This window comes from Drosophila obscura, unplaced genomic scaffold (assembly GCF_018151105.1).
Source record: "Drosophila obscura isolate BZ-5 IFL unplaced genomic scaffold, ASM1815110v1 contig_38, whole genome shotgun sequence".
Classification (NCBI taxonomy): domain Eukaryota; kingdom Metazoa; phylum Arthropoda; class Insecta; order Diptera; family Drosophilidae; genus Drosophila; species Drosophila obscura.
The window spans coordinates 108660-180748 of record NW_024542826.1 but is presented as its reverse complement, the minus strand read 5'-3'; the positions used below and the strand labels follow the sequence as shown (position 1 = coordinate 180748).

At 39.1% G+C, this 72089-nt stretch overlaps 2 protein-coding genes, 1 long non-coding RNA gene and 1 pseudogene across 3 annotated transcripts; 2 read left to right on the top strand and 2 right to left on the bottom strand.

The window, feature by feature from the left end:
* Window positions 1-17337: 17337 nt before the first annotated feature.
* On the bottom strand, window positions 17338-19727 carry LOC111082245 (protein BZR1 homolog 2-like). Its single transcript, XM_041594885.1, has 3 exons — window positions 19449-19727; window positions 17407-17484; window positions 17338-17370 (listed from the first exon to the last, which is right to left on the bottom strand). Exons 1-3 carry the CDS (start codon window positions 19725-19727, stop codon window positions 17347-17349), a joined length of 381 nt encoding a protein of 126 aa, XP_041450819.1. The 3' UTR covers window positions 17338-17346.
* A 13727-nt stretch (window positions 19728-33454) lies between these two features.
* Window positions 33455-33946, top strand: LOC121404731. The gene has a single exon (XM_041594883.1). It carries the CDS (start codon window positions 33455-33457, stop codon window positions 33944-33946), a length of 492 nt encoding a protein of 163 aa, XP_041450817.1.
* A 1178-nt stretch (window positions 33947-35124) lies between these two features.
* LOC111073796 lies at window positions 35125-54234 on the bottom strand (annotated as a pseudogene).
* Window positions 54235-70020: 15786 nt separating this feature from the next.
* LOC111081411 lies at window positions 70021-71742 on the top strand. Its single transcript, XR_005968166.1, has 4 exons — window positions 70021-70094; window positions 70240-70355; window positions 71027-71122; window positions 71706-71742. It is a non-coding gene; the product is annotated as an uncharacterized LOC111081411 (long non-coding RNA).
* The last annotated feature ends 347 nt before the right edge of the window (window positions 71743-72089 follow it).

The window sequence follows — 72089 nt, the reverse complement described above, 5'->3', positions numbered from 1 at the left end:
GAGAGTGATGAGAGTGATGGGGATGAACAGGAACAATCATTTAGGTCAATAGAATCGCGGCAATTTCAAAATGCAGAAATAGGAAACAGAGTGGCAAGAATTGGTCGGTGGAATTGGTTGAAGGTAGCGTTTCAGAGTTTTCAGGTTCAAATAGCTTGGATCAGTGGCGTAGCTAGGTAGCTGAGGGACACAGTGCAAAAAAAAAATTTGGGGCCCATCTAAAATCAGATACTTTATCATTAAGAAGGTTTTGGTTGAGCTTTATGGATTAATAATATTGGTATTAGGTAATGAAGTAAATCGAATTCTTTTTTTGCAATTTTATGTATTCAAAAATAGTTATTGTATATGGGCATATCCGCCGAATGGTCAACCAGGACCGAAAAATAAAATGTTTGTAATCATCGTATTTTTTTGTGTATTCTTATAAAGAAATGTCCAAATTTTCATAATGCCATGGTTTTATGGCATATCTCAGTGGTTTTCATGAGAAAATTTGCCTGTTATTACGTACATAAAATGGAGTAATAAGTTGGTTTTAAGGGAAATATGAACTGATTCAAGGGAAAACGTAAGGTGTAAAAATTTAAAATACATATGGAAAATCGTACGTTCGCGACCCGTACGTTCGCGACCGGTACTTAATTTAATTTTTTTTAAACCAATGGAGATAATTTTATGTGAATATACTTTATAGAAAGCTACATTAATCCTCTTTTAAAGTCAATTTATCGTTTTAGAATATTCCGTTCCAATTCGCAGATAATTGCATTTTTCTAGATTAAGTCAAAGTCGACCCCATGTTTTTTAAAATTATTTTAAAAACTAAAACTCGATGAACCCCATCATTTGCACTAAGCATAGAGCTAACAAAATGCTATTGAAACGCAGAAAATAAGTCTTGGAAAGTTTTTGTTTTCTATCTTTTTTGATTTGACCAAATTAAAACCTTTTTCTTGCCTTAATTTTGGCTAAATTACACTACTCGACAAAATCGAACTTTTTTTTCCTCAAGGATCCAAACCGACTTTTTCAGATAGATATGGGGCTTTCAAATTTTTTAAAGAATTATGGTTTTTTTTCTATGGCAGAACTCACATAACTCTAGTATCTTACGTCTGGTTGTAAAGAACCTCTAGTATCTTTGCTATTTTGAAAAGATAATTAAAACAGCCAGAAGCTAAGCCCAAACACTTTGTGATTACAGCTTACCGTCTGGGAAATATAAAGCATTGAAATGCAAAAATGATGATTTTTGTGTGGTATTTTTTACGAAATTTTGACTTTAAAAACTCAGGAAAAGTCGAAACAAAATTATAACTTGTGTCCTCTATTTTTTTGTGTATAGGTGAATTAATTTGGCGTCGTTTAAGGTATCGCTCATTAAAATCTATGGAGAGACTTTGGAGCTATTCAAAATATTGTCGAAGAACCACAATTGCGTCGACTCTATTGTTTCTTTTCTTCTTTTCTATTTTGGTTTTTATAAACTTAAGCCTTTTTTGCGTTTTCCTGCAAAAAAAAACAGACCTGCTTGCCAACATTTGTATCTAGATTGTCGTATTGCTCAATGAGACTTTGAACCAGGCCGTTTGATAAAGGTATTATAGACGAAGTTGTTACTTTGCTACTAGACGAGCACTGAGTTGTCACATAATCAAATGGGGCCAGTAAAACTTGAAGATCATTTAATATGGCAATTTCGTCGACATTCAGTGGATCTGGGGCTCTTGACATGCTTAAGAGTACGGGCGATATATAATTGTTCGTCGCTAATATCCGCTGTATCATTTTATAGGCACTATTCCAGCGAGTACAAACTTCTTGTATAAGACTGTAAACTCTGCCCGCACCTTGAGCCTCCTTGAACTTTTCGTGCTACTTTTAAAAAATGTAACAATTCGCTTGCACTTTACCAGCAGTGGTTTCAAATATTCTTGGGCCAAGCAGTCTTGCACCACTAAATTCAAGCAGTGTGCATAGCAGGGTAGGTGTCGTTTTTCAAGAATTTCACATGCCTTTATCATGGATCTCGCATTGTCAGTTACTATGGCGACAACTTTGCCAAATAAACCCCAATTACATAGAACCTTGTGCAAGAATCTGGCAATGTTTTCTGATGAATAATTAGAGGGATCTTAAAATAGATAACATAGTTTGGAAGAAGTTGGAAGATATGCAAAAATATTTTATCAATGTTAAAACGCAGGGCAACACTATATTTTGTATTGATGGCTTACTTCAAACTACGGCAGCAATTTTCGGAATGGCCAAGTCACTTTTTAAAGATAATCCTGAAACTTCGTACTTTTTCACCAGCCGGGTAAATCAAGATCCTGTGGAAAATTTGTTTGCTTGTGTACGAGCAAAAGGTGGAAACTCTAGAGACCCATCGGTTCATCAATTCAACACAATATTAGCCAAATTGATTTCTTTAAACATCCATAACTTTTCTACAAATTCAAATTGTGAATCCGATCACGATGTAATGTTGCCTGTGGAGTTGGATTCAATTATTTATGAACCCAATGAAAATATATTTCCAATTTTGTATGAAAACGATGCATATTTCGACACTACCATTGATGATTTTTGTAGCACGGATATTCCGATTGAATTGACTTCAAGCCGATACTTTGTAGGGTACATAGGGAAAGGATCTGATTGCGAAAAATGCAAAGCCATTATACTCAAAGAGGATGTAGTTTTATAGAGTCTTTGGATGTACCATTTATATTATACATCTCCTCCGCTAGAGAGCGCTCGCGTACATAACGAGGCAGAGTGTGCGAGCGAGAAAGACAATGAGTAGCGTTTCTCTGGCTGGGGAGGCGGGCGAACCAACAGAAAATTAATTTCTTCATTCTGGCTATAATTATGATCCGATTTGATTCAGATTCGGTAATCTGGTAGATATGGGCATTCTCTACGATACTGCGTTTTTAGTTTTATCGTATCTTTAAAATTGTGGCTACCACAGATTTTCGTCCATTGTGGGGGCAAAAGGGGGCGGGGCGAAATTTTTAAATACACTTGTAGCAGTGTGATATCACATGAGTCTGGAAACAAAATTTGGTTTCTCTAGCGTCTCATCGAGACGGACAGACAAGACAGACGGACAGACAGACATGGCTATATCGACTCGGCTATTGATGCTGATCAAGAATAAATATACTTTATGGGGTCGGAAACGTTTCCTTCTCTGCGTTACACCAAAGACAATATAAGTATACTTATATTGTCTTTGGTTACACACATCCACTTTTACCAAAAATCGAATATACCCCTTAACTCTTTTTTGAGTACGGGTATAAAAAAACAAAACAAAAAAAGATAAAAATAAACTAAATTGCACTGAGTGAGGATTGAACTCGTTTAACTTCGCTTTGAAGTCAGCCACTTAGTACGCTGAGCCAAGGACTTAGGAGACATACAGTCGTCAATATGTCACCTTGACTTCTTGCTGCGAACATACGAAAAAACGCACTCAAACAACCAAGTCCTCAAACACGGACAACACAACGCACACATAGAAAAATCGAAAATCCACGCTAAAAATTTCGTGTGCTTTTCAGCAGTATGGTCGTTACGCATCTTGTTGTGTTATAGAATCTTCGGTACAGCTACATTTAATATTATGAAATTGACGCTTAAATAGCCGCTGGCCCGAACCATGCTATTTCCGAAAAATTTTTACAAGTCTTGCACCGTTGCGAAAAAAATCTGTAATACCACACAAGCGCTGACTGCATAATTCACCACCAAATTTAAGTTATAACTGGCAAAATGAACGTACTCTGCATTGGGCTAGATACCCAGTGGACCAAAACTTCGTAAACGATATCGCAAACGTGAGTTACGCGAAACTTAAACGGGTAAAACTATCGAATTCAGATCCAACGAGAAGGAACGTGTGAGTCGCTTCTGGCACTAACCATACAGTTCATACAACGAAAGGGGCGCAGCTGAGCTTGCAGCGAACGTTCCCAGATCTTCGGCTTTGGGAATGGCCGCGTTGGGCTCATGACGTCACACGAGCCGACTGACAGCAAGCATGCATGTGTTGTGTACGTGTACACTCCAAAATATATGATTGTATGCATAGAATAATTTTTAGCTGCCGAAACCGACTTTGTTCGAGATTTCAGTTTACGTAAACGTGTGTGTGCCATGTATTCACACATACTGTGCTTGTGTGTGGGCTCTACAATTTTTGGCCGCTTGAATTGGTTTTTCGTTTTGTTTTGAGGGCTGATGTGATGTAGCGACCTATTCAGGGCCGGATCAACCCTCAACCGGGCCCTGGGCAACCATCAATCTGGGGCCCTCCTTTATTTTGTATTTTTCTCAGTGGCTATTCTATTTTTTATTCATTATTTGGAGTTTTGTTTTTTCAACAAAATTTTTCTGTTATCCCTAGGGGGCCCTAGGCAACTGCTAATCCGGCCCTGGACCTATTCCCGTCGTAAGACTTAATATTTTCTTGGTGTATTCTGTCGCTGGACTCGACGCGGGTTGAGGCATTGACGAAGCCGAAAGCAGAGGCAAAGGCTAGCCTAAAAGAGAACCGCGCGCCCGTCGCAACATCAGCTTTTCAAAACAAAACAAAAAAATATTTTATGAACCGCTTCGTCAATGCCTGAAAACTCAGCTGCGACACGTTCGGTGTATGAACTGGCACATATATATACTGTATGGTTAGTGCTTATGGACTTGCAGCACTTTTTTGGGTTTTAAATACTTTCCTTTCAATTTAAGCAATCTGTCCCAGGTCCCCAGGTCTTCGGCTGTTGGACCTGAGACATTTTTTCGACATGTTCGATTCATGACGAGATGCGAAAGCAAGCCAAGAACTTTAACAGTACCTCTTCAATATCCACTACCGCCGAGGGAGCCAGAACATAGTAGAAGATGCCCCTTCGCGTCACCCACATGCCCCTGGATTAAAATATTGCTCAAGAGGATCAAGGAACAACCAAAGAAGTGCAACGATTTCCTTATCGAGAACGGACAACAAGCATACATGTGCCGACCGGACGAGGAAGACTCTCAACCGTGGAAACTATGTGTCGCCAGTGATCATCGTCGGCAGGTGCTGGAAGAATGCCATGACCATCCCACCGCAGGACACCAAGGAATACGGAAGACCGCTGACCGGGTGACCCGGCGATATTACTCTAGACTGTATCAATATGAAGCGTAGAAGCAACGGGCGTATCACTAGACCGCAAGGAGCATACGGATACGGACCGACCGAACACCCAAGCGGAGAGCAGCGTCCGGAAGGCAGGGTGTCCACCACGTCGCCGAATACTACGTCACCGACCAGTCGCAGCTACGGCTTGCACGGGCCATCGGGCTATCCAATACCCGACTGTTCCCGACTCCAACAGGAAGCCTTCGTCGACTACCACCGGATCCCACTGGACCAGCGTTTGGCAGCCGTGGTAGGATGGCTCGACCAGAACCCACAAGCCGCTTGGGACACCAGACACCGAAGGAGAGGTGGAACCAGATAGGCGCTTCGCGACCACTGGGGTCCGACTGGCACCCAACCACGATGCCAATGCATTGAATCGCCGTTTGTTTGGGCACTATAAGCCAGACATAGACGAGAACAACGTCGGCACGGATACGAACGTCCAGAGAACCATTCTACACGGTCAGGGCATCCTGGAGTCCTCCCTTGTGGACCAGGACCATACGGTCAGGCAAACGTTGATGCACCGAGTTTCGGGACAACCACTCCAACCCGTCTCGCCAATTGAGAGTCCAAATTTTGGACTGAGTGGAACATGATGAGTCAGCAACGGACCGAACCAGCAGCAGAGCCACAGGAGGAAGGGCCACACTTCTCCGATATCTCCAACGCTGGGGACCCGAAAGAAGAGGTAGCGCTTCGTCACGACGAACCAGAATCCAACGTCATGTCACTTTTGAGCCTGAGCTTCGCACCAGAGAACTGCAACAAACCCCCGGCACTTAAGGTGCACCGGGTAAATGCACCGTCCAGAACCAGAATCACCTCATAACACGTTACTGGAGAACAAGCTAATGAACCGGAAGCATAATTGCGGGGCGCTGCGCAACCAGGCGCCGATGGTAAGAGTGGCCGAACGGGGGTAAGGTATGCGCTGGCATTGCACTGGCTGGATGCCCTAGTTGCTCCAATGGCCAGGTGACGTCCGCCAAGACACCATATCTCTGCGCCTCCGCCAACCCACCACAACAAGCCGTCCTGGGATCTCTTCACACACCAAAACACCTGAACTCCACGCGGCCGACAGTGTTGCCACAGGTCTCAAATCTGTGTTGTAAAGCTCAAAAGCAATATGTATGTAGTTATAAATTTATCAAATTGTATTATATTATATTAAAGCTACACAATACCAAGATGCTAGAAGCTAGATGCTAGATGTGTAAATTTATTTTATTGAAAGCGTTCATAAAATATTTCTTAATTTTGAAACCTCTTTTCGGCTGAAAATGAAATGTGAAAACTGAACCCTTTTTATACCCGTACTCAAAAAAGAGTTAAGGGGTATCGTCCGGCTAAGCGCCGGCCCATGGCAGCTCGGAAAGCGTAGTTGATCATCTCTTAATCTAATGTCTCTTTATAACCGTTTGTTTGCTTGTACTTATGCTCTTGCTGGTGCGTTGCTCTTTCTCGGCGATTCAGCCGCTGTGGGGGAGGCTCATCAGAAAAGCAGACCACACTTCAAATTCGATCATCACCGTAGTAAAACGTTTGGCTGTCTGGCACAGTGACCTGCCTGCCCCAGAGTTCTAAACTAAACCTAACATAAACATATCAACTTCAACAGTCTTGAACCGGCCCCCGTTCTTCAATCGACCCATCATTAACTCTCGTTATTAAATTCGTACACCTTTCGCTAGTTTGGATAATACATATATATTAACTTAAGTAAAATAAATTGTGAATATATTAACTGAACAATCATCGTCTCTTAAATAATCTTGCAAAACAGCGCTACTGAAGAAGCTCAGTAGCTCAACAGGTATATTAGATTCGTGGTAAAAGTGGATATGTGCAACGCAGAGAAGCATCAATGGCCGAGTCGATATAGCCATGTCCGTCTCGATGAGCGCCTAGATCTCAGAGACTATAAGAGCTAGAGCAACAAAATTTTTGTTTCCAGACTCATGTGATATCACACTGCTACAAGTGTATTTCAAAAACCTCGCCGTATAACAGACTTTTGGTCGCTTTTGCAGCATCTTGGTAATGTATATTCCTTAATTTTACTTAGCGCACAAGATTTTGCTGACAGGTAAACTTTTTTGCCTATTGCACCTTGTGATAGTAATACTTGTAATAGCTGCAGTAAAGCTATGCTCATTTGTGTCATCTTTGCCAAAAATTTCGCATTTCGAAAATGTTTGTTTGATATGCAAAGCTTTTTGGCACCTATGTATTTCCAAAATCATTTGTCGAAATCATGGTCGATTTGAAACGTTATAATCAGGGGAGCCACAAAAAATCTATAGAGATTTTGACTCGAGAGATTTGTCAAACCAACCAAAAAATCCGTGCCCCGAAACATCTAGAGATTTCACCGCAAAAAAAATAACTTCAATTCTTTGCATTATAAATTGAAGGTCACGTCAATTACTTGCATTCTAAATTGAACAAATCTTATAGAAAAATGCTAATCGCCGGATTAATAGCAAGGGATCTTATTAAAAGGCAGAAAATACGAGAAGAACGAATAGAGCACAGGATTTTAAAAATGAAGTCAGATACATTGTCTACTTCTGACTACTTTTTGGGTTTGAGGGACCCAATTTCAGATCCGCCCGTTAGCGCAACTATTTTTTGCGATGAAATTGCCAATAGCATAAACAGACGGCGATATGTAATATCAAAATTATAAAGCTGTTATTTAAATGTAAGATTTATTATCTGCCAGCTCCGATTGTCCAAAAAATTATCGCATAACGGAAATCATGGAAGGGTGGGTAAAGAATAGTGCGGGTCGAATACCATCTCAAGGCCTCGCGCATACCATCTTTCCGACCAATCGACAAAAGTTAGTTTTTTTCCATTCCGGTTTGTTTGTGTAGAATGTATGCATTTTGTTGTTGTCGGAGTTAAGCTCCTTTTAGAGTCAAAGGATTCTATATTGAACCCCCCCCACCAACAGATCAATTCCCGTCGTCAGACCTCATATTTTGTTAGTGTATTCTGTCGCCCGACTCGACCACCATACAGTATATATGTAGATGTACTGACATCCTCGTAATATCAGAAAAATTTAGCAAAAAGCGATCTTAGGAGGGTTGAGGCATGCATTCCTCGTTCCTCCCGTGCCTCACAGTTCGGTTTTGTTTATTTTTTTTTGTATTTTTTGCTTGTTTTGGGTTCTTGGTATTGGTTTTTGGCAAATTCTTGTTCGAATTTCCAAATATCCGTAGTGGTAGTGGCAATTCACGCTGATCGCGCACTGGATTGGCTTCGTGTGGGACTACGGACCATATAGCCCCTCGCACACTAACTGAGTCGTCGGACAAACCTCTTTCTTTTCTAAGAGTTTTCCTTGACATCACACAACGTAGCATTTCTCAAACATGCGTCCGTTTCACATAACTGTTGTTTTTCCAACACATTATTCTCAACTTTGTTGGTGCTGTGCCCCGCATTCCGCGGACACACACACCCCTCTGAACTCTGAAGACTGAAGACCATTATTCTTATCTGCTTCCAAACACTCAATTTGTTTTGCCACAATTAGTCAGGAACGTGGCCAACCCTTAAGAACTGTGAGGCGTCGACCGCCGGGAGAAGTAGCCAGCGAGCGCTATATATATTCACTTTCTGTAGAATAAAGACTTGGGAATTATTAGGACGAACAAAGCAGCAGCAAACAAAATATGCGTCGTGTCACCAGCGGAGAGAGCGAGAGAGCGAACCGCTTCCGAGAGCAGTCAGAAGCAGTGCAAGTGCAACGATTTGATTTGTTTTTGCTCTAATTGATCAGAGAACGCTGCTGAGAGAGAATGGTTCTCATCTGGCTCTTCCTCTTCTCTCCGGTATGGTAAGCAGTGGAGTTGTGCGTTATATGATAATTCTTAAGGTACGACAATGTTTTTGGCCATGGCTTGTAGTAAGTTTTCTATGCCAAGCAAGAAAAAGAAGAGAAGAGATAAACTAAGAAAATAATGTGAAAATTCTGTTGCACACTTGTTGCTTGTCCCATCCAGGGTACGAACCGGCAGAATTTTGTCTCTCAAGTCGAGCCAGCTAGAGGCCAGGCCTTCTTTGATAAGTGTGAGATTTCTGTATTCATTTCTTTGCGCTGTGAGTTAATGAATCACTGGTGAAACATACATGTTTTTATACATACATATGTATGTACGTAACTGCATACATACCTACATATGTATGTACATATTTCAAGGTTTTATGACAGCGATGCCCAGGCCCATTGCCCTGCGAGCCCACTTGTTTTTGTAATTGCCCTCAGCATAGGAAACCAATTCTTGTATGGCATACACAGTTTGTGCTGTGTACCAGCATACCGAAAGCCCAACACATTCAAACATCTTTGTGAATGCGATCCGTCCAGCAAAAACGGGGTTTGTCTCTTCTCTGATTGGTTTTACCGACTTTTGTTATGATTTTGTTGTTGTCTTTTCTTCAAGATTGCACTGTTCCCTTATTCGTATTTGTGTTTTTGTTTGGGAGTATTGGTGAGTGCTCTGCCGTAAGCTGATTTTGGGCAACCCTGCTCTAAAGCGGGGTCGGCACACAATCTCACACAATTTTTTTGCTGCGTTTGTGTGTGAAAACAACAGACACGAAGTCAAATACGTTACTTATTTCACTGCCGCTGCGAAAGCCGAAGTATTGTGCATGGGCCACCCGAAGGCAAAAAGTTTCTTGCTTTGCACTGTAAAAAATTATTTCAGACAAAGAAAGATGTTTTGTGCCAAACAAAAAAAAAAATCATAAACAAACATAATAAAAACATAAAAAATTAACATGAGAAGAAAAAATTATAAATAACTCAATAAAAAACTAAAGATTAGTAACAAAAAAATAAAGTAAAGAAAATACTCAGCAACAAGAAAATTTATTTGTGTCTCGTCTGAACTACCGAGTCCAAATCTATTGCACCTCTGAATTCCTTGATACGCATGAGATCGGTTAGATGTGAATCGCTTATTTTACTTCTGAGCTTGCTCAGAATTATTTTAAGACTAGAAAATGCCACCTCGCAGTTATATGTTGTACCAAACATTGAGTAGAGCCTATAAATTTCAGCTTTGAGGTGCGGATACCTCTCATCATCAATCCCTACCTAAAAATGTTGCCCGGTTTCCAACGGAACGCTAGCATCATTCACGTAATGCGATTTCTAGATCTGCTAGATCAACGGAAAATGGAAAATCATGTAACTCGATTGCATGTGATATATGTATGTATGTTATATTAAAATCTTGAAACCTTTCCCGGAAATTTTGGGTTAAACTCTGAACAGCTGCAAATTCTTGAATTTTATCGTCAGTTTTGATTTTTAATTCGGAAAATATTAGCGACGTTTTTTTTAAATCGACTGTATTGTTGTTTTGAAGGCTAGTGGTCAATAAGGAAAGTTTTTTTTATCGAAACAGGCTATGGATCGAGTATGTTCGAAAATTTTCTGGTTTTTACCTCGCAAGGAAAGATTAAGTGAATTTAATATGTCTGTTACATCACAAAGAAAGGCTAAATCGATTAGAAAGTCAGGCTTTTCTATGGATAAGAGGAGATCTGCAGCGTTGATTCCAATTGTTTTTAAAAAGCTTGAGACTTCTTTACGCAAATTAAAGAGCCGTTCCAGGCGTTTCCCACTACTTAGCCACCGTACTTCTGTGTACATTAAAAGGTCACCATATTCAGTTTCTAAACTTTTCACAAACTCTTTGAACTTCCTATGAGTCAAAGCATTATGCCCACCTCTTATTTTGTTTATTATTTGTACAGAAGTTTTCATAACGGAGATCATTTTGAGTTCTTTAGCAAAAAGGGCTTCTTGGTGTATCATGCAATGGAATGAGGGGCAATGAATTCCATTCTTTTTAAGAATCCCCACATGGCAGTTGTTTTTGCCTGTCATGGCGGCCGCTCCATCGGTACATACTGCACTTAATTTTTTTTGAATCCACAAAACACAAAACTTTCGACAATAGTTGGTCAAATAATACCTGCCCTGTAACGTGACCATGAAAAGGAACCAAGTCGAAAAGGGGCGGCATTGTCTGGCTAATGCAAGAGCTACGATATATGAAGCTTTCAATATAGGAGCTGGAACGTTTTCAAACATATGGCAGTGTGTTACTTCAATTGTCGGTGCAATATATGTAAGAAAAAATTTGGCTTTTAACTCCCATAATTTTGAAGCACGCTCAGCCCCCATAATTCGTTTGTACTGAGAATGTTTAATATTGTGGTGCCTATCAATAAAAAATAATGCGCAACGACTTGGTATATATTGGCAAATCAAGCATTGCGACTCGCCTTCCATATTTTCAAAAAAGAAAAACCCATCTTCCCATGTAGGGTTGAACATTATTCTTTAAGTGTAATTTGCGCAGAAAAAATCATAAAGTGTCGCACCGAGGTCTTGTTCATTTGACTTCTGACAACAAATTGACTCATGGTTTCTGCGGCAGAAATTCTGCTAAAATGCTGTCCTTAAAAGAGAGCAGCTCTCGCGATGGGACTACCTTTTATAGTTTTACCATGGCCCGAAGCATGTTTCTCTGCCGGAACGTCAGCAGAGAAGAAGTTTCTCTGCCGCTACGTCATCAGGCAGAATAACGAACCCACACGAAGTCTTTATGCTGTACGTGTGCCGACTGCGCTGCCCGAAATTTTTTCCTATGCACAGTGCATACGACGCTGCCGGCCTCTGCTCTAAAGATACAAGACGAAGGCTACCAATCCACATGTACGAAAATATATCAAGAGAGTTGTAAAAACTTTTTTTGACATGCCAACTTAATGTCATATGGCAGTGCATTTCAAAAGTGTAAGGTAGCGGTATTAAGTTATTTATTCCAGTTCGACAATAATTATAAACTCACCCATCTGATCAATAATTTTTTTTTTCAGTGGCATTTGGCATATAGAAATAGTTCAGTACAATGAAACCATAGACGATATGTTACCAATTCTTTCTAAAGAATATGACAAAGCGGGACTTACATCTCTGACCAGCACTGTCCATACAAGTAGGTACAAGATACATTCATGTATATGTTGTCACTATAATTTATCTTTAATGCATTTTTAATTTATGCATCTCTTTGACTGAAGGGTCTGTGTGTGTATGCTCTTGTGCGTCAAAGTGTGTATGTTTGTATGTGCAAATAGAAAAAAAAAGAAAATTACCGATGCGATACTTTGCAGCCTCTAGCATGGCCATGGAGCAGGCATCAGAAGACTGAGCGAATTCCGTTTATGACTATTTTATGCCAACTGCAAGTTCTTATTCACTTTATTTTCGGCGGAGCTTAACATGCAAATTATTATTTGCACTGTAAGTGCCGTGCCGTTGGGCAACATTGTGAGGAAATTTTATATATGCCGGCGCCCTTCAAATCGGTATCCGTGTGGTGCTTGTGGCGCCCTTTTTATGGACTACTCGAGTCGGCCTTTCATTCTGTACCTGTTGGTCCCTCTGTTGCATACTTCAATTTTTAATTTGGTTTACTTTAGTTCTTTCATTTTCATTCCCACTGTTAATTATGTTACTTATTCGTTTGCTGTTACCCCTTTTATTTCCTGTGAGGATAATGAAAAGCAGTTTTTCACTCCTGCATTAAAAATAGTTGGACATAAGTTAAGTCCTGCAATGAAAAGTGAAATGTAAAAGCTCTCATAGCATCATGTTGCTGTTTTGTTGGGGACTTAAATTTAAATTCAAAAAATTAATTAATGAATAAATGAGAAGGGGGAATTCTTTATGTTTTTAAAGCAAACAAAATTTAAGATCTAAATTTATTGTTTTCTATCGGCTTAAGTTGTTCGATTTACATTTATCTGATTTAATTTGTAATTTCCTGAATTTTCTGACACAGAATTCCGATAGATAAACCTGGTTAAGAAAAAGAATTTGATTTATAAAAAAGAAATTCAAAGGAAATTAAAGATGGAGAATATTATGGAAACTATTTTACATTGATATTTTACATTTTTATGCAATCTGAAACTCAATTGGTATTACAAAACTGTCTTCGTTTCAGTCCGTTTTCCATCAGAAAAAAAATATTTCTCCCGGAAATGGGAAAGTTTCTTTGGCAACTGCATCCACGTTTGCGGGGATCTATGGGAAAGTAATTAATTTTTAACTGATTGAAGCAGCTCCATGAACTGAGGGCTAAAGCCAGCACTTTAATTTATTGCTGGTTGGCTTATGCAAGTCGAAAATAGAAGTCAGCGAATCGCAAGAGCACTCACCATTTTCCAGGTCTAGACAAAGTTAATGTCACGCATTGCAGTCAATCTTCCTGAAGACACTTTTCCTTTATATCGAAGTCGTTTCAGCAAACAATAGGTGCACTCAATGCAGCAAGAGTGTGTGAGCTTACTGCAGTGAAGTGTAAATAGGAAAATGAGTTCGCACCTTATACTAAAATCTGTAAACATGAGCCGGAGCTCAGATCCATTTTCAAAGATTGTTGGCTGCAGTTCGTTAAAGGGCTTATCGCGTGGCTCCCAATTAATCCATCAGTTAGGGTTCAGGGAAAAACTTCTTGAGGTGTTAGTTATCTTAATGCCCCTGAATACCTACATATAGCAAGTGGCAAGATAACTATATTAGCCATCGCCGCTTCTTGTTGGCCTAATGGATATAGTATGTCACAGAATGTTCACAAGCTCAAAACGGACACGGAAGTGAATCCAAATGAACCTTTCCTATTGCATAAAAGCAGTTAAGCATTTAGCTTAAAAGAAAACTGGCAAAAGTATGGTAAGGGATCACCTTCAAATTCCAGCTGCACGGAGGAGTTCTGGTTCTGCGGGAATGCGAACATATTTAAAATGTACTTGTGGGGGAGCTGGCAGCAGTTTTATAAATTAATAAAAATAGTTTATGCTGCAGCCACTACAGCACTCATAATAAATTCAGTAAAACTTTTGTACACACTCAGCAGCAACAATTACAACGAGAAGGAACGTGTGAGTCGCTTCGAGAATATATATACTTTATGGGGTCGGAAACGTTTCCTTCTCTGCGTTACACACATCCACTTTTACCACAAATCTAATATACCCCTTAACTCTTTTTTGAGTTCGGGTATAAAAACAACAATGGCAAGAATGTTGCAGTTGAAGCCTAACAGGCAGCTCGGCAATTCTCATTAGCCGTGCTAATGTCATACGCAGAAAGAACTACTATAACTATAACCCAGACCCAGGCGAGCCCCATTCCATACCTACACACCTCCATAGGGTGCTGTGTCCACGATCGCTATGTTAGATATTTGGGCTGTTGGATACCCGGCAATTAGTTTGTTATTTTGTTGTTCCAAGTATCTGGCTATCCCTTATCTTTATCAGATAGATAGATACTCATTATTCTAAAATCATATGACATGATACGTCTTAATATTATGAGTGGCATAAGTCTTAGCCACTGATGCTCTTCATCAATCCACTTGTTAAATTTGTCAGAATATGATCATTATTGTTATCATAATTTGTTGGCATAATACCCCGCTGGATGTTTCATTCTTGCTGATATTTAGAGTATACCTTTTCTATTACCGGGTACACAAAATCCGATCCAAATCTAGTTTATGAAGCAAGTCCAGGCGAGAAATTGAGGAGTGTGCGTATGAATTGGGAGACAGCATCCTCATCCGGTGAGTACTTTTTATCTTTCTCCGCCATTTGGTACTACTTCTGGTCCGACCACAACAACACGTAAGTCTGGCAGCAGCTGACAAGTACAGAAATTTAGCTTGTTACGCTACCCGAAAACGCCATCGCATAGCAAAAAAATTTGCACAGCCTCTTGCTCGGGAATAGAGACAGAGGGCACTGGAAGGCGCAGAAAGCGACTGCACCCGAAGGCATTGAACTATTAATGCTAATGGCTAGAAGGAAACACATTTCCTTGATGTCGGGCAATCGCCTGATTGTTTTTCTTGCCGAACTTTGGGTGTTGCTTATAGTCCTGTCAGCTGTGGACGAACAGAGCGAACGGAACCAGATCGATGGCAGGCAATGAGTTTTTCCAATAAATTAGTGAAAATGCAAAAAGCTTTTGCAACAAGCAAGCAAATTCTACAAAAATGTTCCTCGCCCCAAGCAGCTGGGCTTGTCTGTGGAGATATGGCAAAAGTTTGTTGCGAAATTTTCTTCTTATGCAGTCGAAATTATAATTACAATTTAAAGTTTTAAGTGTATATTTTTCATATATTTTGCAATAGGAATATTGACAGCATTAAAGCTTATGTGCACTCAAGTCGATGAGTCTTGCTGACCAACCGCACTGTCACGTGTCAGAGACACGTTCTGCACCTTACACGCCAAAAGCTAAGAACCTTCGAAACTTATTCGACCAAAAGAACACAGTGTCATCCATAAAAGCACTAACAGAATGAGGGGAAGATGCAACCACTGCAAAATCCCTTACCAACGCATAACAAGATGTTGCACACTTTTTATACCTGGTGCGCAACGTATAAAACAGAGGATGAAGATTATATATACTAGTAATGGTATATATTCGAACAAGATATACATTTTATATTGTATATTCATAGCTTATTTGGTATCCATAACTTTGGAGAATTGTTTATCAGACTTAACATACTTGAAATAATTCCCCTCTCCGTCCTAGAAAAGTTTCCAACTTGAGCATAGTATCCAGCACTGCGAAATCGAAAAATTCCTGTCAAACTCCATATAAAAAATACTGTGGCAGGAATTTTTCGTTTACGTTTTCCTGGAGTGTGTATCCAGCAACACGGGCGGAATCCACAGATTTATATCGATAGTTGCCAATCGGGACCGTGTGTGGAATGCGAGAACAGCTGATGCACAACTCAGGAATATATACTTTACAATTCTTCCTGAAGTGAATGGTGCAAGATGTAGGCAAAAACTGGGCGCAAAACCAAAAATAGAGCTGCAAATTATTCTTTTTATACCCGTACTCAAAAAAGAGTTAAGGGGTATAACTCTTGTGGTAAAAGTGGATGTGTGTAACGCAGAGAAGGAAACGTTTCCGACCCCATAAAGTATATATATTCTTGATCAGCATCAATAGCCGAGTCTGTCTGTCCGTCTGTCTGTCTCGATGAGCGCCTAGATCTCAGAGACTATAAGAGCTAGGGCAACCAAATTTGGTTTCCAGACTCATGTAATATCACACTGCTACAAGTGTATTTTAAAATTTCGCCCCGCCCCCTTCCGTCCACACAAAGAACGAAAATCTGTGGCAGGCACATTTTTAAAGATACGATAAAACTAAAAACGCATTATCGTAGAGAATGCCCATATCTACCAGACTGCCGAACCTGAATCAGATCGGATCATAATTATAGCCAGAATGAAGAAATTAATTTTCAGTTGCTTCCCCTGCCCACTCCGGCAAACAACAACACAACTCATTTTCCCTCTCGGTCGCACACTCTGCCGCGTTCAGTGCGCGAACAACCCCTAGCGGAGGAGATGTAGAATATAAATGGTACATCTATAATGTACATGTTAGGTATAGAATATACATGTATATGTATGTATATGTATATATATGTAGATGTAGCAAAAAAATGTAAAATGTAAACTTTTTTTAATTCTAAAATTCGAAAAAATTAAATCAAAATGAAAAATATATATACTGACTGAGTACGGGTATAAGCAAAGACCAAAGACTCTTTGCAAAGACTATAACAGACACGCCCAGGGAGCACTCCTCGGCGGTGCTCTTCTGTGGATTGGGCCGCACATTCAGGGCCTTCACAATGACCATGTTCTCGTCGAGCCGGCGGGATATGTTGCTGATGTTCGCATGATACAGGAACTTGTTGATGTCCGAGGAGCACAGGCGGTCGCGTATCTCGATCTCCGAGACGAGCAGCACCTGCCGCGAGGAGTATATGGAGCTGAGGGGATAAGCCTCGTAGGAGAAGCGAATCTTCGACAGCACATCCAGGTTCCTGCGCGAGCCCTTCGGCTCCTTGGGCAGTCCTGCTCCCTTTTTCGTTGTCTTCTGCTCGCTTTGTGGCTGCGATACGCCGTATTTGTCAAACACAAAAATATTTATATAATGTATTTATTTATTATGTATTTATATATTATAACAATGTATTGGTAACAATGTTGTGGTATTATTGGTCCATTTGACCATTGTCCTGCGGCACATAATGCGCTTGTTGTACCGGGGCCACCTGCGGCACATAATGCGCTTGTTGTACCGGGGCCACCTGCGGCACATAATGCGCGTATTGTTCCTGTGCCGGGGCCTCCTGCGAAAATATTAAATATAATATATATATATAATATATATATGGTTATACTTACGTTGTATTGGGGGGCCACCGAAACCTGAGGCAGCACGTTATGCTGCCTCAGGCGCTCCAACCGGGCGGGCGGCGGGGCCCGGCCACCCCCCAGGCCCCCCCGCCCCCCGCGAAAAAAAAAAAAAAAAAAGAAGGGAAAAAAAAAAAAAAAAAAAAAATATATTTTTATATATATACACTTACGTTGAGAAAATGAACAAAAAAATTAAGAAAACTTTCTGTTGAGCGTACCCACGTGCTTTCAATGACGCAATGACGCCCGCCCGCCAAAAAAACCTAGAAGAACCCGGCCGCCGTCGACGCCGTTCAGTTGAGCTAAATGAGCGGCGCGGCTCAATTATTGAGCACAAAATAAATATATATATTTTATTTTTAAATTGACCTGCTACATATCATATATTGTTGGATTACATATCATTTTATTTTCATTTGTTTATATTTTCTAGAGCGAACAAACTTTAAGGTAAATTTAAAATTACCCGCAAAGTCAGCCATTTATAAATGGCTCATTTTGAGCACTTTGCGTCCATCCTTTTTCCACCGAGTTGGCATCATCTCATCTGCCTATCTGGTCACACTCATTTTTCTGCAAGCCGGCGCCGGTTTTCGTTTAGAGTTTTGTTAACAAACTAAACAACTTTTAAACATGAATTCATCTTCTTCAAGCGATGAAGACCATCCAACAACCTCCAGCCTACCTCCATGGGACGAAAGGCCATGGAACAAAGACCTGCCCGTAACATTCACAAGATGGGTTGAAGTGCATGGTATGCGTCCAGTTTTTCAAGTTGCAGTTCTTCCAGCGATGTAAGTAAATTAAAGTATATGTAAGTATATTTTATATTTTCACTTATTTATATTTTCTAGAGCGAACTAGAATTAGGATTCGCAAGATGCGAACAATGCAAGAAAAAAATGATGAAACGATCCTTACTAAGACATAAACATTATAGCTGTGCATTTGGACCAAAGGCAACAGATTTCGAATGCCCGCTCTGTCCATATAAGAGCGCTAAGAAACACAATCTGAAAAAGCATCTTCAGAGCGTCCATGACGTTCACGACTCGCCTGAGCGAGTAATGGACTCGGAATTGAGCTCAAGCTCCGACAGCTCCGACAGCGACGACGACGTTCTAAGTAAGTACGAACCGAACATTATTAGAACAATATTTTATTTTTCATTTTATTTTTAGATCAAAAAATAAAGAAACTCAAAACCCGCATCTTTGCCCCAGGAGCCCCCAAAATGCCATTGAAAGCCTATGTGCGGTTCATAAACGAAAGACGGAAGGAACTGAAACGCGACCCTACCTGGCTGCAACTTTCGAAAATTCACCGCGAAAAATTCATTATTGATGAATGGCATCTGCTTTCGAAAGAGTGCAAGGTTCCGTTCATAGAAGCGGCCGCCAAAGGCCAAGCTATGTAAGTCAAGTTAAGTTAAGTTGACAGTGCAATGCAATAATTATTCTTACTTTCCTTCCATAGATACAATAAGAAGTTGCGCCGATTTTTAAGGCAGAATCCAAACATTCTGGAAGAAGAGTTGGCGAAGCTAAAGAAGAAACAAACGAAAAGAAAGGTCTCCAGCTCCAGCAGTACTGGTAAGTACATTTTACAATGCAAGGTGTTTTTGTAAATTTATCCCCCTTTTTCAAGATGATGACGACCCACATGATGATGACGACCCACATGACCTTGTCCCGCTATCCAAGGTTATCCGATTAGATGATCCCCACCGGGAAGCTCTGCTGCTGTCAAAAATAAGGAGCCAGTCGCGTCTACAAGCAAAAGTCTGTCCACTGAGAGTGTTCCCCTGCCTCTCAATACGCGCCGCACGTCGGTCCGCGCCTCCTGCGAAAATATTAAATATAATATATATATATAATATATATATGGTTATACTTACGTTGTATTGGGGGGCCACCGAAACCTGAGGCAGCACGTTATGCTGCCTCAGGCGCTCCAACAAGGCGCGCCCGTCGGCTGCCATGCCGTCCGTTTCGCCACGGTGGGCGGCCATCATCATGGCAAAGGCTCGGTCGCAGATGGCTTGCCTACGCTCCTGCCTTTCTCTTAGGCTGTTTGTGCGGCCGCCACCTCCACGGCCACCGCCACCTCCACGGCCACCGCTACCTCCACGGCCACGGCCACCGCCAGCGCCGCCAAAATGAAAATGGATGGACATCTGGAATTGAAAATAAGATATATCTATATCTATATATATATACCCTTACGTTGAGAAAATGAAAAAAAAACAAATTAAGAAAACTTTCTGTTGAGCGTACCCACGTGCTTTCAATGACGCAATGACGCCCGCCCGCCAAAAAAACCTAGAAGACCCCGGCCGCCGTCGACGCCGTTCAGTTGAGCTAAATGAGCGGCGCGGCTCAATTATTGAGCACAAAATAAATATATATATTTTATTTTTAAATTGACCTGCTACATATCATATATTGTTGGATTACATATCATTTTATTTTCATTTGTTTATATTTTCTAGAGCGAACAAACTTTAAGGTAAATTTAAAATTACCCGCAAAGTCAGCCATTTATAAATGGCTCATTTTGAGCACTTTGCGTCCATCCTTTTTCCACCGAGTTGGCATCATCTCATCTGCCTGCAAGCCGGAGCCGGTTTTCGTTTAGAGTTTTGTTAACAAACTAAACAACTTTTAAACATGAATTCATCTTCTTCAAGCGATGAAGACCATCCAACAACCTCCAGCCTACCTCCATGGGACGAAAGGCCATGGAACAAAGACCTGCCCGTAACATTCACAAGATGGGTTGAAGTGCATGGTAATGCGTCCAGTTTTTCAAGTTGCAGTTCTTCCAGCGATGTAAGTAAATTAAAGTATATGTAAGTATATTTTATATTTTCACTTATTTATATTTTCTAGAGCGAACTAGAATTAGGATTCGCAAGATGCGAACAATGCAAGAAAAAAATGATGAAACGATCCTTACTAAGACATAAACATTATAGCTGTGCATTTGGACCAAAGGCAACAGATTTCGAATGCCCGCTCTGTCCATATAAGAGCGCTAAGAAACACAATCTGAAAAAGCATCTTCAGAGCGTCCATGACGTTCACGACTCGCCTGAGCGAGTAATGGACTCGGAATTGAGCTCAAGCTCCGACAGCTCCGACAGCGACGACGACGTTCTAAGTAAGTACGAACCGAACATTATTAGAACAATATTTTATTTTTCATTTTATTTTTAGATCAAAAAATAAAGAAACTCAAAACCCGCATCTTTGCCCCAGGAGCCCCCAAAATGCCATTGAAAGCCTATGTGCGGTTCATAAACGAAAGACGGAAGGAACTGAAACGCGACCCTACCTGGCTGCAACTTTCGAAAATTCACCGCGAAAAATTCATTATTGATGAATGGCATCTGCTTTCGAAAGAGTGCAAGGTTCCGTTCATAGAAGCGGCCGCCAAAGGCCAAGCTATGTAAGTCAAGTTAAGTTAAGTTGACAGTGCAATGCAATAATTATTCTTACTTTCCTTCCATAGATACAATAAGAAGTTGCGCCGATTTTTAAGGCAGAATCCAAACATTCTGGAAGAAGAGTTGGCGAAGCTAAAGAAGAAACAAACGAAAAGAAAGGTCTCCAGCTCCAGCAGTACTGGTAAGTACATTTTACAATGCAAGGTGTTTTTGTAAATTTATCCCCCTTTTTCAAGATGATGACGACCCACATGATGATGACGACCCACATGACCTTGTCCCGCTATCCAAGGTTATCCGATAAGATGATCCCCACCGGGAAGCTCTGCTGCTGTCAAAAATAAGGAGCCAGTCGCGTCTACAAGCAAAAGTCTGTCCACTGAGAGTGTTCCCCTGCCTCTCAATACGCGCCGCACGTCGGTCCGCGCCCAGGCTAATATCATGGACTACGAAAGCGGAGACGAAACGGATATTCGAGAACTATATTGAAATGAAATGTTTTCGCGTGTACGTGGAGGTACGCCTTCAGCTTGTCGACAAGCGTCCGTACGAGAAATACGAGAAATATTTCGGCAGATTAGATGATGCAGAGTAAATAAAATAGCATTACGTGTTCTGTTCTACTATACTATATAATATACTACTATATACTATATTATTCCTAATTGCATAAAAATGTAATAAAAATAGCTATGCTATGTAAAATGATTTGAATTATATTATGTAAATTTCAGGGCATAGCGACGATGCAAAAGTTTCATTTGACTGTTTCGACTTTAAAGTATAATATAATAGAATCGTTCATCCAATCGTAAAAGTCTATTCTTGCCACACTTGTGTCGGCCTGGAAGTTGGGAAACTGATCCCCGATATTCAGAGGGCTGCAGGACATTCTCACTGATTTGATCTGACAAATATTTCAGCGGAATAATGTAAAGCCACTCAGATCCAAAATCAGATCTAGCAAACAAATGTCATTTTTTTTTAGCGGCCAGTGCACTATAGGCATAAAGTCCCATATTTTGGCATTTTTACATTTTTTTTTTTTGTTCCGTATTATCAAATTGACCGTATTTTTTGAATTAGAATACTTTAAGAATACTAAAACATATTTTTAATATTTTTTGGACTTCGTTGGTATTTTGTTATTTGTCAAAATTGAAAGACTATTATATGTCCACTCAAAAAAACAAAATTGGCGCAAAAGCTTGTGATTTTTTGTGTGAATTTTCTTATGAAATTGTAAACAAAACAAAAAAGTTTAAACATGGAATTTAATCGTCAAAGTATGTAAAATAAACTATTAGCACTAACAGTGAGGTGGGCGGGAAGGAAGGCGTGGTCCAACTGAAAAAACAAATAAATCCGAAATTCTACCTTTATTTTTTAAGTATATGTACAAAGTTTCATGTTTCTATCTTCAAAATTGGTAATGATGCCAAAAAAACGGACTTTTTGTCCATAGTGCAGTGGTGTGACCAGACGTTTGCACTGGATTCCGTACGTTTACACTGCTCAGACAGCTGCTTAGTTTTGTTTAAAGTTAATAAAATTCACTTCCCCAGGCCACTAACCATACAGTATATAGATGTGCCAGTTCATACAACAAAAGGGGCGCAAGCTGAGCGCTTCGGCTGTGTGAGGCTGAGACACTCGGGTCGGGAGCTGGGCCGTTCGGCATGTACATGATGCAATTATATAAGGTGGTCTCGTCGGCAGCAGCAGGCCCTTAAAAATACCACTAACCATAACAGAAAAATTTTGTTGAAAAAACAAAACTCCAAATAATGAATAAAAAATATAATAGCCACTGAGAAAAATACAAAATAAAGGAGGGCCCCAGATTGATGGTTGCCCAGGGCCCGGTTAAGGGTTGATCCGGCCCTGAATAGGTCGCTACATCACATCAGCCCTCAAAACAAAACGAAAAACCAATTCAAGCGGCCAACAATTGTAGAGCCCACACACAAGCACAGTATGTGTGAATACATGGCACACACACGTTTACGTAAACTGAAATCTCGAACAAAGTCGGTTTCTGCAGCTAAAAATTATTCTATGCATACAATCATATATTTTGGAGTGTACATGTACACAACACATGCATGCTTGCTGTCAGTCGGCTCGTGTGACGTCATGAGCCCAACGCGGCCATTCCCAAAGCCGAAGATCTGGGAACGTACGCTGCAAACTCAGCTGCGCCCCTTTCGTTGTATGAACTGGCACATCTATGTACTGTATGGTTAGCGGCTAAAGACAATATAACAAAAAGATGCGTAACGCCATTTGGTTTTTTTTTTGCATTCGAATATTTCGGGCTTCCTGGCTCCAGGCTCTTCTTAAATTTGGTTGAAAGGCCAGAGAGGGAGAGAGATCGTTTTAGAGCCAGCCTACTATGGGAACTTTGACCACTTTTTGTGGCAATAATTAATAACTTCCAAACGAAACAATATTTTTTGGTTTAGTTTTTTGATATGAGTTTATAATAGAAAAATGAAGGTATTTTGAAAAAATGGGCGTGGCAACTCCTGTTTTTATAAAGAAATCTCATTTTTATTTTTTTGCTCGAAATCTAAAAAATAAAGTTTTTAGCAGAATGTTGGAGATATTGTATTTTATTCAAGGGGGCGTGGTACGCCTTAAAAATAATAAAAAATTAGTATTACAGGTAGCTTTTCCATACACATTTTAACCGAGAAACCTGTAATATTAAAGAATTAATATTTTATTGTAAATTTGTGATATGTTTACTACCACACCTTTCGTTAATATTCATGGAGTTCGTTTTCGAGATCTATCATTCATGAAAATTCGAACTGATCTTCAGCCAACTCATCGAAACTAATCCGATCCTCTTGAACTCTGCCTGAACTATTGAGCTCACTTGACAAAAGATCTAAGACGTCAGTTGGGAGGGACTTTTTATACCCGTACTCAAAAAAGAGTTAAGGGGTATATTAGATTTGTGGTAAAAGTGGATGTGTGTAACGCAGAGAAGGAAAATTTTCCGACCCCATAAAGTATATATATTCTTGATCAGCATCAATAGCCGAGTCGATATAGTCATGTCTGTCTGTCCGTCCGTCTGTCCGTCTCGATGAGCGCCTGGATCTCAGAAACTATAAGAGCTAGCGAAACCAAATTTGGTTTCCAGACTTATGTGATATCACACTGCTACAAGTGTATTTCAGAATTTCGCCCCGCCCCCTTCCGTCCACACAAAGGACGAAAATCTGTGGCAGGCACATTTTTAAAGATACGATAAAACTAAAAACGCATTATCGTAGAGAAGGCCCATATCTACCAGACTGCCGAACCTGAATCAGATCGGATCATAATTATAGCCAGAATGAAGAAATTAATTTTCTGTTGCTTCCCCTGCCCCCTCCAGGGAAAATAAAGCAACTCATTTTCCTTCTCGCTCGCACACTCTGCCGCGTTCAGTGCGCGAGCAACCCCTAGCGGAGGAGATATAGAATCTAAATGGTACATGTAGAATATACATGTTAGATGTAGAATATACATAGTATATGTAGATGTAGATAACAGATGTAGCAAAAAATGTAAAATGTTTTTTTTTTTAAATTCTAAATAACACTACTCGACAAAATCGAACTTTTTTTCCTCAAGGATCCAAACCGACTTTTTCTGATAGATATGGGGATTTAAAATTTTTTAAAGAATTATGTTTTTTTTTCTATGGCAGAACTTTTTTTTGAAGAATTTTTGAAGTCTGGTATTTTTTTTTTTAAGCTTTTTTCAGAGGTAGCGCTTGTTTTTTTCACATAGCTCTAGTATCTTACGTCTGGTTGTAAAGAACTTTGCTATTTTGAAAAGATAATTAAAACAGCTAGAAGTTAAGCCTAAACACTTTGTGATTACAGCTTACCGTCTGGGAAATATAAAGCATTGAAATGCAAAGATGATGATTTTTGTGCGGTATTATTTACGAAATTTTGACTTTAAAAACTCAGGAAAAGTCGAAAAACAATTATATCCTGTGTCCTCTATTTTTTTGTGTATATGTACATTAAATTTGGCGTCGTTTACGGTATCGCTTATTAAAATCTATGGAGAGACTTTGGAGCTAAAATTCGTTAACCAAACCTAAAAAATGAAAAAATGAACAAAAAATACCTTTTGGAAGGTTGCGAGCTCAACTGCCCATTGGGAATTGGGATCGCGATCAGGTACCAAATGTACAACCTTTTTTCGTTTGCTTTGTTCCCAATTGGCAGATCTCCATAGATTTTAATAAGCGATACCTTAAACGACGCCAAATTAATGCACCTATATACAAAAAAATAGAGGACACAAGATATAATTTTTTTTCGACTTTTCCTGAGTTTTTAAAGTCAAAATTTCGTAAAAAATACCGCACAAAAATCATCATTTTTGCATTTCAATGCTTTATATTTCCCAGACGGTAAGCTGTAATCACAAAGTGTTTAGGCTTAACTTCTAGCTGTTTTAATTATCTTTTCAAAATAGCAAAGTTCTTTACAACCAGACGTGAGATACTAGAGCTATGTGAAAAAAACAAGCGCTACCTCTGAAAAAAGCTTTAAAAAAAATACCAGTTTTCAAAAATTCTTTAAAAAAAAGTTCTGCCATAGAAAAAAAAAAAATATCATCAAACCATTTCTAAGCCCCAAATCTTTAAGAAAAAGTTCGTTTTGTTCCTTGAGGAAAAATCGTGTTGACTAGTGTAATTATATGCTCAAAAATGTATATGCTGACTGAGTACGGGTATAAGTAGAGTCGCGTCCCCAGAAGCGACGCACACGTTCCTTCTCGTTTTTTTAATTTGTATGCGCCTATGAAGGTTAACTGATGAGATCACTGGATCTGATGTATCGATTGCTCTATGGAACACGTCTGTGAAGTTTTCTTTTCGGCTGCATTTTCTAGCATGATGAAGTCGATCAGATTTATAAATTTTATTTCGGCACTCAGCACCCTCCTCTGCAAATATTTTATGGACTGTCGCAGTCATTGGTAACCAAGGATATAGGTCAATAATAGTCTCCGCAGTATTAAAACAAAAGGTTTGAAACTTAGCCACATTTAATGGCAACTGACTTGAGAGACATATCAAGATTTTCCTTAGGTGTGTGATCAGCTTAACACCAATGCCAGTGATTTCTGCAAAGAGTTTCAGGTCAGTAAAGGCACGTCGAGCGGAATTGCCATTATTTGTGCTACCAAATCCACCAACTTTTGGTTGATCTACGATTAGAGACAGCTTCTTCCAAAACAAGCCTTGAATAATTCTTTTTCTTTCAAGTACAACTCTTTTATCATCTTGATCCGATATCTTCCATTTTCTTACGCTGCACTTATAGCCTGCGTGCAAAATGGACTCAATCCGTAGCTTAAATTACTCAGTACTGGCAGAAACTTTTTGCATTTGAAATTTTTATTATTTAGAAAATCCATTGGGTTAGCTCCACAAATCGGACATGCCTGCGTTGACTTGGTACCTGTCAATGCGTTCAGCACTTTGCCATCTAAAACAGTTAAGTATAGTCGGAACTTAATATAGACGGCTTTCCCATTGCTCAACATTATTTTGCACGATCGCAAGTTCAATATCGCGTTCTTTAAATCTTCATTTTCTTTTATTATTGCGTCTTTCGACTCTTTCATAAAAGCCAACTTTAAGGGGCGGCAAAAACGAATTGACTGCGTTGTCCTGTTGTTCCACAATATGTTGCTGGATGCATCAACGCATCTCAAAGGCGTTACTGTTGTGGCAAAAATGCTGGAATCGCTATTGAATGCATTCCCTCCAGAATATTTCTGGTTATAATTTGATTGGCCAGTGCTTCCATCAAATCTATAACTTAAGATAAGATCCGCCATCAACAAATTAGTGCCTTGCTTTTCCATTGCGCCCAAAACAACCTCTTCTTGTAGGCATACGATTCGCGCAGCTGTGTGCTCAAGCAAATTTTGTAGACTTACTTCTGCATTTATTTCAGTTACTGTTATACCATCTGGTCGGCACTCTCGTTTCGGTTCTGCAACTTTTTTGTAAAGGGGATATATATTTTTTGTTTGCTCCCTTATCGCACAATATTGCTGCTATGTCAAGCCTTGGTCTAAAATAAGTTCTAGTGCCTCGTTAGCAGAAATTTTTCTTTGAATACTGGCTGGCTTAAAGTCTTGGGAATCGATTTCGCCTTTTCCGGGGATATGGCCAACAGCTTTAAAACGTACGCAAGGTCAACTTGCCTGCGGTTTCGCGCAGCAGCGCTCGCTGCTTGAATCAAAAGCTTGACATTTCGTGTCTTAGATACTGAAAGATCAGTAGCTTCTTTTCGTTGCGTTCTATCACTTTTAAACATATAATGCAATGGTGGCCGGCCAACAGGTCCCAATTTTTGTGCATTTTGTCCGAAAACAAACGAGTTCAGCCAATCTTCATTCTTCCTTTCAAAGCGCTCTAGCTTTCTTTGGCCTTTGTTCCATTTTTATACCCGTACTCAAAAAAGAGTTAAGGGGTATATTAGATTTGTGGTAAAAGTGGATGTGTGTAACGCAGAGAAGGAAAATTTTCCGACCCCATAAAGTATATATATTCTTGATCAGCATCAATAGCCGAGTCGATATAGCTATGTCTGTCTGTCCGTCTGTCTGTCTGTCTGTCTGTCTGTCTGTCTGTCTGTCTGTCTGTCTGTCTGTCTGTCTGTCTGTCTCGATGAGCGCCTAGATCTCAGAGACTATAAGAGCTAGGGCAACCAAATTTGGTTTCCAGACTCATGTGATATCCCACTGCTACAAGTGTATTTCAAAATTTCGCCCCGCCCACTACCGCCCCCACAAAGAACGAAAATCTGTGGCAGGCACATTTTTAAAGATACGATAAAACTAAAAACGCAGTTTCGTGAGATGACCATATCTACCAGACTGCCGAATCTGAATCAGATCGGATCATAATTATAGCCAGAATGAAGAAATTAATTTTCAGTTGCTTCCCCTCCCCCTCCCGCCAACGACAACACAACTCATTTTCCTTCTCGCTCGCACACTCTGCAGCGTTCAGTGCGCGAGCAACCCCTAGCGGAGGAGATGTAGAATATGAATGGAACATGTACAATCTACATGTTAGATGTAGAATAGACATTGTATATGTAGATAGCAGATGTAGCAAAAAAAAGTGAAATGTAAAATTTTTTTTTTTTCTAAAATTCTAAAAAATCATAAGCTCAATAATGTATATACTGACTGAGTACGGGTATAAGTCGTGTCCCCAGAAACGACTCACACGTTCCTTCTCGTTTGATATTAAGTGGCAAATGCTTTTGGTTTTGCTCGCTAACTCGTCATCAGAAGAAGCGAGTTTCAGCAAATTCAAAACGGCGTCCTCTATTGCTGTTTTCGTACTTGCTGCGTGCCATACGGCAAACAACTCTGCGTTTGAAATCCTTATGTTTCTATCTAAAAGTAAAAATTGCATATTGTTGCGCAGCCCGGCGCAGATAACCATGATATAGATTTGAACAAGAATTGAATTTTCTACAAGATGCATTAAGTCATATGTGGTCACGAGGTGTCACTTTTTTTGTACGCCTCTTCAAAGACACATTTTTGTCACAAATTTATACTTGTTAAAAAATGAGTATTTAAACATAATTATGAGGGTAATTTTTACAGTTCAAACTCATAAACATATATTACATACCTGTCTGAATCGAACCCATTGTAAAGAAAGCACTTAAATTGATGAATTAATAGTTTTATAACCCTTTTTACCAGACGAAAAAATAATTTTTTGCACCAACATTCGCCTATTGATAGCAAACAGCTGACTTTAACAGCTGTTCATTTAACAGTGGCGCACACTGTTAACTTTTTTTTTGCGTAACATTAAATATCAATGTTATTCGGATATATAAGGTCTACAAATATATTATTTTAACTACTTTTGAAAAATGGGTTTTGGCCAGAAAAAGTGGTCAAAGTTCCCATAGTGCATTGGAAAGAGAAGGAGATGGCAGAAGCTATAGCAGGAACGTCGCGCCAGAGTGCAAACGAGATGGAAAATGTTGGGAATATGGCAAACAAAGATGAGGACAAAATTGATCGGACGAAAAAGCTGCTAAGTTTAAAAGGGCTAGCTGATGAGAAACGAGAAGTCCAAGTGAAAGTCGCTCCAGATAATTTCGGAAAAGTTGTGAATGAGTTTGATGGCAAATCGGCAAATGCCGACGCATATGAGCTTACTGAAAAGCAAAAGTATGTGCATGCCAGAGGAAAGATGATCGGTGCAGCTAAACTTTTTTTAGAATCTGAAAGCGTGTGCACCTATGAGGAGCTCAAATTCGTATTATTGGAGGAATTTACATTTAGCTACAATAGTGCAGACATTCATCAACAGCTGCAAGAAAGAAAGAAGAAGAGTAATGAGTCGCTGCACGAATACTTGCTGCAGATGAGAAAAATAGCTGCAGTTGGACATGTTGAAGACGTGGCTGTCATAAGCCATATTGTAAACGGTTTAGATATAAGAAACGAGTACAAGTATGCCATGTATCGATGTAAATCATTTGAAGCCTTGAAAGAAGAGTTCGATATCTACGAGCGTTTGAACATACCGGAGAAGAATGGCAATAAAGAACAACATAAACCGAATTATAAACAGCAAAGTGGGTCAGGCGGTAAAAAAGAATACTGCTATAATTGTGGATCATGAGAGCACAAGCGCAAAGATTGTAAAGCCGAAACGAAATGTTTTAAGTGTAATCAGAATGGTCACATTTCACGTAACTGTCCATATGAAGCCGATAATGTTGATACAGTACGAGTTGTTTCAGATCGCAATCGCATGAAAAAAATTCAGATAAATGGCATTGAAGTCGACTGTCTTGTAGATACAGGTTCAGATGTAACCATAATCAAAGAAAATGTGTTAAAGAGAATGAAAAACGTTGAACTTTTAAAATGCAAAACTACGTTGCGCGGTCTTGGCCATATAACAACTAAGCCTGTTGGATACTTTAATGCATAGATTACGGTGGATAAGCTGCAGACTAACCAGAAGTTTCTAGTCGTACCCAGTAACCAAATTGATTTCGAATCACTGTTGGGACACGATTTCATCAAAAAGTTTCGTTTCGTCGCTGATATGAAAGGATCCCAAGTCGATAGATAAGTATGCTCTCATATATAATGTCACTGAAGAGTCATCCTCTGTAGCTCCACCGCAATATCGCACAGACGTTGAACAGATGATAAAGAGCAGTTACCAGATGCCCACAGAAGTTCCAAAGCAGTGCCCAATTCAACTGCAAATAGTTCCCGACAGAGTTATCAAGCCGTTTCATCACTCTCCGAGTCGTTTATCCACAGACGAAGCCAGCGCTGTGAAGAAGCAAGTAGAAGAATGGATCGAGAAAGGAATCGTACGCAAGTCATCTTCAAATGTGGCAAGCCGAGTTGTTGTCGTGAAGAAGAAAGATGGTACACTTCTAGTTTGTGTAGACTACAGGAAATTGAACAGCATGGTATTGATGGACTGTTTCCCAGTCCCGATCATGGAGGAAGTCTTGGAAAAGCTGGAGTCTGCTAAGTGGTTTACCATAATGGACCTTGAAAATGGATTTTTCCATGTTCCAATCAAAGAGCAGAGCAAGTCGTATACGGCCTTCGTCACAAAAGAGGGATTATTCGAGTTTAATAAAGCGCTTTTCGGATCTGAGAACTCGCCAGCTGCGTTTATTCGGTTTGTAAACTATATTTTTCAAGAATTAATCAACTCTGATGTTATGCAGCTTTATATGGACGACATTATTGTTTACGCCGCGTCGCCCGAGCTTTGCATGAAGAAAACGAAATTGGTTCTAAATACAGCTGCGCAATTTGGCCTAAAGATCAAGTGGAAGAAATGTAGCTTCATGCAGCCCCGCATTAACTTTCTTGGCCATATTATTGAGGACGGGAAAATCTGGCCCGGCAAAGAGACGACAGCAGCAGTTAGTCGGTTTGCTACGCCGAAGGATATCAAAGCAGTTCAAGCGTTTCTGGGACTCACAGGCTTATTTAGAAAGTTCACTCCTCGGTACGCACAAGTTGCACGGCCGCTCACGAATCTACTCAAGAAAGAAGTAGTTTTCAACATTGGCGAAGCAGAACAGCAGTCGCTAAACACCTTAAAGAAGCTTCTTGTAATTGCACCTGTATCACATATCTACTCACGAGAAGCGCCAACGGAACTCCACACGGATGCGTCCAAGGAAGGTTTCGGAGCTGTATTGTTGCAGCAGTTTGATGGCAGTTTCCATCCCGTCTACTACTGGAGTAAAAAGACTACAGAAGCTGAATCCAAACGTCACAGCTACTATTTGGAGGTCAAAGCAGCATACCTCGCACTCAAGAAGTTTCGTCACTACGGAGTTGACAACTCGGATAAAGAAGGCGCAGCAGAATGACGATTTCATAAAAGTCACAGTAGAGATCCTGAAGCAGCACCCATACCAAGACTACAAGCTAAAAGGAGGTCTTCTCGTCAAAGTTATGAATGGCAATGACGTATTGGTTGTCCCAAAGCTGATGGAAAGGGAAATCATTCAAGGATCGCACGAAGTTGGTCATTTCTCCACAGCGAAGACGATGCACTCAATTCAGCAGAAATACTGGATCCCGCATCTTGAAAGGAAAGTTGCAAATGTTATTGCTAATTGTATCTGTTGTATCATTGTATCTTCATTGTATTGACAAGGGTGACACGCCACTACACACACTGCACGTTGATCATTTGGGCCCAATGGACGCGACAGCCAAGCAATATAAATACATTTTTGCTGCGGTGGATGCATTCTCCAAGTTCGTCTGGCTGTTTCCAACCAAGTCAACGGGATACGAAGAAGTTGTGAAGAGGCTGACAGATTGGTCATTTGTGTTTGGCTTTCCCAAACGCATAGTCAGCGATAGAGGAGCAGCGCTTACATCCAACGCATTTAGCGAGTTTCTCAACGAGAATAAAGTCGAACATGTGTGGACAACGACAGGTGTGGCGAGAGGCAACGGACAGATTGAACGGGTGAACCGTTCAATTTTGGGCATAATCGCTAAGTTGTCGGTTCAGGAGTCTTCGAAGTGGTACAAGTATGTGCCACAGGTCCAGATGGTGATTAATTCGCATATTCATTCAACATTGAAGTCGTCGCCATTCGAGGTCATGTTTGGGACTAAGATACATAGCCAAGCTGAGGGTCGACTCAACGAGGAGTTGGTTGCGCAGTTTAACAACGCGCGCCAAGAGCTGCGTAACCAAGCGAGACACAACATCGAGCAGGCACAAGAGGTCTACAAGCGCAATTACGATAAAAAACGTCGAGCTGAGCACGGCTACAGAACGGGAGATATGGTGGCAATCAAGAGGACGCAGTTCGTCGCAGGTCGCAAGTTGGCCTGCGAGTATCTAGGCCCATATGAAGTCACCAATGTAAAACGTAACGGTCGCTATGACGTCAGAAAGGTGGCAAACGTTGAAGGGCCGAACATCACAGCAACGAGTAGTGACAACATGAAGCTATGGCGTTTTATATCCGAAAACGATGAGATATTATCATCTGGGACAGATGAAGATGAGCAGGAGGGCCGAATGTAAAGAGTAAGGGTATCAAGCGGATAAGACATGACATTAATTTTAAGATACTATCGGTAAGATGTACCGATATAAGGTAGAAGGCGATAGCGCAAGGCGATAGGAGGAAGTCGATAGTCAGAGTCGGTTTTTGGAAGCAGCAGCGGAAAGTTGTACGGGACCTATTTTCTAAATCATGTAATCTCTAACTGTATTTGAACTATAATCATAATAAACAATTATATATTATAAATCTTACATATATGTTCAAGAATGAGCTCCTGCACCCGCTGCTTTGACGACGATTTCCTGGCATAGGTACAATATTTTATTGCAAAGATTCCTTTGCCACAAGGGCAGCCTCACGTGCAGCTTCCTGTTTCCGGATGCATGAAGCTTTTAAAACGAGCATAGGAATCAATCAAATCGGATCACTTTTCACACTTTCTAGGACACAAGTTGTGCCAGCCGGTAACTTATTTCAATATGCATGAGGCATCTGGGCCACTCTGCTGTGGAAAAGCAGAGGAAGGTTGCTTCGACTCGTGTGGCATACAGCTCTAATGACTGAACTAATTTAGAAAGCAACTTCAAAGGAATGACTGGTATTGGCCAGGGCTAATTGTGAGTCCAACTAACGTTGCACAACTCTAATATGGCATGAGAAGGTCATATTAGTTTCAAAGCTACTGCCACCAAAACGCCTCTCTGCAAGCTGAGCCGCACGGGTGCCGTGGTCGAAACAGACTCGGACCTGGAGAGCATGCTCAGCTTAAGCAGAAGGGAAGAACAGAGCCTTCTCCGCTCGCCTGAACCAGGTACCAGATCCCTGCGTAGGGAAGGGCCGAAGCGTTCTAGAGAGGGGATGAAGGCTAAGGCCCAATACAAGGCGGCCCTCAAAATCCAAAGCCGGCTACAAGGCAAAGAGGACATCTCCCAAGAGGAGAAGTCCAAACTAGCCTGGGCTGAGCAAAAGGTAGAAGAGGAGCGTCTTTACTACGCGCAGCTGCCTCAGATTAAGGCGACGAAGGGCGAATTCGCCAATAAGGTTGAGGAGCTGATGGCCACCAAAAGGCAATGCTCGATCGAGAGTGCCAAGGATACTCCGGCGGGCAAGCGGCAACGCGGGTCCAAGGTGGTTATCCCTCAACCTACGACGAAGAAGCCCAAGCAGAAGGCCAAGTTGAGTGACATGTCCAAGAGACACCTCATCGTGGCCCTAATCGACCGCAGCGAGGAAAATGGGAAGATGACGGCGGCGCAGTGGGAACAGGTCCACGCCCAGCTGGTGGAATCCCTTTTCGCGCGAATGGAGGACGCGCCGGACGCTCCCATGCCCACCTTCGACGGTGCGTGATGGCTGAACGGGGTGAAGATCCTCAAGTGCAACGAGGGTGCCCCTTAAAATGATTTTTGCCGTAGCTGTATAGACGGAGAAGAGGAAGAAACGGTGTAACACCTGTTCTGTTCCAGCCCGGCTCTCAGTAGGAGAAGGCTACAACAATTGAGATCGCCCTTCATAGCTGACATTTCAGAAATGTCCAAAATCTGTCGCAGAAAGGTTGCAAACTTTATAAACGCATCCAGATGGAATAACTGCTGACTTCGCGTCTCCCATTGCAGAAAAGATTCCAAGTGATATCACAACGGGCCGAAACCGGCCCACGTGTGTCGGGCCTGACAGCCGCTTTAACCTAACCTAACATAGCCAAAGAAACATATAAGAACTAATCAACTAATCAGAATCAATGCAGTGGTACAGTTAATGAAGCTTAAGGCCTCTTAAACCTAAAGCAAAATATTTAAGAAAATAATCGAACTTTACTTAAAAAATGGTCAAATACTACAGAACAACAAACCCTAGAGTTGAGTTTCAACCACCATTCGAAATAGACTTTATTTAAAGCCACCGAAAATATCCCCATTCCATCCTAAATATTTATAAAAATTCATTTGGAATTTCCGTTGAGTTTTCCTGGCTTTGCCCTCAGGTCAAAAGCACTTAACACACTTTCACCTACACTACACCTCCATCTATATCGCTATCTGTTTCTGCCTCTACACTGGCTTTGAAAAGTTTTTAGCGAGTTCAAATTTCCATTTTAATTTGGGTCATTGGGGATTTACAGGGTGCGAAACTTTTATCAGAAAAAATGTTGAAAGTTTGTTGAGTGGCAGGTTCAATTTTATACATCCTATTAGAGATTTTTCGGACTGTCCGGTGGATCACATTAACATTAGTATTTACATAAAAATGTTAACTGTCTGCTGGGATTGTTTGTCTGCTAAATATATGTACTCTGTGGCAGAGAGTACCTTTAACATTGATTTAATGTAAATTAAATATGAGTGATAAACATGACGTAGTTTTGGGATATGTTTATAATATGATTTTGTGGTCAGATTTTTTTTCCCCGAGATCACTCGCCAACGTATCTCGTATTGACAGGGATACTCCGCCATTTGCTCTCCACTGAAAAACCTTGCCGTTAAATTGAAAAATATTTACCAGACATTTTTTATTTTATTTGAAAATAGCGCTTTCATCACATTTCAAATTAATATAACACAAAATAATAAACTTTAAATATTTTTTTGTCTTCTGTTGGTCCAAAATTTTTTCAGACGTCCATACTTTGGAGCACCTACTCCTTCCTTCTCCACACTTCACTTCATCAATCCCGAGCTGTGAATAGGGACTTGAAAACCTGAAATTATCGAATTTAATAAATAAGAGTGGTTTTTTTCTTGTGCAATATATACCTTTTTGCAACCGAGATTTCCTGCACCAAGACAACGATCAAGGCAATCATCGTTGCAGATAAATGGCTGATTTTAGCACGATAGCATCATACAGCACAGTGTGCCGCAGCAAGCTACGGCTAAAACGGGGTGAGGTCCAGGTCTATCATATACAGCAGATAAAGAAAACCTGAAAATGAAAACTATATTTCGATCAAATTTAGTGCACTTAAAGAATATTCGTTTCTTGCCACTGACGGGTATAGAATTAATCAGTCGGTTCGGTGAACTAATGCATTTTTTCATCTATTTTTGTGGGAGTGTTTCAGTAGTACCGAAATTAATTGCCTTAAATAAATATTAATATTTTAGTATCAGCGAGAACCGAAAATACCCCGAACCTCCTCGCAACGACGAAGACTAAAAGCGAACATGAATGAGTACAGAAAGGTAACTTAAGCTTTTTAGCCGGACAGGGATTTTTTATTTTTTAAAAACCTTCGCAAAGGAAATTAACTGAAGAGTATTTACGACTACTATTATCTTCAACTGACATTCTAATATTTTGTTTACCTAGGTTTCCAGTCTGGCACGTTTTTGATGGTATGAGATGGAGCCTTGAGGGCTACATTAAATTTAATGCTCAAATTTATTTTTCTCGCCCACCAGTCGGAACTTCGATTTTCTCTTTAAGGGATTTATATTGCATATTCCCAGGGATGGAGTTGGCACACTCATCGTCATAATCCCGAAAACCGTTTAAGTGGAGAAACTTGAACCGGTACTCATTTGGGGAATGGGTTAGTTAGCGGTCAACTGCTGGCAAGTGGGTTAGACCTACTCTCTTACATTTTAATAGAAGGAAATTTAATAAAGTTAATAACAAAATAATTGTATAACTTTAACTCCATAACCCCATTAAAATATGTCAATATTTGGGGAAGCATGCTTGGTCATCAGATGTGCGCTTGACTTGCCACAAATTTTGGCATGCCTCTGCTGGCCATCCTCTGTACTGTGTCCTTTATCACGGCCTTCCAGTGAGTTTCTAGGATTTGTGACCACATACTCTTCGCATGTTTGGGACAAAAACTACAAAAAATCCGCCTGGAACATGCTCTGAAAATTCTGTTTAAGTTGTGACAACAGCAACCTTCCTGCCACACGATATACCCACTTAGCAACCCTTACAATGAACAGGAAAAGCCATTGTTCCGCTAGGCATAAACTCTTTTTCCCCATTGCACTTTTTCCTCTTGTTAAGCTTTAACGCAGTCGTGTGTGGTTTGTAAATATTTTCACCTTTTCTGGGGCCTAAAGATTTGTGAGGCGGCTAGATTCAGTTCTGTTTGTTTCAGTTTGGTTCGGTTCGGTTCAGTTTTGAAATTTGTTTTTACGGTCTAAAAACCGTACCATAGCTCGTAGTGTCTAACGAGCGGTTAAACGTTGAGCAGATGGAAAATTCTCAAATTATCAGTGATATATATTTTTTGATGGAATAAAAAACTAAACCCCAAGCTAATTGCAGTTCATATATGGGTTTCGATTGTCTGATTGCGGTGGGAAGAGACAGGAAGGGGAATAAAGAACAAAACCTAGTTTTTATACCCCATCAGATTCGTATGAGAAGGGTTCCTACTGAAATGATACTAAAATGGGATAAAAGGTAATACAAAAATAGGCATACAGAAAATTATAGTTCTTCGAAAATGTACAACTATCGAACACCAAATTAATGATAATAAATCCACTGTTATCATATTATCATATGACAGACTATATATATTTTAGAATATATTTATGTACTAGTAAAATCTTAAGCTAATTACGGAATTGTCACGACTCTGAACCATTATTTTTGCTATAGATACTATAGATACCAAATGATGTTCCTTATAGGGTTCCAAATGATTCCCCATCATACTTCAGTCCAAAATTATGAATCATCCATGTAGTTTCCTTAAAAATTTTTTTTCCCTAGTGACCAAGATGCAATATATTTTATTTCCTGGCTCCGTGAGGCATCAACTACTCACTTCCGGCGCTTACAGCACCCTCCCGAGCACCGACAGCAAACAATGACCGACAGCCGCAACTACTGTAAAATGATTTTGACTCAAAAACAGAAGGGAGAGGAGGCCAACTGGGTGTGTTGTGTCCGAGAAGAATGACAGACAGGTGATAGATAACACCCACACCCAGGCACCATCTACTTCTCTAAAGGAAGAAAACAAAATGAAATCTGCCCGCAGCTGAATACCAATAACGTGCTGCTGGTGCGAGTTTCGGGGTATGCTGAGGACAGTTACCAACTGAAGTTTCCTATTATCTATATGCATTTATCTGGAATGTCTGAACTGTCTGCCGGCCTGTCACCTGTCGCCTGCCGACGATACTGACTAAAACAAAATCTGCACAATTTCCTCTGTTCAATGGCAACTGTTTCAAAGGCGTGAGAATAATAGAAAAACTAAAAATGAAAGGCTTTTTTTTTGGAAATCCAATTTTTTTTTTAACATATTTGACTGACGATGAAACAGTCGCTGATGGCTTGTTGTGTCCTTTTTAGTAACTATGCAAATTTAATGATATTTATTCTGAGAACAGGATTAGGTTTTATCACCAAAAGTTGCACACGAAGTATACGTGTACAGTGTACACCCGTAACTCTCACTAAGATACCTTTAACTTTACTCCAGTAAATTTAAGTACCCACTTATTGTCGATAAGTATTGAAATTTTGACATCCGCCTTCAAATGCTCTTTGAAATTCATTAAAAATCTTTTCTCAGAAGTTTCTCTTGAAAATTCCTTTTCTTTATTTTGCTTATATTAAAATCAATATCCATTGCTTATCATTCAATATAAAAATGGGCAAATGTCTGCCCATAGCACTAATAGAACCACTGCACGAATTTCCCATGGTTACGCAATTTATAATTTAGTTGAGCAATTAAACACTGGGCATAAATGACCCAGAGCTAGCTAAGCGAATTGCCCAACGATGATGATAATAATGATGCTGACACTAAGTCAATGATTTTGCATTGCCACTGAGCTAAGGATAATTGTGCAAGCTGTTAGGCCAGGCCCAAGGATTCACTTTAATAAATAGTTCATATGCATTTGGTTTGGCTTCCACGAACTGGCTGCTGCCCTAATTACCATATCTAAGGCCTAATGAGCAAAATTAAAATAACACACAGATGCACAGAGCACACCCAAACAAATGGATATAAATTAGTTGCATTTAAATTGCCCATGCCCCATGCTCTCTAAGATATTTATCCTAGTGTTGTGGATGCTTGTGGGAAGTTCCTTGCATTTGTTGGTCCTGGCATCCATAGAATCAATTGAATGTTGGACCCTTGCATTTAAGCCATTAACAATTAATTGTAGATTAAAATATACCTTTGACTTCGTTTTGTGGTCCTGGTATTTGACACTCGATATGAATATTATTTTACGAGAAGCTTGCAAATGCATTTTGTGGCTTCAAGATAAACATTTTCATTTCGAAATTCCCTTGAAAGCAAATATTATTTTAAGCAATTTCCTTCGCACATCTAAATGCAATTTCTACATGTTGTTCGCTTTGGAATTTCGTGAAATGCCTTTCGAGTTCTTGTGTCATGCCGGAGCAGACGTGCCCCATCCAATAGACATGTCGCCAGTTGAGGAGGCAAGGAAGGAAGTATTCGCCAGACAGCACAGGAGGAGGCTTTTCCCACAGACTCGGGCCTAAATGCAGGGTTTGCTTCCTTTTTTGATGCATCGCTTGTCCTTTTTTTATTTTCCTTATTTTTATACTTTTGCCAGCCATATCACATGCCCGCGTACTAAGAGAGAGCCTAGAATGCGTGCCTGACATAACAATGCTCGTGTCTTCATAACCAAGTGTTTACGTACTGCGCAGATACGTGGATGGTTTATGGTTAGATTTTCAAAGAAAAATAAATGAAATAAAATGAAAAATAAATAAACTAAAGCAAGAAATAGGCAAAGCGAAAAGGAAAAACAATAAAATGCTTTTGTGATCCTTTGATTTGATTACGAAAGCATTTTTGTCGTGCCCTAAGTGATTGCTAAATTATTTGGCAGGTTTTTTTTAACTTTGCCTTTGGCTTTAGAAAGTGCTTATACGTTTAGATATATTTATTTTATTTTATTTTATCTTGTCTTTATTCTGTTGCTTGTATGTCTAGAGAGCACAGCTATGTTTGTTCAAGATTTGGGGAACACACATCCCGGAAAGCTATTGAGGATTCCAACCACTTAGGGATCGCTTTTTCAGACTACATTTCGTTTGCATTTAATCCGACATACTTTACCTTGGAGTCTTAACTGGGTAAGCCGCTGGGGTTAACTGAGAAACAAGGGCAAGCAACTAGCAGACAATTACCTCTGTACGAAGGGATTGTTATTAAAAAAATTCTTGCCATTGCTAACATATTTGTGGCATAACTGAGCGGGCTATAAAAAAAACAAGAGAAAGGAAGTGTACATAATTCGTAAAAGAGCTCCACTCGGGTCATGAGGTTGCTTTTGCCTGCTTTATGTCAGGTAAAAATTTCAAGAATGCGGCCATAAAGATTACGCGAATAAAAACTAAGAGAAACTGAGAAAAAGCACTTGTTGGTTGTTGAAGGGAAAATGGAAACACGAAAGGCTTAAATCAACTGAAAATGCTGTACAAGTGGCCAGTCCGGCCAAAGGATAATAGACAAAGGATGAAAAAACTGGAAAGAACAAAGTACAGCAAGCGATTATAAAGTCACGTTATTTGAAAGAGAGTACTTTAAAGTTTATCCATTCTTATTTTCTTCCTGAGACTCGCTATTTGTGGAAGAGCGAGAATATATTCTAGGAGTATTTGTATATCTCCTTACAATTCTTAACCGTAGAGTCTTTGTGTGGATCAGTTTGGGCTTTACTTTTTGAGCCACGTCACAAATGACAGCAACAAGGATTCTCCGTTTCCGTTGGCTGCTTACAAACATGATTATGTCAGTGATGTGGCGTGTGAAATGCAACTGGATAAATAACGGCACTAGTTGACAGCTGGATCTGCTCCACGGTCTCAATATATATAGATAGCATTCATTACATTAGAAGAAATTTCTAATATTAAAAAGCTGCTAATACACGGAATGTTTTTTGAACCGACGGCATTTGGCATTTTCGTGCAAGGAAATCACATTTTTGAAAAATTTATTTCCCTGCCACAAATTTAAGTTCATGCTGTAAAAAAATGTGCTACGAGGCGGGCGGAGCGTATTTTCTTTTCCGGTTGGGGGGCGGAGCTATAATGAAGGCAGCAGCCTAACTTGGTACCCGTCCTATTCCGTAAAAATATAACACTCAATTTAACTTTTAATTCTCCAGTTTTTTCCAATTTTATTGGCACATAACCTTCGTGCTTAATCTTTTGTCCATCTTCTTTCGAAGTCATATCTTTGGTATCGACATTTTCTTTGATACCTAAAACGTACATTTTTACGTCAGAGTCCCGATGCGAATAGCAAAATAAAGCAATAATAAAGAAGCTCCGATAAAAAACGCATAGATAGATTTACTTAAAATGCATTTACCATCCAAAGTTTTCGAGTATGAGGAGTATGTACGTAGATGAATTGGGGAACAAGCACTCCCAAAAAGAAGAGAACCCCAACATTTATTTATACAGTTTTCGAAAGGGCATCAAAACTTGGAAATAAACTTCTATTCGTATTTTTCTCGGTGACTTCGTTTGCATTTACGTTGCTGACGTTGGCTTAAAGTTTAGCTTAACTTTTCTGAGCTGTCTTTCTTGGTTGGTTATATGCTGAGGAAACTGACTTATAAGATGCTCGGTTGACTTAGCTAAGCAACTACAGTAGCTGCAAACGAATGGAACCTAAAAAAAAGGGAAAACCTATTTGGCTTTTTATGTCGAAGACACCCAGAAAAACAAGTTTGACATCGATGTGACATCAGAAACAAATATGTATAACCACAATAACAAATCCAACTTTAAACTAAAACTTGTGTCAATCCAAAAGCTGTAAACAAATTGAGTCCGGGACACCCACAGACTTAAAAATATTTTAATTCTTACCTTTTTTGCATGTTAAGCATGTTAAAACAATCCAGACCATGAAATTTCTACAAGACTAAAATATGTGCAAGAGCATGCTCTGCAGGAAATGTACTTTTTAATGGTTTTAATGCCTTATTTAATAGGGAAAGCATTCCCCTAACATATATTTAAAATTATATATTTTTTAAATTAAAAAAAAATTATATAAATAATCTGATTATAGTGAGAGAATGTGAGAACAGCACCACGAAGATATAAGATACCGAGTTTCAAACTACCAGCAATTGGTGGAACGACACTCGAGTTATCGAGCGAAGCCAAGTATCTTGGTGTCATCCTAGACTCCAAACTCTCTTGTAAGAGAAACACGGAGGAAAGGAAGAAAAATGCAATGGCAGCTTTCTTCACCTGTAGGAAGACTTTTGGACGAATATGGGGCTTACAGCCGCACATCATCCATTGAATGTATACAGCGGTAATAAGCCCCATCCTGACATACGGAGGCATGGTATGGTGGGAAGCGGTTAGCACCAAATCCCACCTGGAGAACCTCCGTAGAGCCCAACGGACAGCTTGCCTTGGGGTCACCGGATCGTCAAATCCACAGGCAGCTCTGGACACCATGCTAGACCTGGAACCGATAGACCTCCATCTTAAGTGCAAGGCTGAGACAAGTGCCGCTAGGCTATTAGCCGCGCAGTTCTTCAAGCCGTCGCCTTGTGGTCACGCCACTATATTCCGTGAGGAGGAAAATGGAACGGCAGGGTTTAGTGAATACTGTGTTTCGGAGTTCTCATGGAAAAGAAACTTTAAAGGACACATACCGAACAGGGAGAAATAGAAGAGTAACACTGTCCTTGGGCAGAACGAGCTCTCCATTTTCACCGACGCGTCACAGACGGCCGAAGGGACAGGAACTGGAATCTTCTCTGAGGAACTAGCAAGCAACATATCTCTAAGACTACCAGACTGGTGCAGTGTATTTCAGGCGGAGATATATGCAGTCTGGCAAGCGGCTAATCTGGTATACACCTTGGAGATACCTCCGAGGAACATAGCAATCTGCGTTGACAGTCAAGCTGATATTAAAGCCCCGGTATCCTGCAGGACCACAAGCAGACTCGTACGTGATACGGTGGACGCACTAAACCAGATTTACGCACCGTGCTCCATGCTTCAGATGTGGGTTTTGTACCATAACAAAAGGTATTTTGAGTTTGAGAAGATATTTGTAATCCTTAATTGAATCCTTGAAAATATTTCGGAATATAAGTAACTGCAATAAACGCTATTTCTTGAATCTTTAGAACATAGCTCTAAACATACCCATACTACCATTTTGAACGTCTTTTTTATGTTTCTAGAGCTAGCTAGAGCTTTCAAAGGTTTCAGTTTTGTACATTCCTTTTCCTTTTTGACGTTTTTGCCTGCTTGTCGCGTCACGCCGCTATTTGATTTATTTTGTTAGTTTTTGAAGTCTAGTGTAAGATAGTTTATGGCGAAGCGGGAGCGCAATATAGCTCTCTGTCGATCTTGACGAATTCGCCCCGGCCGCCCCAAGTGGTTTATATTAAATAATTAATATAACGTAGGAAAAGGGCGCCCTCTGCGTCCCGCCTATTCTTATTTTTAGCCGCCAACTCGGTTTGCAACCTCTCCCCTTGACACAACCTCTTCCTTCTCCACATCTGTCTTTAGCTTGCGAATTTTTTCAGGTATTTTTTTCATGTCCACATTCCGTGAAAATTATCTCAACTTGCTGGCCATTGCCGACAGCTTCAAGAAGGATTCAATTCAATTTTCGCTGTGTTCGTTAGTTTGCATATTTCTTTGGCTTATATTTTAATTTCCGCTCTTTTCCCACTTGGGCCACTGGGAAGAAAATACATTTAATTTTTCCCTCAGGCTTTTCACCAATTTAACTGGCAAGCGTACACACTTAGAGCAGAGGGTTACATGTTACCACTTGCAGTACACCCAAAGAAGCAGCCTGCGGGTCACTGCACTTAAACTTTACACAAAACTGAGAAGACAAAGGCGCAAAAAAATTTGTCTTGCCGAGAGGTACCGAGTTTGGAAATACACTTTACTGAGGGAAAACCTGAATATATAAAATGCAGTAATTGAAATTGAAAAATTTATACAAATTTATGTGTTCAAATACAAATGTTTCTTCTCTTTTGGGTCTCCAAGGAATTGTCTCCTAAGCAACGTAAATAAAAAGCTTCTAAAGTATATATTTTAGGAGTAAAATATATTTTAAAGTTTCAATTTAGTAGATTAAAAATCAAAAAACCATTTTTGAATTGATTGAAAGCCAGGAGCCTATCAAGTACTGTGTACACTATTTTTCTTAACATCTAATCACAGATGTAAAGATTAGCAGTTCTGTATTAAAAATCCTATTACTTAAATATACACATACTTGTATGCCTTAAAGACTCAGAAAAACCCCTTTCTATCCATTACAAAACTTCTGGTAAAATGACCCCCTTGCCAGGGTATCAAAACACTTTACGGCACCAAGTGCCACTGAAAAATGTGGAAAAATGTGATAAAATACCCAGAGTAGAAACGCAAAAAAAAAAAGGAAAGGCACATAAGGCAGAGGAGGAAAAAGAGGAAAGTTTCGACTTTTACGAATATTACTTATCCGTCTCGACGAGTTTTGTTTGCTGCATATGCCGTCCAAAGTGCTCGTACTCCCCGCCTGATGGCGCCTGGGCCGTTTGATTTGGCCATTATGTAAGCTGCACACACAAAAAGGAGAGGAGGTGAAAAGAACGAACGAATGAGTGCGTGGCAGAGTGTGAGAAAAGTATGTTTGCTCGATGATAAAAAGTCATTGGCGTTTATTTGCAACGCAAAATGGTGCAGGACTCAAATGTTCAAGAGGGATTGAGTTTAAAAGGGAACAGCGATTTCTGACGAAAGGGTTTCGGGATACGGTTTCGGGGTGCAATTAATGCAGCGACGGCCCCTATTAATTAGCGCACTTAAAAGTCGATTTACACTCCATGTCACTGTGAAACTCAATGCGACATTGAAAACATCTGAATGAATGAGTAAGAGTAGTTTCAGTTTCTGTGTAGTTGCGAGGTATTTATTGGCGGAAAGGGTTTATGTTATTAGCGTGGATATTAGTAACAGACAGAAGAAATCTTTGACTCAGGAGTAAAACACAATTTATGCTACACTACAACGACAGAAGTTGATTATGTGGTTTTCTAACTAAATATTTCTGCAAAGCTTTCAATGAAATTTCTTAAGAATGAAAATGTAAATAAATCGAACCAGTAGAATAATTAATAGGAAATTCCAACTTTAAATTTATTCCAATCCACTATTAATATACGATGGAATGACCAAAAATACAAAGACAAAGCATATTAAAATATCATAAAAACACGATTACCATTAGGCTTGAAAATTTATTATTTTTTTTGGTCATCCCTTAATTCCATCACACACTTTAAAATAAATTGAAAATAAATGCTCCAAAATAAGAAAAACAAATATATGTATAAATGTACGTGTATTTATTGACAGAGATTTCACTCTTCAACGCGTCCGTTCAATGATATGTATAAAATAATATATTGTAACGAGAAGGAACGTGCGAGTCGCTTCTGGGGACGCGACTCTACTTATACCCGTACTCAGTCAGTATATACATTTTTGATCTTATGATTTTTTAGAATTTTAGAAAAAAAAAAAATTTTACATTTGACATTTTTTTGCTACATCTGATATCTACATCTACATCTACAATGTATATTCTACATCTAACATGTAGATTTTACAATGTACATGTTCCATTTAGATTCTACATCTCCTCCGCTAGGGGTTGCTCGCGCACTGAACGCGGCAGAGTGTGCGAGCGAGAAGGAAAATAAGTTGCGTTGTCGTTTGCGGGAGGGTGGACAGGGGAAGCAACTGAAAATTAATTTCTTCATTCTGGCTATAATTATGATCCGATCTGATTTAGATTCGGCAATCTGGTAGATATGGGCATTCTCTACGATACTGCGTTTTTAGTTTTATCGTATCATTAAAAATGTGCCTGCCACAGATTTTCGTCCTTTGTGGGGGCGGAAAGGGGCGGGGCGAAATTTTGAAATACACTTGTAGCAGTGTGATATCACATGAGTGTGGAAACCAAATTTGGTTACCCTAGCTTATATAGTCTCTGAGATCTAGGCGCTCAACAAGACGGACAGACAGACAGACGGACAGACGGACAGACAGACATGGCTCTATCGACTCGGCTATTGATGCTGATCAAGAATATATATACTTTATGGGGTCGGAAACGTTTCCTTCTCTGCGTTACACACATCCACTTTTACCACAAATCTAATATACCCCTTAACTCTTTTTTGAGTACGGGTATAAAAAGAGAAATCATATATATAGGCCTTTTTTTACGAATTGAGTGTCCATGAAAATGATTTTTATCCGCGTCGTTTGGCACATAATCATTTGTTTTGCCACTCTGCGGTTAATTCAATTTCAAAAATACAAAAATTAAAATATAAATGTTCGGATGAATATATATTTTCAATCAAAAGCCAAGTGCGAAATACAATTGCTTGTGGATGCGTATGCGGATGATAAATATATTAATCATACGACCCATTGGCCAAGATTATTTAATTTTAATTATTTAATGGGCTACGATTTTACGGGACCTTGAATTTTTCTCGTCGGTCGAAAACAGATCATAGTGAAAAGCCAAAATTAAGTAAATTACTTTCAACTTGATTTGTTCTTCGTCCATATTTATAAATGTTAAAATGTGCCTTAAACAAAGAGAGCGCTAAATGCACGGCAACACGCTTCGGCCTATTGAAGGAAAGCTGAAAAGATGGCAAACGGGCGAAAGGTGTGGGCAATGTGCCAAAAAAAAGTGAGTAAAAATACTGTATCAGGCAGGCTCTTAACATTCACTTTGCGTTTTACTTTTCAGCAAAAGGTCATACTATTCATTTTAAGGCGCTCTGGAATCCACTTTTGTGAATTTGTTTACTCTTTGTACTGTTAAGCGCCAAATTTACTCCTGTTATAGCACCGCGTAAGAGCCAGCTCATAAAAAAGGCCTCTATTATGTTAACAGAGATTTATCGATAGCCAAATCGGGCTGCCACAGCTGAATTTACTTTTTTTTTACCTGACCAATTTTTTTGATCTAATTTTTAGGTTGGTTTAAATAAAAAATATTTATAAAAAGGGCACAAGCTCAATTGCACTGGTAATGAAGGCAAATTCAAGTCAATGCATCATTAAGTCATCTCTTTTTTTCCTTTTACAATTAAGATTTGTTAAGTTGTATAAAAAGCCGTTTTCTTTTAATTTCGGTGAGGAATTTGTTGCCGTTTTGAAAACGTAAAAGTCTTGCGTTTTTAAGCCGGAGCCTGCCTGTATGTATGTATAAGCCCGATGAAATCGGGCCAACTGCAGCGAAACTGTGGTTACTTTTGTGTCTGTGTATTTTTTCGATTTTGTAAACCTTTGTTCAAAGAAAAGATGGGAGAAGGCCAGAAAACTTTCGTTGTTATGACAACGTGGTACAGAAAATGTGGCAGAGGTGGAGGCCAAACTGAATGGCTAAATCAAATTTTTTTTATATTTAATAAAGAATTCCCAAGTGAAAGTTTACTTCAAGAGCCTTCAATGGCAGTAAAAATCTAAGTTAGTTTACAAAAGAGTAGAGCCAATAAAAACAACATAATTCAATTGACAAATACCATTTAGGAGAGTATGAGAATATTACTTTGGTTTTCTTTCAATATTTAACTAGAAACCAACGGAACCAACCCCGAACATGGTACGAAATCTTTTAAGCTTCTTTACGCCAAAATGCATTAGTCTGCATAAATATCTACTGACACGAACAAATAACGTACGCATCGGGTCCAGCCTCGATGCAAAAAGATTTCCTTAAAATTCACACACACATAAAAAGACTAGCAGAAAATGATGGAGCAAAGAGAAAAAGCAAATTTTCTTAATGCAAAGACTTGCATTGTGGAATCTTTATGGTTATGCTTTTGCTATGGGAGGCACGATTTTGAATAGAAGTTTGTGATGCATAGAAGAAAGTTTAATCCGACGACAGTATATTTACATGTTCAAACATACAAGCATGCCGTTTTTTTTCCTTATGCATAAAACTTTTTACTACATGAAATTACACATATAGGGGCACACACAAAGGTAGATGCACATCCATATCCATGGGCACATGATTCGCTATTATTATTTCTGCCGTTTCTGTCGATTATAGCACTACGACTATGTACATTCCTATACGATATGAAATGTAGCTTAGCATTAGTCTTAAGTCTTTCAATACTATGGTGAAATTCATTCTTCCCGCTTTAGAGAAATGTCATTTGAGTTAATTTCTTTCTCCAATTATTTTCCATTTGGGTTGAAAACAAAAGTATCTGTGTTGTGCCTTAACTCCAATTAAAGTTTCAAAGCGCCATTTAACAGGGATTTTATAAACGAACCCATTTCGCAACCTTGCCCCGAAATTTGCTTATAAAACTCTAGACTAGACATTCTCTTTCTCGCTCGCACACTCTGCCTCGTTATGTACGCGAGCGCCCTCTAGCGGAGGAGATGTAGAATCTAAATGGTACATGTATAATATACATGTAAGATGTAGAATATACAAAGTAGATGTAGATAAAAGATGTAGCAAAAAAATGTAAAATGCTAAATTTTTTTTTATTTTAAAATTCTAAATTCTAATTCTATACTGACTGAGTACGGGTATAAGTAGAGTCGCGTCCCAGAAGCGACTCAAACGTTCCATCTCGTTTCTTATTAATTTTTAAGTTTCGAGGAACTTATTTATAGAAAATTTAAAACTTTTGTATAGAAACAGAAACTCTGGCTATCATTTACAAAAACCGTATGCAGTTTGGTGCATGCGTTGCGGAGATAGCCGCTTACACACAGATCTTTTTCTACAAATTTAGTATAGATATAAACTAAAGATATATAGTATAGATATATATTAGTATTCATTTAGCATTTAGGGCGTGTTTAATTATGGTAAATGATGACCATAGCGTTTGACAGTTGAATCGGGTTTCGACTCACCGTGATTTTCAGCCTCGCTATCGCGGGTGATTCCAGAGATGCCAGAATGGCTGTGGCGCTATTGTAGTTGCCCACAAGCAGACAATACTGGGCCACGCCACTCCAGCGCTCAACGGTGCGAGTCCGGTCCTCGATGCCATCACACTGGAATGGTGATGTTTGAGGCAGAGCGATTTCCCAGGGTGCAGGATTCGAAATGAAAGATTTATTTGATTACGGAAGTTAGTTAGACGTTGCCAATAGATCGTTCGAGCGAGTGAAGGCGAGCAACGACCTACGGGAAAGGATGGACCCACGTGACTTGGCTGAAGTTTTAACGAGTCGCCTACATGGACAACTGGCAAACTGTCAATGAGTCAGTTACGAGCGGCATAAATTATAAGCCATCTCGCCTGGCTGCCTAACCCACTGCCTGGCTCCTGATATTACATGCAAAGTCATATGAATCCGGGGACGTGGTCCTGGACACGTAGTGCTCTGCATGTTCAGCATGCATGGGAATTTTAATTCAATCCACAGGGTCTAAGGATTCATGCGCTACGTTTAACTTGAGCACCGTGCCTGGTCTGACATGCTGGTTTGGGTCAGAACTGGACTGGAGCAGAGTGCTGAGACCCCCACATGGTTATGAACCCATTTTCTGCGGCTCCTTCTGTATACCCTTGCTCACCTGCAGTATCTCATTGCAAACAAACAGACGCAGACGTGCCGACCAATCCAGATACGTTTCCAGGTTGCAAGTCTTCTTTGGATTCTGTGCGCCGGGTGGTCCACCCGATGTGGATGGTTGGTCCCATTTCTTCTGCATTAAATAAAACGCAAACACAAGAGAGAATGCTATAGTGAAGGTTTTCGATGCGATCATAAGTAATAACGGATACGCTACAGGCAACCCTCCGGGACTGACAAGACAGGACATAAAAACCCGCCCATATGTGCAGAGTATATCTAATGATTATATAATGATTATACGATCCGATCAGATAGAAGCATTAATATCAAGACGGATTAAAAGGATGCTATAAGAGATTCTTATAAAAATGTAGATCACATATACTTTATGAAGTCATCCATACGACTACTGGGTAGAAAAATATCCAGTTCTAAACAAAAAATTTCTGTTGAAATTAGGTGGGAACTGGAGAAGAGTGAAACGGAGTGAAGTGGGACGAGGCCGGGGAGAATTGTTAATGAAGCTGCTTGTCGTCATTTTAATTGCATGTCCTCGTAAGTGAGTATAATTATGAGTGTGTATTTCATTTAATTTATGCAAGAGTGCAGATTGTTCTTATGATAAATGTTGACTTATACAGAGGGAAACATTTACAATTGAGAGAACATTTAAGTTCAAGAATACGCGAATAATTTAATTAAGACAGAGAAAAATATGCGGTTTTCTTGTTCTGTTTATTTAGGATATTTTTTGAAGATTTGAGGTCTATTAAAGGTTGTGGTTCAGGAATACAAATTCTGTAATAGTGCTGATTCACATCAATTAGAGGGTTCAACGATTAAAGTGGTACCAAAATCTTAACGAGAAAAAGAATACCAAAGGTCCTATTTGCAACACAAATTCATTAAATTCTGGCTTACATTGGGACTGACTATTAAAGAGTAATTGCTTTTTTTGTTGTTTACTCAATTACGATTCAGTTATCAATCTTTTCAAAAAATCTCCAAATCTGGCAAGCACGGAGGTCGGCCTCATGTCTCTCTAAATCAGTCAAACGGTATAGTAAGGCACTCAGTGCCTGGGATACAACGGCTTCCAAATGCGAATTGGAACATCAGAATGAGGGAGATTGAGTTCAAGTGGTTTTATTGTTGAGTTCATGACGAAGGAAATGTTGTTTTCGTGTGCTCACCTGGCAACGATATGCTTGACATGGCTCATCATGCGTTAATCCCTGTAGTCGTAGGGGAACTTCATTGTCCACTCGGTCAAGAGGGCAACTAATGATTCTAAACATTCGCTTTTAGATACTGAGTCCAATAGTTTACCCAGCAGTTCATAGGGACGCAGAAATAAGCGTGATGACAGTAAAAACGAGTATACAAATTCCTTCAAGCATATAAAAGAAAAATAAAACTCAATTAACATTTATCCACGCAGCATAATAAAAACCAGAGGGAACGGTATAGTCAAGTGGCAACGTGATACCGTGAAATAAGTTTTGAACAAACCACTTTTTTTTGGCCTCTGATCTCTGCTTTTGTTTTCCCCATTCTGGAAGTAAGGTCTCTTGTAGTACTGCTAACATCTAGTCAAAATCATAGTACCCTTGAGCATAAGGTATACCAAATGTTGATCTTATAGTTGAAAGATGTCAGCAATTAGCTTTAATCTTTGTTGTTATTGCTGGGCTTTCCCAACTTTTCTTTTGCCGAAGGGCATAGCACATCATCTCTATTAAATTAACACTAATCTCTGGATTTGTTTGCAACGAATTAATTATTTTTCCACTTGGTCCTTGTGGTCGCTATATCACATACAGGATGGTCCTTGTATCCTGTACTCAGTCTCATGATTTGTTTGCCCTTTTGGGTGTGTCTGCGCTCGGATCTTGAGGTTGAATTTGGGTTTGGTTCCGTGAAAATAGTTAGTTTCTCCTTTGTCTGCTTTTTGGTTTTCGGTTTTTTGGCTCGTGCCAGAAAATTCAACTTGGCAACTATCCAAGAGCTTTAAGTGTTTGCGTTTAAAATCTAGGATTTGCATGTAAATACAATTTTTATGGATATTTAAATTTAACTGGGAATAATTGAAAATAACAAGGAAAATTTGGGTTCTATAAGAAATTTATGCTCTGCTTTAAGCTTAAGAACAAACAAATATTGTTTTGTAATATTTGCCAGTTATCTTTCTATACATATTCATGATTTTACCATCTATGTTTTTTCAGCTACTAAAAAACAATTCATCCATTAATAATTCTAAATAACTTTAAAAGATATTTGTTCATTTTAAATTTATGTACAAAAAAGAATATACCAAATGAATTTTAGATAAATTTCATGTTGAACAAAATGCAATGAAAAATTTCTAGCAAATAGATTTATTTTACGGCGAGTTTTTTATTCAGCATTTAAAAAATCAGTAAAAACTGCAAAACTTGCAATTTTAACTAGATTTGTTTGTTGCAAATTGCATTTTGAATTTTACAATTATTTGCTTATTTTTTGTACGCTGGAAATATTCTTAAAGATTTAAGAAAGATAATATTGTTATTTTTTTGTTAATCATGGGCACTATTTACCTTTACTATATAAAACAAAACAGTTTCAAAAAATTATCCAGTCTTTGTTTTTAATAGTTTTTTTTGCTCGTAAAAATTGTAAACATCAAACTAATTTATCTAGCAAATTTACGCTGGTTCTGCCAGAGTATTGAAACATTATTAAATTTCCACGAGATATATTTTGCTTACCTCATTAAGTCACATTGGCTGCGTTTTACATTTTTGGGTACATTGTCGGTGATTAGATAATAGGGTTGGTCCGTGCCCAAAACTGTGTACATGGATGTTTGTGTATCATAATGTTTTCCCAAGCGGAACCCTCAAAAACGAACTCTTTTCCCAAGGATCCAAACCGACAGTCAATATATGGGGATTTAAATTGAAAATTTGTTTTTTCCGGGGCAGGAAAATTTTTGAACTAATTTCAAACCGGTTTAATTATTAAATTAAATGCTAGGTCTGGCTCAGAAACGGAAAATTATTATTAAACTGCCATTTGGCAAAACATTATGCCTAATTACCTCAAAATTAATATCACATTGGCTGCGTTTGTGCGGATTTTGGGGTTAAAGTACTGAACCACATCGTCACCAACACCCACGGTTGTTCCCAACCGATTTTGTGGCTAAATGCATAACAAAGTGAAAATTAATAGAAAATTAATAGATAATAAAAGATACGTCAAAATTGGCGAAACATGGATATTTGTGAATATGTTTCCAGAAAGTCGCCGCCTTCAAAAAGGGATTTTTGTTCATTTTTTTCACATTTTTGGTTTAGTTAAGATTTTAGCTCCAGTTCCATGTTTTAATGAGCGATAAACGATGCCAAATTACGACTTATACACAAAAAAATAGAGGATACAAATAATTTTTTTTTACTTTTCCTGAAAGTCAAATTTCGTAAAAAATACGTAATCATCATTTTTGCATTTCAATGCTTTTTATTTCCCAAACGGTAGCTGTAATCACAAAGTGTTTGGGCTTAACTTCTAGCGTTTTATTACTTTTCAAAATGGCAAGTTCTTTGAACCAGACGTAAGTTACTAGAGCTATGTGAAACAACAAGCGCCCGCTAAAAAAAATACCAGTTTTCAAAAAATCTTCAAAAAAAAGTTCTGCCATAAAAAAAAAAATATCATCAAACCATTTCTAAAGCCAAATCTTTAGAAAAAGTTCGTTTTGTTCCTTGAGGAAAAATCGTGTTGACTAGCGTAATAAATAAGATTTCCCTGTCGTTTATTTGTGTAAATATTTAACTATTCAAATTAAAAATGCTTTGCATCTTTTTAAGTATGAGTGTACATTGGTTGAGCGCTTTTTTTTTTATTTACGGGCTTAATTTTGTATCTTGGGGTTGCTTTTGTTTTTAGTTTTTTTTTTTTTAGGGTTGTCCGTATGGCCTGGGGGGTGGTGTCTTTACATTAAGCTGTTTGGGTCCGGAGTTTTTGGGTGTCATCACCCAGCGGTGCTAGTTCGTTTCATATTTTTTGCGGGGGAGGGGTTCTGGGGGCGCTTTACCCGTATCAGTCAGTAATACATTTTGGTTATATTTTTGGTTTAATTTTAATTTTAATTTTTGTCACTTTATCTACATCTCAATGTATTTCTACATCTAACAGATTGTCAGTTCCATTTTCTCCATCCCGTGCCGGCGGGGGGGGGGGGGGAGGGGCCAGCGTTCATATCTTTTCAAAATAGCGTTCTTTACAACAGCTACAGTAGCAAGGCTACCCGAGCTACCACTCACTTCAGTCTGCACTTTATTTCGGGGGTTTTTAGGGTGTTTTTTTGGTGCGCGCTGGTGGCGCCGCGGGTAGGTGGCTTTTTTGGGCCGGCGCTTTCTTTGTGGGTTGGCTGACCCGTTTTTTTCTATTTAGGCGTTTCGCGTTTGAGCAGCGAGCTGGTCCGGGGGCCCGCTTTTTTGCCCGTATAGTTGTTGGGAAAATCCTGTATAAAATGTTCAACAAAATAAAATTAAAAATTTAACAAAATAGATTTAAAGAACATCATTTGCTTTCAGTTGTCTAGGGGGAATTGAAACACCATCGAATGAAATGAATGAAAAATGTAAATTTAACAATGGAATTAGGAGTCCCCCAGTTATCACTCACCTCGAGATTTGCTGAAACCCCATTTCCAAGTCATATGCACTGAATTGCTCCGCGCTGTGTCGCCCGCCTGTAGCGTATGACCAAGCTCCCTAGGCCGACGCCAAGGAAAGCTGTCTCCGCTGTCAGAATGCCGGCATCCAGGAAGAAAACGCCACCACCTGTCGCAGGCAACTCGTCTAGCCTCCCGGAGCAGTCGTCGCGTCGGAGCTGCTGCTACTGCTGGGGTGGCGGCAGCGACGATGTTGACGGTGGCTACATTTGTCGCGATCCCGGTGGCCACGCGATTTTTGTAGCTGGGTCTGCTTGCAACGCATGACGCAGGCCATGGCGGATATCTTACTGGAATAAAATTACATCGCCATGTGTCACGTTCGGGCAGCCGCACCTGACGCGGTCATGTGTGTGTGGGCTGTGAGGGTTAGTTTCTTCTGGGTTTGTGTGTCCCTCGGGCTGGCTCCTCTGCCTGTTCAATGCATGAGCACGGATCGGGCAGGTGAAAAGTTAACCTTCTTCATGGCTGGACACGTAGCTGACAGTGTGGGTGGGTGTCATGCAATCAAACGTAAATTTCGTGAAGGATTAGATGTTCGGCTGTTCGGTTTTAATCCTTTGGGGTACGCTTAGTTGACACTTCATTCCCTTTATCGTTTCCCGATTTACCAATTTCCACACCGGGAAGACTAGTTCTTGGCTTTTCCTGACTTCCTGCAACAGAAAAAAGAGCCAAATCAAAAATGGAGTCAGGGAAATATTCTGTGCCCACTTGGCGTCAACACATAAACTTTACGGTCAATCTCAGTATATTACTCATACGCCGTGTGGCCCTCGCACATGTGCTCAAATCACTGTCCTCGTCCTATAGCTGCCTCAGTGTGTGTGGTGGTTATGGTTAGGGTTATTATCCCTTTGGGGCCACTTGCCACTCATCAGCCCATAGACATGAGCGCATCGTCAATAAGGTCGTAACCGAAACGTCCCGATGGGAAGGAAGGGGACAGCTGCCTATTACTTGGGTCGATGGCAATCATTAAATCACTGCAGATGCGTTAAGGCTGAGCAAGAACTGATTTATACCAAAAAAAAAAAATTCATCAATAATGTATAGATTGGTTAAGTCAAGGTTATAAATGAATAAACATTTTTGGTCTGGATTTTTCCTTGGATGGAGTAAAAGAGGTTAATGGACTCTGAACTTCATTCATATAAAATATACAAATTTGTAATCTTTGGGGCTGTTTTTGTATACGGATGCATATTGATTTATGGTGGTGTTTCGGTAAGGAGTCGAAAGGATTCAATATTTGCGATATTTATATGTGTGTGATAAACAAACATTCACTACTTCAATAAGGAGTCTTATTACCTTGAAAGAGAATCATTTCTTTCTCCCAAAAGAAAATCATTGAAGTCTTTACCCTTGTCTTCGAATTTCGAAGCATTCCGTTAAGGAAATACGGAATAAAAAAAACCGAAGCAGTTGACTTTAAGGGAGTTTTACCAAGCACAAAAGATAACGAAGGCTCCGCAGAGTGCAGCATCAAATGTGTGAAATGTGCCTGTGCCTCAAAGGTTTCCAATCCGGGCAGCAATTAATACCAATGCCAGAAGAAGAACGCGATCCAAAATCAAAGCAATATATGGCTTTTACTTGAACCAGTGCTCTTTTGATCTGCTTAAGATTCATTTTCTTTGACAGCTTCACCTTCATTCCAACTGAAGTTACACCCCCATAGCAAGGCATCAAATGTTGGTCTGTTGGTCAGAGTCTCTTTACCTTTTGATTACTATTTTTATACCCATACTCAAAAAAGAGTTAAGGGGTATATTGTATTTGTAGTAATAGTGGATGTGTGCAATGCAGAGAAGGAAACGTTTCCGACCCCATAAAGTATATATATTCTTGATCAGAAACAATAGATGAGTGGATATAGCCATGTCTGTCCGTCCGTCTTGATGAGCACCTAGATCTCAGAGACTATAAGAGCTAGAGCGACCGTACCAGACATGTGATACCACACTGCTACAAGTATATTTCAAAATTTCGCCTCGCCCCCTTCCGCCAGCACAAAGGACGAAAATCTGTGGCAGGCACAATTTTAAAGATACGATAAAACTAAAAACGCAGGATCGTAAATACCATCTCCCCAGATTGCCGAATCTGAATCAGATCGGATCATAACTATAACCAGAATAAAGAAATTAATTTTAAGTTGCTTCCTCCGCCTCCTTCAAATAGAGACCTGCTACTCATTCTCTTCCTCGCTCACACACTCTGCCTTGTTATGTACGCGACCTTTGCGACCGTCTGTCTCGATGACTTGAACGTGCTAGGATCTCAGAGGCTATAAGAAGCAGGAAATTAGACTTGAAAACCATATTTGGTTTCCACGGACACTTTGTAATACCAAACTTTTCACATTTGGATGGCTACAAGTGTCTTTTCAAATTTGTTCGCCCTGCCCTTGTTCCGCACAGGCAAACAATAGGACGAAAATTCTGATGGCAAACGGCACAAATTTTAATTGTCACTTTTTGATGGTTTTAAATTATAATTCCTTTTGTATACTTTTTGTAGATTTGTTAAATATATTTGTGGAATGATTTAATTTTTTATAAAACGTATTTTTTATTTTAAGATATCAAATACTGACGACTTCACAAGACTGTTTTAATTTATCCGCTGCCTAAACAGCACACTTACAGAGTCCACGACGAACTGAAGTGCAGACGCTCATCGGAGAACATGTTAAAAGCTATTAACAGCCTTCAAACCCTTAACAGAGAAAAGTGCTCAAAAATCATAACAGAGGGAATTTTCAGTATGATTCCTGATAGAGCATGTTGCCATCCAACTTGCTCGGTGTTCCAACAGGACATGTCTTATAGTAGTTCGCTTGTGTGGAACTAGCACAGCTTGCACATTTAAATTGTTTAGAAATGTAAGCGAGCAGTTAGATGAAGAGGGAAATTATTCAAAATAGCAAAGCATAATGCTTAAATGTGAGTGCTGACATGGATCTCGAAAAGGTATCGTATAAATGAATATATTTAAAGTTTGTTCTCATATCAGTATTGCATTTTAACATCAAAAGTACCTATAAAGGGGAGGTTCGACTTATAAAAATTACTTAAAATATATAGCTATTATTTCCCCACTCTGGTTTGTACAATTTCTTATAGGTTTATGATATGTAGCCGTTTAAAACCCCTTAGCACATTTTGTAAAATATTAATGCTAGAGTGCCACCTGTTAGTGGTTTGCTTTTTTTACTCGCACCCCCACTCCTGGTTAGTCGGCGCAACAAATTGCTTGCCATGTTATCGCATTGCTTTGTCTTCTTTTGGCTGTGAAAAATGTTTATGACTTCGAGTTGTGTTAGATGTCGGGAAAAATGTCACCCGCGCTTGTTTTGTTTATGTCTGGGCAAGGAGAAAAAATACCCACAACAAATTAATGAAATCAATGTGAGATTTTCATTGAGCTCGCTTTCTAACTTTGCCTTTGGTTCAGCCGTATTAAAAGCTAAAGCGAAGGGACCTACATATACATCAGTCCTTGCCCCAAAATTTTTTGAGGTCATTGGGAGTTTTGTGCTGGAAAAACTTTCCATGCTAAAGGCCAAAGTTTTAAGTGGTAGCTTAAATTTTATATTTCAACCCAATTTTATTATGTGCAGCGGTTGCTGACTATGCGTTTTGCTGCTCTGCTTTTTGAAAAGTTAACATTTTTGGAGAGTAATTTAATTCATTTATAAATTTTGCGTTGGCTCTGATCGGCTCTCTGTTGCCGTGTGGATTATGTGCAACCCCAGGCTGACTTTTAAATTAATGAAATTCTCTGTTTCAAGAGTAAGGTAGCCCTATTTTGCGTACCGCAGGGTGTTGCGGGACAGATCGGACTGCATGGAGAAATTTGTGCAGCGGAACAAAAAGTTATTTTTTTTTTATTTGTCGAAAAGTTAAATGTTTGTGTTCTACAACTTTTTAAATGCTTTCGTTGGGTTTCAGCTTTCGGAAAAGCACAGCGTACGCCCAAGTAAATCGAAGTGCACAAGTTTTCACTTGCTTTCCTTACTTTTATTTCTGCGGTCGATTGGCAACATCTTGGGCGAAATGTATGCTACATACGAGTCCTCCCCCTAAAGACATATCGATGAATGTTTTTGCAGCTGCAGCTGGAAATACTTTCAAGATTGGCCATAATTTACAAAATGGAACTTTGGAGGCAGCATTTATTTATTTTACAGCTGCCGAAGAGCGTTTGAGGGGCGAGTATTTAGCTAACCAGATCCCAAGTGATGCAGTTGCAGTGGGGCCTCAGAGCGGGGCTTATAGCTGTATAATCCGTGGAAATAACATATCAGTGTGTTGTCTCAGATAGCGGGATTACCAACAAATGAAAATTGAAGCTGTTTGACAGAGGATAGCGAAAAAGCATTTTATTATAATCCAATTTGAATTAATCCACCATGACTGACACTAAGAGCTAAGTTAAAAATGGATTCAGACGGATGTACTGTATGAATAATTTGAGAGGAGTGTTGCCCCAGCATCTTTACGCGCAAGAGCACTTTAAAAACTTGGGATTGCTATTGAATTACGCACTCACCCACACATGCACCCATGAACACATGAATGTCAACACATCATGTTACATTTCACTGTGTGTGTTTCTGCGCTAAGTGAGATGTTGTTTGGTGGCCAAAAGCCCTCATCCGTCCGAAAAGGCAAGTGCAGAAATAAACGAAATTGGCTGCCATGGCTCGTCTCTGTACATGAAGTCACAATGATGACCCTTTTATATCGACAGAAAGTTTTATAACCAAAAAGGCAAGAACCTCCAGTTGTGTTTCCTTGAAATTTCTGTGTGCACAGACTTTACGACTCGTGGAGAATAACAGCACTTGGTACATAACTCCTCAAGGATCGGCTTAGGGGGGTTTTAACTTTGGTTGGGTCATTGCAGGCAATTGTGGATTGCATTTTAAACGAAATGGCACCCTGTACATGTACTTTGTTCTCATGTCAAGGCAACAAAATTAAAATGAAAACACTAACTGACAAGCCGGGATGAACAAACCATGGAATGAAATTCATTAAAATTAATTTAACTGGTCATTATGTTTCATACCTTGCCTGGGGGTAATGTCGACATCAGATTAAGTTCGTTTTACCTAAGGGAGTTGTTGTCATGAATACGAATTAAAAAAGGGAGATCAAGGTTATGTAAGCAACGAAGGAACCTTGTTGGTTAAAAATCAACACTGATAATAACAATAAATTTTGCAATTATAATTTGTGTATATATTAACTTACAGGAATTTAAACTCTGAAACTCCAAAGAAGTGTTTGCTGATCTTATTATAGAGTGTTCGACTTTATTTTAAGTGTACTTTTTTGTTTGTTGTATTTTTGCTTACGTTTACCAATAAAGGACACTGCAAGGCCTGCTGACAATGAATGCGCAATGCGGTTTAATTAGTGCAACTGACAGGGCGAAAAGAGCAAAGCAGCGATGCACTTTGCTTTGGTATGCCGTCCGGTCTGCTGAGGTCAGGGTTGAGATCCACCGCCAAAAAAGGTTGTCTAGCCGTTGACAGCTGAAATTAATTTGTATGTGTCTGTTTTAAACTTCCTGAGTTATTGATGGGAAATATGCTAGTACATGAAATAGATAAACAGAAACTATGGCGAGGGAATTGGGAATCTATGGAATTGGTTAAGAACTTATGGTTTAATTCATTTCCGAGGAAAAAGAGAAAGTTCACAAGGAGCATAGCAGACTGAGGATAAATATGAAGTTTAAACAACAACTAAGGCAGAGAAAATGCTTTAAGGAGTTTGACGTGTTTTATTACACTTAGAGCTATAAATATTTTGATAATAAAATTTTAGTTGAAATGTGAAAAAGTGAACGTGACAAGCTTTATTCACAAGTTCATTAATAAGACATTTTCCGTTCCACGAAATTTTGAAAAATATAAAGAAAAAGGTTATTTAATAATGATATTTATGTCGTATACTGGATTTTTTTCAATCTGAAGATAACATACATTTTCAACATTTTGAGAAAACTGCTGCTCATAATTATACCCGTACTCAAAAAAGAGTTAAGGGGTATATTAGATTTGTGGTAAAAGTGGATGTGTATAACGCAGAGAAGGAAACGTTTCCGACCCCATAAAGTATACATATTCTTGATCAGCATCCATAGCAGAGTCGATATAGCCATGTCTGTCTGTCCGTCCGTCCGTCCGTCTGTCCGTCTCGATGAGCGCCTAGATCTCAGAGACTATATAAGCTAGGGCAACCAAATTTGGTTTCCAGACTTATGTGATATCTCACTGCTACAAGTGTATTTCAAAATTTCGCCCCGCCCCCTTCCGCCACCAAAAAGAACGAAAATCTGTGGCAGGCACATTTTTAAAGATACGATAAAACTAAAAAAGCATTATTGTAGAGAATGCCCATATCTACCAGACTGCCGAATCTGAATCAGATCGGATCATAATTATAGCCAGAATGAAGAAATGAATTTTCAGTTGCTTCCCCTGCCCCCTCCTGACGAAGACCATGCAACTCATTTTCCTTCTCGCTCGCACACTCTGCCGCGTTCAGTGCGCGAGCAACCCCTAGCGGAGGAGATGTAGAATCTAAATGGTACATGTAGAATCTACATGTTAGATATAGAATATACATTGTAGATGTAGATAGCAGATGTAGCAAAAAAATGTAATATGTAACATTTTTTTTTAAATTCTAAAATGATATGCTCAAAAATGTATATACTGACTGAGTACGGGTATACGTAGAGTCGCGTCCCTAGAAGCGACTCGCACGTTCTTTCTCGTTTTATGCTCTGCTCGAGGTGGCCTCCCATTCTGTTTCTGTGGGTCCCTCTGTTGCATACTTCAATTTTTAATTTGGTTTACCTTTTTAATTTTATTTTCATTCGCACTGTTAATTATGTCACTCATTTGTTTTCTGTTACCCCTTTTATTTCCTGTTGAGTTAACGAAAATCAGTTTTTGACTCCTGCATTAAAAATAGTTGGACATAAGTTAAGTCCTGCAATGAAAAGTGAAATGTAAAAGCTCTCATAGCATCATGTTGTTATACCCGTACTCAAAAAAGAGTTAAGGGGTATATTAGATTTGTGGTAAAAGTGGATGTGTGTAACGCAGAGAAGGAAACGTTTCCGACCCCATAAAGTATATATATTCTTGATCAGCATCAATAGCCGATTCGATATAGCCATGTCTGTCTGTCCGTCCGTCCGTCTGTCCGTCTGTCCGTCTTGATGAGCGCCTAGATCTCAGAGACTATAAGAGCTAGAGCAACCAAATTTTGTTTCCAGACTCACACTGCTATAAGTGTATTTCAAAATTTCGACCCGCCCACTTCCGCCACCATAAAGAACGAAAATCTGTGGCAGGCACATTTTTAAAGATACGATAAGATCTTTAAGATAAGATAAGATACGCAGTATCGTAGAGAATGACTATATCTACCAGATTGCCGAATCTGAATCAGATCGGATCATAATTATAGCCAGAATGAAGAAATGAATTTTCTGTTGGTTCCCTCTCCTTCTCCAGCGCTGCTGACGCTACTGATTCTCTTTTTCGCTCGCACACTCTGCCGCGCTCAGTGCGCGAGCAACCCCTAGCGGAGGAGATGTATAATATAAATGGTACATGTATAATCTACATGTTAGATGTGGAATATACATTGTAGATGTAGATAAAAGATGTAGCAAAAAAATGTAAAATGTAAAATTTTTTTTTTTTTTAATTCTAAAAAATCATTTGCTTAAAAATGTATATACAGACTGAGTACGGGTATAAGTAGAGTCGCGTCCCCAGAAGCGACTCACACGTTCCTTCTCGTTTTTTTATTGGGTATTTTAATTCAAATTTAAAATTAATTGATGAATCAATCGTCTTTAGGTGTTTGATTTACATTTATATAATTTCATTTCTAATTTTCTGAATTTGCTGACACAGAATTCAGACTTATAAAAAAGAAATTCAAAGGAGATTAATGATGGAGAATATTATGGAAATTTTTTAACATTAATATTACATTTTTATGGAAGCTAAGACTCAATTGTGATTACAAAATTGCCTTGTCTTTCGTTTTAGTCCGTTTTTCATCAGAAAAAAAATATTCCTCCCGGAAATGGGAAAATTTCTTTGGCAACTGCATCCACGTTTGCGGTGATCTCTGGAAAAGTAATTAATTTTAAATTGATTGAAGCAGCTCCATGAACTGAAAATAGAAGTCCGCGAATCGCAAGAGCACTCACCATTTTCCAGGTCTAGAAAAAGTTAATGTCACGCGTTGCAGAAAAGTTCTCCTCTTTCTTCTTGAGACACTTTTCCTTTATATCGAAGTCGTTTCAGTAAACAATAGGTGCATACAATGCAGCAAGAGTGTGTGAGCTACTGCAGTGATGTGTAAAATGGAAAATGGAAAAAAACATGAGGCAGGGCTCAGATCCATTTCCAAATGTTGTTGTCTCCCAATTAATCCATTAGGTAGGGGTCAGGGAAAAACTTCTTGAGGTTTTATTTATCTTAGTGCCCCCGAATACTGAATAAACCTACATATTGCAAGTGACAAGATAACTCTCAAAACGGACACGGAAGTAAATACAAATAAACCTTTTCTTATGCATAAAAGCAGTTAAGCATTTCGCTTAGAGGACAGCTGGCAATATGTATGGTAAGTCACATTAAACTTCCAGCTGCATGGAGGGGTTCTGTTTCAAATGTTGTTGCTCCACGCTTATTTTTATCAGATAGATAGATACTTGTTCCTTGGTGTCGCGCTGTGTGCTGCTTGTGCTGCTTGCCGAGCTTTGTCTGTTGCTTAGTCCTGTCAGCTGTGGACGAATAGAGCGAACGGATCCAAGGCAATGCCAGGCGATGAGTGTTCCCAATAAATTAATGAAAATGCAAAAAACTCTCACAGCAAGAAATTTTCTTTAGTAGCAAAAGCAGCAGCCATCACCCAGCTAAGGAAAAACAAATTCTACAAAAATGTTCCTCGCCCCAAGCAGCTGTGCTTGTGTGTGGATATGGCAAAAGATTGTTGCGAAATTTTCTTTTTATGCAGACAAAATTACAGCTAAGTTCCAAAATATAAAAGGCTATTGAGATGTTAGGGATACGCATTCCACAAAAACAGCAAAGGGAGTTCTTCAAACTGCTGCCTGGACTGCAAATTCTATTTGCTCTACGCCTGAACACCATGGAAAACAAAAGTTTTGAGCCACAATGTTTATAGTGTATATTTTCATATATTTTGCTATAGGAATATTGACAGCATTAAAGCTTATGTACACTCAAGTTGATGAGTTTTGCTGACCAACCGCTCTGTCATGTGCCAGAGACACGTTCCGCACCTTACACGCCAAAAGCTAAGAACCTTCGAAACTTATTCAACCAAAAGAACACAGTCTCAGCCATAAGAGGACTAAAAGAATGAAGACACTAAGGTAAAAGAAACAGCTGTGAGGGGAAGATGCAACACCTGCAAAAGCCCTTACCAACGTTCGCATAACAAAATGTTGCACACTTTTTATACCTGGTACTCAACGTATAAAACAGGGATTCGAGAGTATATACTCGTAAGGGAATATATTCGTACCAGATATAAATTGTATATTGTATATTTAGAGCTCATTTGGTATCCATAACTTTGATAAATTGTTCATCAGACTTAACATACTTTAAATAATTCGATTAGGCCATCGCTGAATTTGGATTGATAGTTATTTTATACCGAATTAAAAGTACAAGTTACACTTTATATAATTGAGTACCAGGCATATAATTGTCGAGTCACTCGACTTACTTAGATCCCCTTTTTTTTCTGTGGTTAAGTAATTGAATCGTAATGCAGTCATGAAATGTTTATTATTTTGTTGTTATAAAAATTCAAAACCTGTCGCCAGAAGCTTTCCCTCCTTTAGTTGCTTTTGTTGTTATACAAATAAGCATAATTTTTCAACTGTCTTGAGAACTACCACAAAAATGTAAAAGAGCATGTGTGCCTCGCTCTCGGCTGGATGGATGCTTCCACGTCGCAACGTGGCAGGGCTACGTCAGAAGGTGTGTGCAAGTTTTCGGCGATAAAACTTTGCCGTTGGCCGGTTGCAGAGACAAAAAGTTAATGCTGGTAGTAGACTGTACTAACTAGACTGTACTAACTGGTACTAGTACGGGGATGGGGTGTTTTGCCTGCACTGGAACGTGGCGAAAAGTTTAGTTTATGTAGCCAAAGAGCATTTTGAGAACTTTTAAATTTTTGCTAATTAGCTTCGTTTATCTGCATTGCATTTGCAGTTTTGACACAGCCAAAGCCGGGGCCATAGACAGACACTTCTGGAGCAGTTGAAAAAGCAAAAGTAGTTTTGATGTAAAATATATTTAATTTATTTCTGTTTCTTTCTTTCATTTACAGTGTCATTGCCTCCCCATGGACACGTGACAGAATATTAAGTGTGGTTCTTTTTTCACCATATAAAGTGCTGCTAAATGATGATTAAATAGTGTCGAAACCCTAAAAAATGTATTGATATGCTTGTCCAGCATAAAAATTGAACATTTTATTGACAATCTTCTTATTTGGTATGCAAGCAAATCCCAATCATTATGGCCATACGCCTGAGATGGAATTTCTCAGGCATGGCCTTTGCCAGCTCCTGAGATTCAGATTGAGTGCCATAAGCTGTGTGTCTGCCTCATAAATAAGTCAATGACAAGCATCAGAGATATATGAATAGATGGGGAGAGAGTGACTGAGAGCGCGATGAAGCATGATTTCTGCCAGGAATTACAATTTCCCTTTCCCAGAAATGTTCTTGTCACTCTTTTTGGTTTACCTTGACTGATTCATACTACTTAATTGTGCAAAAACATGTAAGCTAATTGCCTCAATTCAGGTGCATCAATTTGGCAGTTAACAAAATAAATGAATATTTCAATCGATTCGCATACAAGTCAGACATGTACTTGTGTCAGGGTTGTATTTAGTTTAAGTTTAAGTGCCTGGGGATCTTTGCAAAGACATACATAAGTAGTAGGGTGCGATTTCTTAAAGGTTTATTTCACCCTCGGTATATTTTGCCATTCACACTATTCACTTTGGGAATCCATTTGGTTTGTTATCCCAGAGAACGATACCGCTTTCATTCAGTGACGTCTCGGTAACCTGTTTATTTTCCTTGAACATCAGAATAAGATGTGCTCAATCTCGAGGCTACTTGGTCACCCCGTTAGCAGACCTGCGTAACAAAATGTGCAATTCCTTTTTCTTATCCTATTCCTTTTATTATGTATTTTTATTCAATATGTTTGTGTACCTGTTCCACACGAGCAAAAACCAATAAATTTGCATGTAAGAAGAAAGTGGACAAACCGGGGAAGCATTTAAAAATTAATTAATTCAATTGCAATGCGACTCTCTCTTCAACGTTCAGCAGATCTGGTCCTGTACGGGCCTTGGGCCTTGGACACGACATTGGTACCGAGCGCCGTACTTTCAGGACTATCTGTGGGAGAGGAAGTGCGTGTGTCGGTGCTCTGTCATTATCCTTGCGATGAATTAAATTGCATTTTAAATAGGCAACGTTAATTTTATAAGTAATTTATACGGAAACGTAATTTGCAATTGCGAAATGTATTGGAACAATTGTGAAAGGTAAACGGATGTAATAGATTGTAATTTCATTTAAATTATTCTGAATGGAAATTGGTGACGATTTTGGTGTTGGAAACATATAACATATAATGAAAGTAAAGTAGTGGAGATAGTTGTAAAAAGAACAAGGAAACATATATCTACGAGTAAAGAGAAAATTGGCCCTCTAGAATTGGAATCTTTATTTAGTGTTCCTAGTTGAAATAAATTATAGAAGAAACATTGATTAATATATTTGGCTTATATCCTTTAAAAGTTAAAAGCAAACGCACCATTTTAATTTTATTTATTTTCTTAACTAATGCCCTGACACATTTAATTATCTGGCGCATCATATATATGTGCCTCATTAATAGTATTGTTTATGCTGCAGCAAAAACACGGCTGTAAATTTATTTGACACTACTATTGCGTATAAATGACTGTATAATTAAGTGTCTGCCCCTTTATTACAGATATCATTGCAAAGTGAAGGTCGAACAGTGAAGTGTGTTTAATGTGGGATCCAAATGCCCAATGCTACTACCCTTACTCTTATAGTGATTTATGTTCACCGAGTCATCGATTGCCAGTTATCATTTATGACACTTTGGGGGATTGCCTCTGCTTGGGGCGACCCTGCTGGACGGCTGGCCATCAAGTATCCAAAATCCCATCGATGGCACTTGCTTCCGGGCATCGTTTGGTCGGAATTTTTATAAATGTCTGGGGGCTGGAGAACTCCCACATTTCATTCGATCCAAGGAACCCCTGACGCCTAGAGCCTAGCACTAGACTTATTTAGATTCTTTCCTACTATCCCGAGCACATGAACAAGATGGAACCGAACGTCGAGGAGCAGCCCTTCCAGGCTGTGCTCCCAGCGACACTCTCTGACAAGCGAGGCTCGCAGGTGACTGAAGTGCGGGTCGAGAAGGTGTTGAAGTCGAAGGAAAAGGATGTTGAGGCACTGCTGGCTTCCATCGACGAGAGGGACAATCAACTGATGATCACGGCGACCAACAAGATCAAGACGACCACAAAGGCAAGGAAGAAAACAAAATCCACGAGTAGTAATTCCTCCAAACAGTCTCAGGGCAGGGTGGAGCTGGACGACAGCCAGAAGCAGTTCCTCATGGCACAGGTGACGCGTCAGATGCGTCTATTGCGTCACAAGCTAGCAATTATCGATATGGGACTGGTGCTGCTGACCAGCGCTCTGGTCTCCTGTGCCTGCCTGTGGGAGAAGGCTGCGCTGCTGCTGTCCAGCTGCCTGCTGCTGTGGCCACTCTTTTGGTCCATTATCCTCGCCACCAGCGGCCGCGTGATGGGCATGAAGCTGGTTGGATTCGTCCTCTCGCTGGCTACTGCCGTCGCCACAGCAGAATTTTGTCCCTATTTGCCAATGGACTTAAACCACTACACCATGGTCAGCTCCTACGAAGCCATCTTCAAGATATCTTGCACAATCATATATGCCCTCTCAGGCATCGCTGTGGCCAGTGCCGCCATGCGAAGCACTTCGGGTGGGGCCGTGGAACGCGCAATTCTTTGGGGCTTCCTGCTCCCGATAGTTCCGTTCGCCAACCTGTTATGGATCCCGGCCACCGGAAACTGGCGCTGGAATGAGTACTGCACCGATCGGACAGCCAGCATAATGCTGGCTGCGCTGGACGTGATCTTCGTGCTGCTGACCATCGTGGTCATCCGGAGCGAGATCAGCTCCAATGACGGTACGGATTCTTTTCTAACCAAGGATGAGCTAAAAATAGTTCGATTTGAAACATTCAAGTACTACCGAGAGCACTACGCTGCCAAACAAGGAGATGGAGACCAACAAAAACCCAAGCAGCGTTTTACAGCCACTTGTAAGCAGGAGGCAGGAGAAGCACAAGGCCCATAAGGCTTAGCTTCCTCAATCGTTGCCCCAGATATTTTGTTTTACATTTGTTATAATTTAAAATAAAGGAAGCCTTTAGCTGTCAAAGCCATTTCGAATAACGAGCTGCTGAAGGAGTACAATTTACGATCAGCTTCTAGGCTTAAACATACTCGTACTATTAGCCAAATTTATGCAACATTACTAGTACAGTAGCCCTAGCACAAGTAGGAGCTTCGGCTATCGAGGCTCTGCCGGTCGGGATTCAAAGGTTCCGTGCTCTTTCGGTAACTTGGGGGGAGGGTTTGTTCGACCGTGTCTCGACCCCTACTACATTAACTTAAATATAGAATCCCTTGACTCTAAAAGGAGCTTAACTCCGAAAACAGCAAAATGCATAACTACAAACATTCTACACAAACAAACTGGAATGGGAAAGAAAACGAGAAGGAACGTGTGAGTCGCTTCTGGGGACGCGACTCTACTTATACCCGTACTCAGTCAGTATATTCATTGTTAAGCTTATAATTATTTAGAATTTTAAAACTAAAAAAAAATATTTACATTTTTCATTTTTTTTGCTACATCTGTTATCTACATCTACAATGTAAACAAAATGTTGCACCTGGTACTCAATGTATAAAACAGGGATTCAAGAGTATATACTCGTGAGGGTATATATATTTGTACAAGATATAAATTTTATATTGTATATTCAGAGCTCATTTGGTATCCATAACTTTGAAGAATTGTTCATCAGACTTAACATACTATAAATAATTCGATGTTGCAATCGCTGAATTTGTATCGATAGTTATTTATACCGAATTAGAATTACAAGTTACACTTTATCGACTTCCTTCTTCCTGTCACATACACTGATAGAAAAAAGGCATAGTAAAAATAACTACAATCATATTTGAATTTAAAATGCGATTTTTATATACAAACATAGTAAAATTAAATAGAATTCCCTTTAATACAAATATAATTGTATTAAAATGGCTTTTTAAATACGGTCATATTTAATCTTAATACAAAACACTTTAAAGTAAATATAATATATTAAATTTGTAGTTTAATATGTTTCATATTAATATTGAATATTATTGTGATTTAATTTGAAAATATTTATTTTGAAATCAAAGGTATAAACTTTAAAAACAAATATTATATATTACATTTGTAGTTTAATATGTTTCATATTTATATTGAATACTATTATAACTTATTTTATAAATATTCATTTTGAAATCAATGACAAAATCTTTTTATTTTCAATACTCGATATTATATGAAATTAAATATGTTTTGTATTTCGGTTAACTATTTGTTTATTTATTTTTGGTGATATCTAGAGCAACCAAATTTTGTTTCCAGACTCATGTAATATCACACTGCTACAAGTGTATTTCAAAATTTCGCCCCGCCCCCTTCCGCCACCATAAAGAACAAAAATCTGTGGCAGGCACAATTTTAAAGATACGATAAAACTAAAAACGCAGTATCGTAGAAAATAACCATATCTACCAGATTGCCCAATCTGAATCAGATCGGATCATAATTATAGCCAGAATGAAGAAATGAATTTTCTGTTGGTTCCCTCTCCTTCTCCAGCGCTGCTGACGCTACTGATTCTCTTTCTCGCTCGCACACTCTGCCGCGTTCAGTGCGCGAGCAACCCCTAGCGGAGGAGATGTAGAATATAAATGGTACATGTACAATCTACATGTTAGATGTGGAATATACATTGAAGATGTAGATGTAGCTAACAGATGTAGCAAACAAATTTAAAATGTAAAATTTTTAATTCTAAAAAATCATATGCTCAAAAATGTATATACTGACTGAGTACGGGTATAAGTAGAGTCGCGTCCCCAGAAGCGACTCACACGTTCCTTCTCGTTTCAAATACGAATGTGCAAAGTATCAATTCCATATTGGCACGTCGCACCTTGAATACCCTATGCATTTTATATAATATATATATATATATATATATATATTTATATATATATATAATTATATTATATTTTATAGTCTTTCCTAAAAGTAATTTATCATATGAAGGATACACGAAATACATAAACGAAACATATGTACATATACAAAACTTCTAAAACTGTAAGAGGAAAAGCTTTTTCGAAAATTCGACTACTCTAAAAAAGGAAAGGGTATGTGTGCAAAAAAGGCTATATGAAATAGTAATAGAAAATACTGAGATCCGTTGCCGAACGTCTGAGTAAAAGCAGATTACAGCACGCAGCTGGCGAAATTCCGTGTTAAAGAGCAGACGAGAAGTATGTGGGACAGTGGGACATTCGGACTGTTCAGCTAGCAAAATTAATAAGTTCTGTATTTGAAAAGAAAATATTACAAAATGTAGTTAAGTATACGAGTACACGGTGCTAAGATAACGGGAAGCTTTACAATGCATTATCAAAGTCGAACTTTGATTCCGGTGCATATTTGCCTATGTATTTCGGCTGAGGCCCCACTGTGCGCTTGCTTGCAAATCCAGCCGAGGCTGGGCCGTCGTGTTGACGATCTCTCGCAGACAAATTTTGTTTTATTCGTTTAGTGCTTGTGAAAGAGATCGGATGTTTTTTTGGAAGTGCCTCGTTTTTTCGGTTGTGCAAAAGAAATATACAAAAGGTAAGTAAACTGTTGCCTTAAAATATCAATAGAACTGAGAACTGTTGAATAATAAACAGCTAAACCATAAACTATGGCAATTTCGCGAACAAAAATTTGCTTTTTATTATGATTTATAAATATACATATACATTTTTTTGTGTAGTTTTCAGTGAGCAGCAGAAGAAACATTAAAAAGTGTAAAAATGGATATCGACGATGAGTTACTTAGAAACCTCTTGAAATCTTTTGATTTAGACGAAATTTTCAACCGACTGAAAGGTACATAAATGTGTGACATGTACATATGCTGCTGCTATCTGGCGTTTAACTACATTTAAAAAATGTTCTCTCAAAAATCAGTCACCAAAAAGTACAGCAATGCAATACGCGCGCGTTTTTTTTAGTTCTCGTTTCGCTTATGCTTTGCCTCTGACCGCGACCCCTCTCTACAGCCATCCCCCACAACACGCGGCCGCCGTTCGTCAATGCCGTTACCAGCGACGAACCGAGCAGAAAATGGATGACAAAAAAGACAAGAAAGTACATGCATATTTCTGGGTTGTCTCGAGTTCGACTCAGAAATATGCATGTAGTTGTGTATGTGTGTACTCGCAAAATCAAAGCAATGTGTATAGTGGCTCCATAGTATAATCGGACACTTGTTTCCCCAGTACAAAATGTGCTCAAAACATATACAGAAATGCGATAAATATTTGTTTCTACTCTACTCTGCTTCTACTCTAACTTTAAAGTATTATCTATCTAAATCATAAACAAAAACTTATACTTTCTTTTGAGAATAATTAGTTTTAATCGAAAAACAAAGAAAAGTAATTTATTGAGACTCAAGTAAAAAGACTCACTAGAAAGTATAAGTTTTTGTTTATGATTTACATATATTACATAAGTAATTATAATCTGCTAATTTATTTTCCTTATTTGTACTTCAGTTTAATTTTGACGACGAAACATTGTCCGCTAATTCAAAAGTTGTATCTTGGATTGAAAAAAGTTCTCCTTCGAACTCGTTTTCAGCTGGTTTAATGGTAAGTGTTTATAAAATTCTTTGTTTTAACCATATTTTTGTATTTAATTTTCGTTCCTGTTCGTTCTTTTTAATTTTTTTTTTAAATAAAAGATGTTTTATCCATTTTACAGGGTTCTTCAAAAGGAAAAAGTTTGCTTGCCTACTATGAGAGCAAATCGGTTCTGCTCAATAGTCACAGAGAGATATTAATTTCTTTAATAGTTGAAGAAGCTAAGTGCTGTTATATAAACCTTAAAACGTCGGATTATCCCTCAATAATTGAACAAATAGTTTCAATTTTTCCCAACGGAATCAAACTCAAAAGTTAATTTCGAAATTAATTTATATTACAAACTAAAATTATAATTATACCTGTTATCTATTTATTCAAATTTATAAGGAATTTTATTTTATTCCACGGGGCCCACGGAAGAACCCTGGTGGAAAATTATATTCGAAATATATTAACTCCAAAGCAAAGCGAGTAAAGCACGACAAAATAGAGGAGGGAAACGAGCCTTCAGAGCCTCTTTCTAATGAAAAATATTTTGACGAGACTATTTCAATAGCATTCAAAACGCACCTTAAGAGAGACATTTCAGATTGGAATGTAGTCGTTGAAAAATGGTCACAAACATTTGATTTGCGTCGTAAGGACTTACAGAATTTGGACACTACAGAATTTCTAAAACAATGCCAAAATATGCAGAAAGCCAAGCTCCAGATTTGGTGAGAGTCTTACTTATAAAAAACAATTTGTTTATTTTTTTAGCTTTTTGATTTGTTATTTTATGCATAATATGTTATCTATTTAATTTTCTCAGATTCAAGTAGACTTTGACCTCCTATATCCTGAAAAGGGACTTTTTTTGTCTCAAAAATGGGATACTTTCAAATCTAAGATTTCGAAATATTATTCTTTAAATATTCGGAACGAAAATTGCAAAGGCTTATTTGCAAAGCTGCCTTTCTCGGAATCAATCGGT

What these genes read in the sequence shown, in the direction of transcription:
- LOC111082245 (XM_041594885.1), bottom strand. Translation starts at nt 19,727, where the DNA reads ATGTCCATCCATTTTCATTTTGGCGGCGCTGGCGGTGGCCGTGGCCGT. An exon ending in CGGTGGCCCCCCAATACAAC is followed by an intron (nt 17,485 to 19,448) that starts GTAAGTATAACC and finishes ATATTTTCGCAG; the next exon opens with GAGGCCCCGGCACAGGAACA. An exon ending in AAGCGCATTATGTGCCGCAG is followed by an intron (nt 17,371 to 17,406) that starts GTGGCCCCGGTA and finishes TATGTGCCGCAG; the next exon opens with GACAATGGTCAAATGGACCA.
- LOC121404731 (XM_041594883.1), top strand. Translation starts at nt 33,455, where the DNA reads ATGAAGGCTAAGGCCCAATACAAGGCGGCCCTCAAAATCCAAAGCCGG.